This window comes from Neophocaena asiaeorientalis, unplaced genomic scaffold (genome assembly GCF_003031525.2).
Source record: "Neophocaena asiaeorientalis asiaeorientalis breed wild unplaced genomic scaffold, Neophocaena_asiaeorientalis_V1.1 scaffold149, whole genome shotgun sequence".
In the NCBI taxonomy this organism is placed as follows: domain Eukaryota; kingdom Metazoa; phylum Chordata; class Mammalia; order Artiodactyla; family Phocoenidae; genus Neophocaena; species Neophocaena asiaeorientalis.
Window position 1 is genome coordinate 3000968 of NW_020174442.1, and position 72089 is coordinate 3073056.

A 72089-nucleotide genomic window follows, 5' to 3' on the forward strand; every position below is an offset into this window, starting at 1 on the left:
TTAAAGTACAAATCATTTCTGGCTTTGAGAACATTTGTATGGTCAGGCTACACAGTTTCGAAAACAGCACTTTAAGGCTTAAATAGGCATTTAAATTAATTTTATTTATTAATATTTATTTATATTAATTATAATTATTTAAAACACTTCACTGTAGTTTAGGAATATTATAAAAGATAAGGATCTCTTACATTATTGCTAAACTTCAGTGAATATACTGTATTGGTTGAGTCACTTTAAGTATATATCACTGTCTTCATATATCTTGCTGAAATGTTTATTTGAGATTTTGATACAAGTTCAATATATAGATAATTTTTCTGAGAAAGCTTCATGAAAATAGTTAAAACCTTTAGGGTTTCAATCCTAAAATCTGTAATTATACAGAATAATATTTATGTATAGTTATAAATATAATTTTGTGAAAATGTATATGTTTATATATATGTAAATGTGAAAAGGCTTTGTTATAATGAAATATAGACAGTGGTTAAATACTTTATTTTGGTCATTCTAAAAAACTGTGTTGATTACCTTGTCATTAATTTGGTCATAGTAAATTGTATTGATTATAAAGATAAATAATTGACAATGTTGTAGGCCAGGTCAGAGGATACATATAAACATGGTTAATTTGAGGGTGCTTTAAGACTATTTACAGTGATTAAATAAAATATCTCTTGCTTAGAATAATGATGTTTTCAGATAGTTTGTAATTGATTGGTATTATGGACAGTGGTTTACTAAACTATTATTCTGTTGTAACTCAGAATTCTTTCAGTTGGATACAAATATTTGAGGAAATTTTCAGAAATGAAGACAAATCCCTTAGGACAGGGAACAGACTGAAATGTCACCAAATTCTAGAATAAGCCTCCTGGACAGAGACAAGCTGAAGCTAGCTGGAATCTTAGATATTTCAGAAGGAAGATGCGACTTTTAAGAACAGAGACATATCCAACTCGTCAAAAGAACTTTAGGTGAACAGTCCCTGGCTATGGGAAGTGGGGTCTCCGAAGAACCCTTAAAGTCACCCATGAAAGCCTTAAACTTGTGACAGGCTCAGAAAGCACTAAGCCAGCATACTAACCCTGAAGGTATCAATATAAGTGTTATCCAATGTGATAAGTAGTAAGCTAGAAAGAGGAAAACACCAGGCCCTTTGCCTTACCATTTTCACCCTATGGCAGGCCATAGTCAGATCATAAAATAAAATACATGCAGCACTTCTCTAAGTGAGGTCTGCAGACTCCTGGGGGTCCCTGGAGAGACCCTTCCAGGGGATTTGAGAGATCAAAGCTTTTTCATAATAATACTAAACCATTCTTTATCTTTTTCATTATGTTGACATTTGCAGTAATGTTACAAAGGTAGCAGTGGGTAAACTGCTGACTCATTAGCCGGAATCAAGGCAGTAGTGCCAAACTGTACTAGTAGTCATTGTATTCTTCATCATCACCCACTGGCACCTAATCAAAAAAATGCTAGTGCCATGTCATCCTTCCTCCCGTTGCTATTATAGCTAATATATTTCTTACAGTCAGATTTAGCGTTTCTTTGTTCTTGTCTTTCAATACTTCTTTTCTCTTCTTCCCCATGACCTAGGCTGTCTCTATTACAAACGTTCCTTGCTGTTGCTCTAGCCGTTCCTGTGACTTCCCTCTTGCTTCCAGTTGCCCTCTCTCTCTTAGAGATTTTACGAAGTCTTGACTTGACCTCGTAGGACACATGTCTTGGACTTTGGGCCACTCTCCTGCTCCTCTCAAATTAACCTTCTCTAATTAACAACCAATTGCTTCTGGATGCTGTTTCCTGATTTCTGAAGTGACAGCTAAGTACTTTGATAAGATTATCCTTAAAATATTAGAGGTTGCAAAATATTTCTATGGTTCCCTTCCCCCTACTACATGTCCCCTTCCTTATTAGATGGAAGGCACCTCAGTTCCTCAAACAATTCTTAGGGCAGGATGTGGCTAAATTACATTTTCATGGGTTTTGAGGCATTATGGGTAAAAGAATGATATCCAGGATAAAAGTGGTTATGGGCCTGATGCATTCTGCTCTTCACAGACAATATCCAGGGCTTCAAAATGGGGAATCATCTAAAATTATATTATCAGGGAAACAGAGGTGCTTAGCCCAGCAAAAGAAGACACAGTGAGGTTCTATTAGTTGAGTGCAGAGTTGAAGGGCAGTCTTGTGATGCCTGGCCTCTAGTGGGTGCTCAAATAATGCTTCAATAGTTGGGTGGGCAAATACCACACATGCCTGCATATCTGTACACAATGACTGACCATACCCACCGAGTGGGTGAAGTTTCTCTCTTCCCACTGACTGCTCAGATCTGAGGTTTTCAACTGGAGTATTCAATCCTATTTTAACACAAAATGCTAAATGTATAAATATTTTTGTACTTAGCAGATTGAAATGGAATCCTAAAACTGAAGAAATGTAACATGAATTTATTGTGGGCTTTGTTAGAATCTAAGGTGAGGAGTAAAGTAAGGGAAGCTTGTTTAACTTAGTATAACACTTAGTTTTATTTCACAAACTTCATCCTTTTGTAAAATTTGTAAATTAAATTTTTGAATGTTACATTTTTCTGCTATTGTCTCTTTTTGTTCCCAACTATGTATGAACTATGAATGGGAAATGAAGTAAAAGGGAAAAACTCCTAAAATTTCACTTTTATCTCTTTTGATTTCCTTATTGGCAAAGCATTATCTAGTCAAGAAAGACATCCTCCAGCAGCCTTTTGGGTGGTGTTCTTTGTTACAGGAAATCTTTTATTTCATTCCAGCAAAGAAATGAACCAATTTGATATGATCCTTTTATCCCAGAGAAAGGGCACAACTTCTTTATTTTCAAGGTTGTGCATTTTTTTCAACTGTAAAACATACTCCACAATTGAAGCCATAATTATATGCACTTGTCAATCAATCTTAACCTGCTACACTGTGGTTATGGCATTTTATCTAAAAAGAGAAGGATTAAAGGCTTTGCATGAAGTGAAAGGTACACACAGTCAGGGAAGTATAATGCATGTCATTAGCTATCTGGGAAGAGAGAAATGGACAGAGACAGATTACCAATATTTGATTTCTCGTAGGCATTAAAGAAGTATTTAAGGCTACGTACAAAATAATGTTAGGGAATTTGACACTTTGATTCCTATTTTGTTCTCTTGGCAATTATTTAAGAGCTCCTTCATTCAGCAGCTACATAAATCAACTTTGAGAAGGATAACATTTTAATGGGAGATTAAGAAAGGAAAAAAAAATCCTATTTTAACTTAAGTGCCACAACTTCAGGGGAAGACTTTAAATGTTTTTTTCTTCAAACATACTTTATTTCTTTGGATACAGTTTTTGTGGTGGGTAGGGTATCTGGAATAATTTTAAAATACATTTGCTGCCCTTTGAGTCTCTGAGAGGCACTGTAGCAGTTGGGAAGGAAAAGCATCTTATGGAAAGACAGCAGAAAGGAAGCCAAGACTGAAGTGGTGAACTTATTTTCTCAGAAAGATTGGTATGATGAGAAGTGCCAGCTATGTTATTCATAAAGAATATTGGAAAAACACTAGTCACAAGGACTCAGGAAGCAAAACTCTATCTGATGACCTCAAGGATTGCTTTTTTGAAGTGAGCCTTGCTGATCTGCAGAAGAATGGAATTGCATTTAGAAAATTGAAAATTATTAATAAAAATGTTCTGAGAAAAACACTGCCTGTGTAATTCCCATGAAATGAATTTTGTTGTTGAAAGAAAATATTCCAGATTGAAAAAAAGTTGAAGCCCATACTTGAAGCTTCTATTGTCAAAACTACTCATGGTTACTTGGTTTGTCTCTTCTGTGTGGGCTTTTAGTCAAAAACTTTAACAACCCAATCCAGAAACTAGTTATGCTCGGCTCCAAGAGTTCTGCAAAATCCAGAAAAAGATGATAGAAATCATGACCTGAAAAGGCAGACAAATGACTTGAAGAAGTGGTCAATAAGCTGATTCCAAACAGCACTGGGGACAGTATAGAAAAGGCTGATTATCTATTTACCTGCTCCATGGCATGTTGATTAGAAAAGTAAACTGAAATGTGGTAATACTTGAGAAACTTCATGATGAAGGTCTTAATTTTGTTACTGACTCAGGTTCCTGGACTCATAATGAATAGAAATTGATAAGAAGCCAGACAAGGAATTCAGACAAGGCTTTATTGGGACCCGTGCTGCAGTAGGATGGAGTGAAAAAAGTAACAGTTTCCCTTACTCACTCCCTGCTCCCAGAGGAGAGCAGGGTGGTTCCTTAAAAGGGGTGAGGGTAGGGGCATATTGGTATGTTGGCTGGAGGAGTGGCTTAGGTGGTCTGTCCACCCGCTTGGTGGTGCTGTGTACGGGGTTCATGCACAGTACTCTGCTTTTGTTCCTAGCACCTCAGAAGTTGTCCTTATTATCTTATTGTTCATAATTTGCCCCAACTGTGCATTCATGCAGGTATTTTTTAGTCCCTTATAGTTTCTATGTGTTCTGTTGCTTGAAGAGATGTTAGTCCAGGTGCAAGCACTACAGTAAAAGGCTCCCGGGTCCCAGGTCTCAGATTGTCTCAGTTTTGGAAAACCTTTGTGGATAAGACAAATGCTCACATTGAGTCCTGTGGATATTTGCAGATAAGACAAATGCTCACATTGAGTCCTGTGGATATAAGTCCCAGAATGTATTTAAAAGTTAGAACTTTCAGATTAGGAACCAAGATGGTGGAGTAGAAGGATGTGCTCTCACTCCCTCTTGGGAGAACACCAGAATCACAACTAGCTACTGGACAATCATCGACAGGAAGACACTGGAACTTGCCAAAAAAGATACCTCACATCCAAAGACAAAGGAGAAGCCACAGTGAGATGGTAGGAGGGACGCAATACCAGTAAAGTCAAATCCCATAACTGGTGGGTGGGTGACTCACAGACTGGAGGACACTTATACCACAGAAGTCCATCCACTGGAGTGAAGGTTCTGAGCCCCACATCAGGCTTCCCAACCTGGGGGTCTGGCAACAGGAGGAGGAATTCCTAGAGAATCAGACTTTGAAGTCTAGTGGGATTTGATTGCAGGACTTCGACAGGACTGGGGTAAACAGAGACTCCACTCTTGGAGGGAACACACAAGGTAGTGTGCGCATTGGGACCCAGGGGAAGGAGCAGTGACCCCAGGGTAGACTGAACCAGACCTACCTGCTAGTGTTTGAGGGTCTCCTGCAGTGGCGGGGGGTGGCTGTGGCTCACTGTGGGGACAAGGACACTGGCAGCAGAAGTTTTGGGAAGTACTCCTTGGCGTGAGCCCTCCCAGAGTCCACCATTAGCCCCACAAAAGAGCCCAGATAGGCTCCAGTGTTGGGTTGCCTCAGGTCAAACAACCAACAGGAAGGGAACCCAGTGCCATCAGCAGTCAAGTGGATTAAAGTTTTACTGAGCTGTGCCCACCAGAGCAACAGTCAGCTCTACCCACCACCAGTCCCTCCAATCAGGAAACTTTCACAAGCCTCTTAGATAGCCTCATCCACCAGAGGGCAGACAGCAGAAGCAAGGAGAACGGCAATCCTGCAGTCTGTGGAACAAAAACCACATTCACAGAAAGATAGACAAGATGAAAAGGCAGAGGGCTATGTACCAGATGAAGGAACAAGATAAAACCCCAGAAAAACAACTAAATGAAGTGGAGATAGGCAACCTTCCAGAAAAAGAATTCAGAATAATGATAGTGAAGATGATCCAGGACCTCAGAAAAAGAATGGAGGCAAATTGATACAGCCACTATGGAGAACAGTATGAAGGTTCCTTAAAAACCTAAAAATAGAATTACCATATGATCCAGGAATCCCACTACTGGGCATATACCCAGAAAAAACCATAATTCAAAAACACATATGCACCCCAATGTTCACTGCAGCAGTATTTACAATAGCCAGGTCACGGGAGCAACCTAAATGCGCATCGACAGAGGAATGTATAAAGAAGTCGTGGTACATATATACAATGGAATATTACTCAGCCATTAAAATGAACGAAATCGGGTCATTTGTAGAGACATGGATGGATCTAGAGGCTGTCACACAGAGTGAAGTAAGCCAGAAAGAGAAAAACAAATATCGTGTATTAACGCATATATGTGGAACCTAGAAAAATGGTGCAGATGAACCGGTTTGCAAGGCAGAAATTGAGACACAGATGTAGAGAACAAACATATGGACACCAAGGGGCAAAAGCGGCGGGGGGTGGTGGTGGTGGTGGTGGGATGAACTGGGCGATTGGGATTGACATGTATACACTGATGTGTATAAAATTGATGACTAATAAAGACCTGCTGTATAAAAAAAAATAAAATTCAAAAATGAATAAATAGAACTTTGATAAAAAAATTCTTATCAGTTAAAATGATACAGTAATAATCAGTAGGCTGGCTCCTATGCAAATATCCTGCTAGAATTTTGATTGGAATTGAATTTAATCTGTGGATCAGTTTGAGGAGACATCTTGACAATATTGAATCATCTGACCAAATAGTAAATTTCTCTATTTTTTACCTCTTCTTTAATCCTTCTTACTAATTTTCTGCAGTTTTCAATGAAAAGTCTTTATACATTTTTTGTTAAATTGATTCCTAAAGAGTTTATAATTTCAGTGCTATCATGAATAGAATTAAAAATGTTTTCATTTTCCAATTATTTGCTTATAGTATGTAAAAATGTATGTAAAAATGCTTTTAGTTTGTAAAAATATAAACAAAAGGGTTTTATATCCCTTTACCTCCTATGACATTACTAATTTCTCATGAGTTCGTATAGTTGCTTTTTATATACCTTAGGTTTTTTACTTAACCATCAAATCACCTTTAAATAAAAACTGTTTTTCTCTATCCTTTCCAACCTTTGAAGATTTTGTTATTTACCTTATTTCAATGGTTAGAACCATTAATAACTGTTGAATAGTAGTGGTGAGAGTGGGCATTCTTGCCTGGTTACTTATCATTGGAGGAAAGTATTCAACATTTCTGCATTAGGTTTAATGCTAGCCATAGGTTTTAGTAGGTGCCTTTTATCTATTTCTAGTTTGCAGAGGGTTTGTTTTTTAAACCATAAGTGAATGCTGAATTCTGCTAAATGCTTTTTCTGCATTTGCTCCACGTAGCATGTAAGCTCTTTATAAAAATATTTTAACAGGTTGCCAATTTCTATAAAAAATTCTGTTGAAATTTTTATTGTGATTGCACTTGATTAGTAAGTCAATTTGTAGAGAATTGACATCTTAACAATATTAAGTAATCCATTTTATGAATATATTATATATTTCCATGGCAGGAGGAGCTTCCTTAGTTCTTTTCTTTAATGTTATGTAATACATATATATTTGCTAAAACTTATCAAGTTAGGATTGGTTAATTTTATGTGTGTAAATTATACCTGTATTTAAATAATGAAAAAAATATTATTTTATTTATTTTTGGTTAGAAAATGGAAACTCAGGAGAATGATAAACCTAATATCTAACTCAAAGTATTTTTTTTAAATTATAGTTCCCAAGACAAACTAAAATACAGTTAAGTCATATAGCTCCAATTAATAGTTACACTTTCTAGTACCATCTCAGTTATTTCTGAATGTTATATATACTGGCATAATAAGCATGGTGTAAGGTAATCATGAAACATTTTGAAAATAAACACAAACATGTGGGATGATGACAGCTCAGGGATTTTTCCAAGATGAAAAAAAAAATCACTTTCCAAATTCTTATTCCCTTTATTGTAATTTTTGTATTGCTTTTAGAAATATATTAATCAATACTTAGTGCATATCCTTATCCCATTAGCAAACTAATCATACAGTATTTTTAAAGTAGCATGTTAATTTTATCATATTGACATAAGAGCATGTTATAGGAACAATAAAACATAAACAATTTGAAAATTAAACTCTGATTTATGGGTACTGGCAATGTTTTGCTAAATATTATACCTAAGAGAAATCTGTAAATATTTGTTGAATGAAATAAATCTAATAGAAGAGTTAAAATACTTTCATTTTAACCACAAATTTTATATATCATCTGGGGTTAAAAAGTGGGAAGCAGCAACCAGAATATTGTATCTAAGATTTTAACTTTAGCTTTGTAAAGGGGTAAATATTAACTATACATATATTTTGTAAAGAAATCATATCCAGAACATAAAAGGAACTTGTATGACTTACTAATAAGCAAAAAATTAAAAATTGGCAAAAAATTTGAGCAGATCCTTCACAAAAGTGGATATACAAACAGCCGATTCACAGAAGAAAAGATGTTCAAATCAGTCACCAGGAAAAAACAAATTAAAATCACAATTAGATATCAGTATACACCCACTAGAATGGTTAAAATTTTAAAAACTGACCATATCTAGCAAGTATTTGTGAAGATGTGGTGCAACTAGAACTCTTATACATTACTAATAGGAGTAAAAATGCTACAGTCACTTTATAAAACTGTTTTGCAACTTCTTAATAAGTTAACATACACCTAGCACGGGTCCCAGTCTTTTAGCCCTTAGGTATTTACTAAATTCCACAAAACACTTGTGCACAGATGTTTATAACACCTTTATTTATGGAAGCCTCAAACTTGAAACAATTCAAATATCCTTCAACAGGTTAACCGAAATGTGGCATATTCATGTGACAGAATACTACTCAGTAATAAAAAGAAATGAACTACTGATGCATTTAATAACGTAGATTTATCTCAAAATCAGTATGCTGAGTGACCCCAGTTTGGTCTTTTTGGTCCTTGTAAATTACTTTTCATCTTACAAACATATAAATACATATATGTTTGTAAGATGAAAAAATATATATATGTGAAATAATACATCATTACTACCTAGAGATTCACCAATTTTGTTATGTTTTCAAATCACCAAGTTTTCACTTTGTTGATTTTCCTCTATTTTTGTTATGTTTTGTATTCTATTGATTCTGAATTTTAAAAAATTGTTTTTTTATTATATTGCTTGTTATTTATTTTCTTACTTTTCTTTTGCTAGCTTCTTACAAAGGTAGCTTTATTGTGTTTTTGTTTTTGTTTTGTTTCGCGGTACGCGGGCCTCCCACTGTTGTGGCCTCTCCCGTTGCAGAGCACAGGTTCCGGACGCGCAGGCTCAGCGGCCATGGCTCACAGGCCCAGCTGCTCCGCAGCATGTGCGATCCTCCCAGACCGGTGCACAAATCCGCGTCCCCTGAATCGCCAGGCGGGCTCTCAACCACTGTGCCACCAGAGAAGCCCTGTTGTTTTTTAATACAAGCATTTAAAGATATAAATTTCCTTCTTATAACTGCTTTCACAACATTCCCTGAAATTTGAAAAATGATGTTTCATTAACGTTCGCTTAGAAATATTACATAACTTTCTTTTAACTTGTTGCTTTACTGTTGGGTTTCCAAATATTTGGGGATTATCTAGTTATCTAATTGTTGATTCATAACTGAATTCCATTACGGTAAGGGAATAGCCTCTGTGTGATTGCAATCCTTTGAAACTTGTTCTACGGCCCAGTGCATAGTCTCTCCTGGTGGATGTTACATGTGTACTTGTAAAAAATGTGAATTAAGCAATTTTTGTATGAGTGCTCTGTAAATGTAATTTAGTTCAAGTTTATCGATAGTCTTGTTCAAATCTTTGATATTTCAGCTTAATTTTTTCTCACTTGTTCTATCAGTCACTGGGTAGAAGGATGTTGAAATCTCCTACAATGATTGTGGGTTTCTCTATTTCCATTTAGTATTGTTATTATTTTCTTGATAAATTGACAAGTTAATATTATAAAGTAGACCTTTTTATCTGTGGTAATACTCTTTGTGTTGAAGTGTACTTTTGTGAGATTAATAGAACCATGAGTTTACTTATGTTTACTGTTTGCATGATATATCTTTTCCCACACTTTACTTTCAATCTGTGTGCTTCTATTAAAAGTCATCTTTTGAAAACAATATTTAGTTGGCTAATGATTAATTTTTGAATCAATTTTGCCTTTTAATTGGAGTGTTTATTCCATTCATATAAATAAATAAAAATTTTATATAATTGGCTTTATCCATAATCTTAATATTTGTTTTCTATTTGTGCCCTCATCCCTTGCTCTTCTTTCTTTTCTCCTGCCATCTTATACATAAATACACACATATATTTATACACACACACATTTTAGTATTTCATTCTTTCTTCTCTAAGGGCTTTTTAAACTGTAGCTCTTTGTATTCTCTTTTATGTTTGCTGTAGTAATTATAATTTATCTTTAATTTTTCAGTCTTTGAATTAATGTTTTACCTCTTCACATATGATGTAAGGATATTAAAATAGAATAGTTTCATTTACTTCCACTTGTCCCTTGAGATATTGTTGTCGTGTATTTTATTTACACATATGCTGTGAACTCTATAATTTACTGTTACTGTTGTTTAGTCAATAATCTTTAAAAAATAAGAAAAGGAAGAAAAGTAGTCTTTTAAGTTTACCCATATATCTACTGTTTCCTGTGCTTTTCATTCCTTCTTGTTGAGATGAATTCTCATCTGATATTATTTCCCTTCAACATGACACATTTTCTTTAGCATCTCTTATGAGTCTGCTGGTGAATTATCTTAGCTTTCTGTTATCTGAAAAAAGACTTTGCTTTTTTTGTTATTGTTGTTAAAGATATTTTCACTGGATGTTGAATTCCTGTTGACAGTTTTATTTTTCTTTCAGCATTGAAAAGATGTCATTCTGTTTTTCACTGGTTTCTGTTGTTTCTGATGATATCCATCATCATTCTCACTGTATTTCTCTTGAATATAATGTTTCTCTTTTTGAGGGCTTTTGTTTTTCTTTTTTTTTTTTTTTTTTTCCTTCAGTTTAAGCAGTTTGACTGTGAAGAGCTTAGTTGTGGATTTCTTTGTGTTTATATTTTTTGGTTTTTATGAGCTCCTCCAAATTTGTGAGCTACTGTTTTGATCATACATGGAAAAATCTTGGCCAATATTTCTTCAAAAATTTTTTTCTGTTTCATTCTCTTTTTACTCTTTCTAAGACTTCAGTTACACATATGGTAGATCATTCAATACTATCCCTAAGTCTTTGGTGCCAGTTTATTTCTTTTCAATTCTTTTTCTTCTCTCTGCTTCAGTTTGCATAACTTTCTATTATCCTATCTTTAGATTCATTGATTCTTTTCCGTTTGTATCCGATCTACTGTTGATCACATCTAGCAAATTTATTTCACAAGTTATATTTTTCGGTTCAAGGATTTCCATCAAATTGTCTTTTCCTTACATTTTTAATAGATGTCCTAAATTTTCTTATCTCTTTATTCATTATATCTAAATAGTCCTATGCCTTCTTTAGCGTATGTATCATAGTTGTTTTAACATTCTTGCCTATTAATTTCAAAATATGGGTTATCTTTAGATCTTTTTCCATTAGATATTTCTTCTTTAACTATTGGCAATATTTTCTTGTTTCTTTGCATGTTCAGTAATAGTTGATTAATAGACATTGTAGATAATGCATTGTACAGACCAGTTACTTTTCTTTTTCTCTGAAGAACATTGCATTTTATATTGGTAGGAAGTTAAATTACTGGGAGATCACATGATCAAAAAGAGACTTGGTTTTAGGCTTTCTTGTATGGGTTTATTTCAGTTTTTCCCTTAGTTCTAGGATAGATCCCTTAGTTCTGGGATGTGATCTTTATTCCTAAGTTGCAGTCTTAATAGGATTTCAATGTATAACTCAGCGTATTTATCAAGTCTCTATCAGTCTGGCTGATTGGATTCCTAACTCTGTGTCCCAAGTGGCAGCCAGCTTCTGAAATCACCAATCAGCTTTTTTAAATTCACAGCTCTTATTTTCCCTGAACCTTTTAGATTTCTCTATAGGTTGATGCATTTCAAGAGTCAGCTAAGTACTCAGATTTTGGATCTTCTTATTTGTGGGTCCCTTCTTTATAGGATTTTCCCTTTAATTTCATACTGTTCCAGAAATCTTCAATTCCAACCTCTGACCACTCATCCCAACAAAACTACTGTGTTCTGTGAAGCTATATCATCTAGCTCAGCAGATCTAGAGACTCCCCTCCAGGGTAAAAGAAAAAAACAACAACCATAAAACAAATGGATCTCATTCTACATAGTTACTTTTTTTTCAAGTGTCCTAACTCTGCTAGATGCTACCTAGTCTCCAGCACTTTTAAATAGTGGTTTTATAATATTTTGTCTAGCATTTTAAATTGTTATTGGTAGGAGAGTTTTCTGATGTAAGTTACTTCGCCATTACCTGAAACTAAAATAATTTTAATATTTTTATTACAGAGTTTTGAATGGACTTTTTGCTGTTGTCTCAGAATTGTGGTTAACGTCTGAGGACGGTATGTGCTAAATAATCTCCATTTGTTCACTGGACCCTAAGCAGAACTTCTAAATCAAGGAAGAAAATTTCAAGAGAACCACTCAGAGATTGGAAATGACTATAAGCAGGAAAAACTGGTAAGTCATTTCTTTTTTTAAAAAAAAAAATTTATTTATTTATTTATGGCTGCGTTGGGTCTCCGTTTCTGTGCGAGAGCTCCCTCCAGTTGCGGCAGGCGGGGGCCACTCCTCGTCGCGGTGTGCGGGCCCCTCACTATTGCGGCCTCTCTTGTTGCGGAGCACAGGCTCCAGACGTGCAGGCTCAGTAGTTGTGGCTCACGGGCCCAGTTGCTCCACGGCATGTGGGATCCCCCCAGACCAGGGCTCGAACCCACGTCCCCTGCACCAGCAGGCAGACCCTCTACCACTGCACCACCAGGGAAGCCCTGGTAAGTCATTTCTTGATTGGATACCTTAAGAGATACAATTGCTGATATACCTCTGAGCTGTTTATACGTAAAAAGGAATAGGATTGAGAAAGTAGTGATTGAATTAAAATATAACACTTCCAGATTTGTGTCCTGCTGAGTTCAGACTATGTAATGTATTGGGTGCATCATATTCATTGAATCATGAGGATCTGAGACAATATACATGAAAATGAATATGCAGTGGTCTCAGACAGGAGTGAGCTTGGTTGAAACACAATTCTGGAATGGGTACCACTATCACTTGACTGTTACTCTGAGCCTATTGGATTGAACTGTTACTCTTTCAACAGTTGATTTTTATAGGCAATGTTGCTTCCTTCCAATTTTCTCTCAAAATAATAGCTGCCTACTCAATATAGAATAATCTAATTCTTTGACTCTTTTCTTCCCTTTGGTCTTTTCTTGCTCACCCCTTATAGGGAGGGAGTCTTTTCAATCTAATCACACACTAAAGTTATGCTGAAACAGGGATCAGTATAAGCAAAAGAGCAGTGCTACATTCTGAAAAAAACCATGAGAACACTGGGAAAACAATTTTCTTGTCTTTCATTACAAGGGCATCATGAAGCTCTCCAGCCCTCAAAACAATGAGTAGTAGCAGATTAAACCAAGGCCCTGGCCTTAAATAGGAAGACTAGAAGGCAGCCAAAATTGAAACACTTCGGGGACACTGACCTTGGATAGACTTTGTACAAACTGAAAGGTGAATGAACAGAACAGTAAAAACATATTAAACCCAATATCTGAATTCAAATAAGTTAGTGAATAACAAAGGGGTCTCTTCAGGAATTGACTGAACATCTTTCTAGACTCTGGGGCATAAAAATTATTCACATGAAGAGCATCACGGTCAAGTTCAGAGACTTTATATCAGGTAGTATTGTGTTCAAATTTAAGCTCTGTCATGGACTAGCTATGTGAAATTAGAAATTCATTCTAAATTTTTTCACATCTGTGAATGGAATTTATCACTGTATTTGGGTCATAAAGATGTTATCAAGACTAAATTAGATAAAACATGTAAAAATTTTAGCACAATGCATAATTGAGTAGCAAATGATCAATAACTGAGATCTTTAGTTATCATCACTGTTATAATCCACATGACTTTCTCCCTCACTTTTTTCATGTCTTCATTTAAATATATTTATTTCAAATGAGACCTTCTTCTACCTGCCTATTTAAAACTCTAATACTTCTTAGTCTTTTGTTTCCCTTCCTTGCTTGTTTTATTCATAATATTTAACATTATTTTACTACATTTCACTTACTTATATTGCTTAATTTTTGTCTCCTATCTAAAGGGTATAAGCTCTATTAGGGCAGGAATTATTTTGCCTATTTTATTTTTTGCCTATTTATTATTTTGCCTATTTTTTACATTGCTGTCCCCAGAGACTGTAACCTGGTACAGAATAGGCACTCAGGTGCTCACTAAGTATTTGTTATATGAATAACAAAATTTGGTGTGTGATGAGATGATGTAGCTGTCTCTCTAACCTGAACATATTCTTAGTTCTCATTGGCATCTGAGTTCTCTTCAGTTTTCTTGTATTATGACAGTTGGAGAGGAGCTTTAATTTCCTTTTAACAGCAGATTCCTTACATTATATTGGGATAATATTTTTGAAATAATAACTAGTAGCTTTTCCTTTTGTATTTCCTGTAAACCTGACCTATTTCCTATTTGGTCAGGAGTCAGAACTGCCACATATATGCCTTAGGAAAAGATTGTTACAATGAAAATCAGAGTAATGGTTTAGGTTTCAAAATCATAAGACCCAAGGGAACTCAAGCTATGAAAACATCTCGCAATTCAAAGCAAAGCTTCCTTTCCCTGTAACTAGAAAAGATTCCCTGAACTATGGGAAGTTGGAGAGTCAGAGGTGGAATCAACAATGAATGGTGAAAAGCATTCTTGAAGAGGAAGCCCTGTGTTCAGACATTTATCCAGGTTCTATCTTGGCATTGGAGTTAACAGAAATTCTGGACAGATCTGATGATTCAAGTACAGAGAGTACTTTGTTCTCTGGGTCATGATTGAGGAAGCAGAAAGGCTCTAGAGTAGAAATGGCCACATGGTAGACTTAAGAAGATGAACCTGAAACAATCTGACCCATTTTACCTGCCAGAAAACCCAATGATACTTTGAAGATAGGCTGGAGGCATAGACTGATAGATAATTCTCTGTTGTGGATAGGTTTTAACAGTGCATACCATGACTTTGATCTTGGCAAACTTTGTTCTCCACCTCCCATACACTCTCAGTGGCTGCTTTCAGGATGCCACTACTCTACTTTGGCATGAGCAAGCTTTCCTGGGCTGCTGCTGTTTTGTGGGCTGCTGCTCTTGCTGACTCATGGCTGCCTGGAGATGGCCCCTCTCTCTATGGGAAAGGAAAATGGCCCTAATGTCCTTAACTGTACAAATCACAGTCATTGACACCAAAACTTATTTCTTGAAGGCACTTCCATTTTATGAAACTCTCTCACTAAAGTCCATTCAGTCTTTACCTTTTACTCCTGTTCACTTGTTCCTTCTAAACAAGAAAAGTAGAGAGTAGCATTTAAACATAGTTGGGATTTTTTTACTCTACCATACTCACTAGTTCTGAGCTTTTGTGCAAGTCGCCACCTTCTGACACACCGTAGGTAGTATGAACTGGTGAGTTTTCTGTATGTATTTCACATTCTACTTTCTGGGAACTTACTTTCAACCAGAACTCTTTGGAGTGAAAATCAACTCTTTGGAGTGAAAATCTTTTTTTTTTTTTCTTGCACTGTTAAAACCTGTCCTCAACAGAGAATTATCTAGCAGTCTATGCCCCCAGCCTATCTCCAAAGCCTCATTGGGTTTATTGGCAGGTAAAATGAGTTGCAGAAGGCTTCCCTGGTGGTGTGGTAGATAAGAATCTGCCTGCCAATGCAGGGGACATGGGTTCGATCCCTGGTCCAGGAAGATCCCGTATGCCGTGGAGCAACTAAGCCCGTGCACCACAACTACTGAGCCTGCGCTCTAGAGCCTGCGAGCCACAACTACTGAAGCCCACACGCATAGAGCCCGTGCTCTGCAACAAGAGAAGCCACCGTAATGAGAAGCCCGCGCACCACAATGAAGAGTAGCTCCCGCTCACTGCAACTAGAGAAAGCCCGCACGCTACAACGAAGACCCAACGCAGCCAAAAAAAAAAAAAATTAATTAATTAAAAAAAGTTTTAAAAAATGGGTTGCAAATCTTAGGATATGGAAGAAGTGGCTGATTTCTCTGTCAGCTGTGTCAACATGTCCTTTCTTCATTTTCTGGTTCATTGCCAACTCCCTACCTTGTTGCCTTCCAGTTGGGCTCAGGAGTATCAAGACAACCAGTTATTTCAGTGGTTTACTATGATTGGATAGCCACATTTCTACCAAAATGCTGTATACCATCTATGTTTCTTGCCATCACATCTCTGGTTGGGGGTTGATTTCCACTAGTTGGTTAACTGGGCTTACTGGGAAGCACAAAATGTTTCACGTTCAAGCTTCCCTGAGCGGTAACGTTAAAACTTCCCAGCTGCTGAAATGGCTGCATCAAAGGAACCAGGCTCAAAACATCTGCTTCACAATAATCTGATTCCATGGCAATAACCCAGGCAGATGTGAATCAAAGATTTCCGAAAAACAATGGCAGTGTGAATTGAGTAGGGAGCACGTAAATATAAAGGATATTAGAAGATAAAATCAAAAGGATTTTATCAAAATGTTGAGATATGAGGTTGAGTTAAAAATGTTTTTGTATTTACTATTTTAGCCTCAGTAATGAGGTGTAAATTAGTATTATTATTAAAAAAATGGAATGCAAGGATTGAATAGGTATGTGTCAAGCCAGAGAAAAATGCAGTATTTTTGTTCTGGACCATAGTCATGTGTACATAGCAGTAATAGTCAAATTAGAATGCTTCTGTATTCATAGGTTATCTAAATAACTGATTAGAATTATTACTGAGAGCATAGATGTTTGGAAATTGTTTTAAATGTACCTGAACAGATTAATTGACTCAGCAATGGTGGGGTCAGGTGTCACATATAAGCACACGTGTTGTGACATTTTATTAGGCAGAGTAATTTAGATGTAGTTGAATTGGCCTCTAAACATCCCTGGTACTCTCTCAGCCTTTACACTATCAATGTAATATGAAGAAGATTAACAGCTTTAAAAAAATCTCCTTTCCATGAACATACGAAATCAGTAAACCAAGACAAGTGAATAGTTTCTCCTTTGATTTGGGCTTTAAGTTCACATTTCCTCTTTTGAAATTCTGTAGAACTGCTTAGCTAGATCCCTGCACAAAGAACTACAATTTTTAATTATCATGACATCCAAAGCATCCACCTTCCTTGGGCAAAATTTTCAGTGACCTTTCAGATGTTAACATTTGTTTATGTGCCAGAGTGACATGGTTGTGCCTATGTCTGCTTACCTTTCTCTGAGTCTCTCTTTACAGATCCTTTTACCTATTGGTAATTATGTATTTATTTGTCTCCATTCATTATGATTCATATGTGAAGAAAGATTAACATATCAGCAAGTCAGACAAAGTTGATTAGAGGAGTAGTGAGCATTCTTTTAACCCTGAGGCTTTTGTGCAGCTTCCATAAATATCACAAAAGTCAGAAGCCTCCTTTAAAACTTCCCCCTCCATTCTCTAAAAATATTAAAAGAAGGCTCTTATCCATTTTGCATTATTGAATTTTAAAGTTCAAATGGGAAACTAAATGATGTAATGTGACAAAATCATAAAATTCTGTGTCATTTAATAATAGAAGTAAAAGACAGGGCAGAAGTCAGCCACTAGAATACATTCAACTCAATTACTCAACAAATATTTATAGAGCAGCTACTCTCTGCAAGCACTATTCTAATTGTTTGGGATAGCTTAGTGAACAAAACATACAAAGATCTCTGACTTCACGGAGTCTACATTCTAGTGAAGGGCACCTATAGTAAAACATGAGCATAAATGCCAAGTTAGAGAATAGTCTGCAAGACCACCCTCACCTCTGATACCAATTGCAAGTTTGGGGACCCAAGACACTCTTCGATTTGATAATTCAGTAGAAAGACTCACAGAACTCACTGAGAGCTGTTATACTCACAGTTGTGGTTCACTGCAGTGCAAGGATACAGATTAAAATCAGCAAAGGAAAGAGGAGGATGAGGCAGAGTCCAGGAGGGTTCTAAACGTGGACCTTCCAGCTGTCCACTCCTGCTGGCATCAGGGACACGGTTAACTCCTCCCGGCAGTGATGTGTCTGTCATAATAAGCACAGAGTACTGCCAAGTAGCAAAGCTCATTTGAGACTTAATGTCCACAATCTTTATTGGGGTTCAATCACATAGATGGAAGGGGTCAACAGCCCACATGGCTCACCTCAGTCTCCAGCTCCTTTGGGGTTGAGTTGATACTGTGTGACTCAAAGTCCCCACCATAAATCACATTGTTAGACTTCCCTGCATGGCTCAGAGCCCCCAGGTAAACAAAGACACTTTCATTAGTCAGAGTATGCCAAGGGTTTAGAGATTACCTCTCAGGAGCTGAGGGTAAAGACCAGATCTGTTTGAGCAAGGCTAAATTTTTTTTTTTTGATGTGGACCATTCTTAAAGTCTTTATTGGATTTGTTACAATATTGCTTCAGTTTTATGTTTTGGTTTTTTGGCCCCAAGGCATGTGGGATCTTAACTCCCCGACCAGGGATCAAACCTGCACCCTCTGCATTGGAAGGTGAAGTCTTAACCACCAGACCGTCAGGGAAGTCCCAAGGATAAATTCTTTACTACACAATAATATATACATTAGTAAGTTATATGGCATATTGAGTGTTAGAAGATTGTTAAGTGCTAGGGAAATTTTTTGTAAAAAAATAGAGTAGGAGAAAGTGAATTGGGGCTGTGTGTGTGGGAGATGGGGAGAAAGGGCAATTTGCCTTACTGAACGCAGTGTTCAGGATAAGTCTGTGTAAAAGGTGACATTTGAGCAGAGTTGAAGCAGATGCTTTTTAGGTAATGAAACCAATGTACAGAAAGGGAAGTGACTTGTCCAAGGCCAACTGAGATCTGGTGCCTGTTACAGGAGCTGAGCAAAGGCATTGTCTAGCAGAGTGCTATACCACTTTCCAGTTTGTATGGTAATGAGTTGATTTTTATCTAATCAAGATCGTTTTGCCATAGTAGGATCACACATATCAATAATGAAATTTGTCAAAGAGAGTCAGAAGCTAGTACAGGAGAAATTAAAGTTCTGAAAGCTAGAGGAAAGCAAGGCAAGAAGCAGAAGGAGCAGATAAGTGTCCAACACAGAAGTACAACTTGGGCTAGTTCAAAAAATTTCAGTGTTGTGCCATTTGTGTTGGGATGTGTCCACATATCTAGTTAGCTTCCTATGGCTGCCTATGTGAGGATAACCCTAAATGTCGTTAACCCTTTTCCTAGAATGTTCTACTTTACCCCTTTCTTTTGGTAAATTCTCATTTTTCTAACAAGACCCGTTTCACATATCTTCTCTGATTATTCCCTCTTTCATTCTTCCTCAGCTCCTTGAACTCACTTCTGTAGCACTTAAACCATTGAATTATGGTTTTGCAGGCTGTTTCAATGGCTAAACTGTGAGATTATAATCAGTAAGAACCGTTTTTTATTCATATTTGTGTCCCTAGCACCTGCTACTCAGGAAGTGTTCAGTAAGTATGTGTATGGAGTAAGTAAATAAATGAATTCCTGAATCCATGAAAGACCTCAAAGTGATTGTTATTTGTTGTATACTTCAGATATAATCTCAGAAAACAAAATTCAGTGATATGAACAGTGCTTGGTGTATGAGAATATGTAATCAGAATGGAAATGACATAAACCTGGCAAGAAAAGAGTAGAGATGGATAAACCTGGCAAGCTAGCAAGCACTGTGGTCACTATTCTATGGTTAATTTCTTATTAACAGTTGTAGAACTAATTTTAGATTGGATTTTTTCTAAGTCCTCCTTTTCAGTCTTCTAAATGAAGCAGTTATTTTTTGATGCAGTAATTCATCTATTCATATAGGTATTCTTTTCTGTAAATCAAGCATTCTGTTAGGTGCTGGGGATACAAAAATGAACAAGACACAATCCAAGTCATTTTAAAGAGCATAACAATTTAGTCATAGATTTTAAGGGAGCAATTGACATGAAGTCAGTCACAATGTAGTTTCATATGTACAAAATGAGGCAGGACCACAGCAGTAAATAAGTGTAATTTCACTCTCTTTTTACAGTAATGCCTATTGAACAGTCACATCCAGTCTCATATTAAAATAATGGCTCTGAGAACATAAAGAAAAATTATTCTAACTTTTCTAATCTGGCTCTTTTCATCCAATTAAATTCAACTAAACTGAATTTTAGCTTCTCTGTACCAGTTCTGTGATTGTGGACAAGTGTTTTGAGCCTTGGCTTCTGCATTTATGAAATAAAGATAGTAATGTCTACTTTAGAAAACTTCGGGAAGAGTAATTTTGAAAACATATATGTAAAGCTCCTAGAGTATATCTAACAGATTCCAAACTAGGTTATGTTTATTATATTTCACGTTATCTTTAATATCAGAATGTAAAAATTTAGAAATTATAGACCACAGATGATTATAAAAAATGTATTTCATTTTTATAATGCCCAAATCTTTCAAATTTCTACTGTACAAGAAAAGTTGACATTCTTTAACTAGGAAGATTAGGGTTTTGTGTTGAAAGTGAATGCAGTTCTGTAATCCTATGCCTGGCAGAATCCCTTTCTATTAGTGTATGCCATGGTTCTGACAATATGGAAAACATCATTTTGGCTTTTCTGTCATCAGAGTACATTGTACAAGAAGATCTTACTAGAGATGTTCTATACATTTCAGAGGTCAGATCTCTTTACGCATTTGTCGTATTTTACATGTTCTTTCAGTTAGGGTACACAGGCCTTGCTGTATAACTGAATTTATTTTAAAAGTGGTCCTGTTTCATTCATGAACTAAAAGAAAACAGATATGTAGGACATAATAAAAAGTCAATTTTCTAGAGGTCAGGGAGAAAGTAAAATGTCACATTAATGATAGTTCAGGGAAAATGTATTTTTAACCCTCCGTGTCATGCATTTTAGTGCTGGTATAATTTATTCAAGTAATGTATCCTTAAAGGGAGCTGAATCATACATCCTATGTTAAAACATTCAACAAGACTGGTTTTATGAAAAGCTTCTGTCACTGGCTTTAACCCAGTAAAATCCCAACAATATTAGTTTTTCCAAGCCTAAATTCACTATGTTTGAACAATTGTTATATACTTATCCATATTTATATATCCTTTTTTATGAGTAGATAATATAATTTATATTTCAAATCAAATTAAAAGACTGCCTTAAAAGATTGCATTCTCTGTATAAAAGCCAAAAATAAAACATTGAATTTCTGTTTCAGGCATTGTTCAAGCATTGTTTCAGGACAAGATATAGTTATTTGGAAACTTTTCATATAAACGTATTGTTTTTGTTAAAATGCTCCAGCTGTACTTTTTATGAGTGCTAGACATACCTTTCTGATGTTCAGTGGGCTTAGCGGCACATGTCTTGACTAGTACTGTTGTTCAATGTCTGTTGCATTACAAAAAGCTCCAGCTGATCTTTGTGTGCAATGTAGTTTGTCTCTTTTGAGCTCCCAGGCAACAATAAGCTCTCATCATGATTACAGAGGCTTTTGCGGAAAGATGGGCCTAATCCCGGTGCTCCATCAACTCAGTAATCTATTCCAATCAGTATTTGATGGATTTGACAGGCCATCTCTAGCCAAGTGAGACAGACTCAGGCAGGTCAAGCAACTTAGGTCTGCTGCAAAATACTGGGGGAAATCTTTGTGCTACATCAAAAATTACATACACTAAAATTGCTTCTGGTCTTTTCTCTTTTGACAGAGAATGGATATAAAAAATTTCCAATCCACAGTTCAAAATACCCTCATTATTTTAGTCATTGGGCACATTCATTCATCATTAAAAATTAAAGATAAATAACCTGGTATTATATTTAAACAGCAACAATTCAAGGTTATTACAAAAGCTAATTTTTTCAATGCATGAAGTTCACTTAATATTTTTATTTGTCCTATGTAGACATGAACAAACCCCTGACTTCTGAAAGTCATGAATCAACTCTCACAATTCAGTTTTGAAAGGCATAAATCAATAAATAAATATTTTTAAAGATACAATTAATCTAAGATAGTAAATGTCATCTCCCTTTATATATTAAATGTAGTGACAAGAAAGGGAGTCGTTTAGAAAAGAAACTGTTGGTATACTTCAAATCTAGCTCTTTCACTAAGTCTTCTCCAATTCTGAAGGCTGGGAAACATGGGAAGAAGCCCTTCTATGTTATATGTCACACTTGAGCATTCCATTTTAACTAGGGAAGATTAGTTTCTCTTATGTGTTTTCTCCTTTCTATATTAGCACTTACAAGACAAGTATAGAATTTAGAACCTGTAATTTCTCAATACACATTTATTGCTATAGCTGCTGCTGCTGATAATAATAATAAAGTGCTACTTTTCTTCTAGAAGAGACAAAATTAAAACAAAATGCACAGGTAATAGTGTTTCATGTTTTCACCCTAGGGACAAAAGTGAGCCATGAATTTAAAGTGTTTCTTAAGATAAAATAGAAGCAATGTATAAAAGATACTACTTACCCTGTCTCAGAAGTCTCTATTTTTAAAAAAAAGACACCTAGCCAACTTATATTAAGTATGTTTGACTCAACTGCCATTCGAAAGAGTTCTGTATATTCCAAATAGTAGAATGAAAACAACTTACTAATGTATTCCACTTTTAATGTCTGATAAAAGCAGGTTTAGGTAAATTTATGAAGGGATATCAATTTAAAATGATTACTTCTCTTGCTCCCAAGAGCTCAGCTGACTCCCATGGTTTAACAGTGAGATTTAAACAAAAAAGAAATCCTGATCTTTCCATCCTTCTTTGCCTTAGGGCTAGACTGTACACAGTAGCTGTTAATCTAAAAGTTTTATGGAAGATTTCAAAAAGCAGTTTCGCGTGTGATGTAAAAATAGCATAACCCCAAAGCACTAAAAGGGATTTCCATTTTCTCTATGAGAGTGTAACTTGCAGAAGTAGAATTCTTATATAAATATATCTTGAGTCTTCAGTGGCCACATAAGTGTAAATGCCTGCATTTTAACACAAGCCTCTGTTCCTTTTCCTCACACTGGCACCAAGGTGGCCAGTGGTGGTGGTGGGGGGCTTGCCTGAAGTAGCTGGAGGGTGGTGAGAGGGTGTTTGGACCACCTAGAGGGGTGGGATAGGGAGGGTGGGAGGGAGGGAGACGCAAGAGGGAAGAGATATGGGAACATATGTATATGTATAACTGATTCACTTTGTTATAAAGCAGAAACTAACACACCATTGTAAAGCAATTATACTCCAATAAAGATGTAAAAAAAAATTTTTAAAAATACATTGGAAACAAACTTCTGTAGTAGTACTGAAATAGACCTTCTGTTTGTGCTATACCTTCATAATCTTTTCATATGCTAAAGTCCTTTATTATTGGAGTTCTGCCCAGGAATCATTCTCAACCAGTGGTGGTTGGAGACTATTCTTTGGGTTGGATGGGATTTGGCAATTTAGTCACTGGCATGAATAACCAAATTCCCTACTGCTCATAATAAAGGAAGTAACTGGTTTTAAATAAAAGGACCCTTCATATGGTGAAGGTAAAACTTAGGAAGACACAGTAATAGGTCTAGTTTGGTAAACAAGAAATAGATTTCTCCTATGATTGGGAAAGTAAGAATATGTTATCCCAGAAAAGAAGAGAAAATGGCTTAAAAAAAGTCTTTTGGTTTTTTTTTAAATGAACTGACAGAAAAACATAAGTAACTTCTTCCCTGGACATTTTACCTATCATTCTTGTGTTCATTAATTTTCATCACATTTCACAGATGCGAGTTGTAGAATGGTTATTGGAGCACTTATACTGGGCTAAGGTTAGATATAGCTCCTCACATAAAATTAAGCACTTAACAGATTACTTCCACTAAAAGACTGAGAAGACACCATAGGAGGACAACAGCAACACAGAAGCTGGCTAAGTTCTCTGAGTTGTGTAATTCCGCCCTTGACCACTCAGGTCATTGCAGCCCCACAGAATGGCAAACTGTGCCTGCCAGGAATCTGCATTAAGGTGCTGAAGTGGCTTCCACTGCTTTTCAAAAGGCTCTGTGGGGGAGCAAAATTGAGATTAATATGTGTTGAAAAATAAAATGCCCTTACCACATTTTTGTCTGACCTTTGCACAGTTAAGTGAAAATATTTCCTCACTGGGATTTTTTTGGCTTCAAGTCAGGTTTGCAGAGGAGAAAAAAAAAAAGTTCTTGCAGCATAAGGAGGAAGCGATGCTCATAAGTGAACCTTGACAGATATCAGTAAAGAGGTGATTCCAGGCAGACTTCTTTCCCCTTCCTCTCCTTTGGACTTGGTATTCTACCCTGGGGCAGAATAACTGATAGAAAATTACATCTACAGGAGAGTTGCCAATGGGACAAGCTTGGGAGCAGACAACAGAGGCTTTATTTCATTTCATTTTATTTTGCTTTGGAATGCTTTATATGCCAGAACTCGGTGGCAGAGCAGAGTGAGTGGGAGGAAACCAGACTTGTAAAAAGTTAACCGTGAACAAAGAAAACACCAAAAGCTTCATGTTCTCTGCTACACTGAAAGCTTTTTCAGGAACAAAACCGAATCAATTGCCATGAAGCCTGTGGGTAACACAAATGCAAAAGACTTTCCTCACTTCCTTCCCTCCACAGAGGTTCTTCATAACCTTTCTTCATTTTTTTTTTTTTTTTTTGCCAAAGTGCCCGAGAGAAGCAACGCCTGCTAGTAGCAAGAGACTTGCATTCCCTTTGCCCTGTGAATACTGCACTGGCTTGAAGCGCTAAGCTGCATCTACTCCAGCGGCCTTTTCTACTGTCTAATCTTTCACTTGTGGAACTTGGGGGGACTGTATTGTCACTTTCTTCTGAGGGTGGGTTTAGAAAAGAATAAGCAATGAATGAAGGTCACCGTGTGTGGAAGCCTTGAGGAGAGGGTTAAGATATTAAAAAAATGTAAAATCCTGGAAATAAATTATGTTGATCTGTGAGAATATAGCCCTGAGAAGGGCCAGATAGGATGGGCTGAGGTTGAATAAAGCAATAGGGAATCCCATTGTGTGGCTGGGGTAGGAGTTTAGCTTCTGTCCAGCCTGCTGGCCTAACCTTGGATTTGTGTATGTCAAAATGCCTGAGCATAGCAAGCAGAAGCTAGGAGGTGGCCCACAGTCAGTGCCCTATAAAGAGCTGGGGAAATAAAAGAGCAAGAAGTCCCTCTGTGTTAGGAGCAAAAGCAATCTCATTTTGAATAGAAAAGCTTTAAACTTGTTTCGGCTGTTGGAAGAAAGCCAAATGAGGAAAATAAATTTTAGTTCAGCTTTCTGTTTCTTTCCTGTCTTTTTTTTTTTTTTTTTAAAGTAATAGAACAAGGTAGAGAGGAAAGTTGAATATATTTGACCCTCAGAAATCTAGCTCATTGTTCAGTTCTAATGGGAGCTTATTTTTTCAAAACATGGAAGTTTTGTTGATCTAATTTAGTTGGTTTTTTGATGTTTATATGTGTGTGTGTGTCTTCGTCTCCCCAGTCAGAGTCATCACAAGATGCTTCAGTTGAAAATTGCTTTCTGTTGTAAAACAACTCTGGGTTCATTTGGTGAGACCTCAGAAATAAAAGGTAATGTGATGAGATAAGCACTTCCCTGGCAGTGACTTACAGAAACAGTTGAATTTGCTATCCCACCAGGAGAAAAATGGAAGTGTAACCACAGAACATTATTGCAGCAGCAAACTGAAGTGTCCTTTGATATATTAAGATTGTTAATAATAAGATGTCCAGTGTTGTTGTTTGGGTTGTTAGGTAATGTGAGGATTATTTGATTTGATAAAACCTGTTTGCTGTGGATGGTTGTTTACTAAATTAAAAATGGTTTGCTTTGTGAAAGTATTCCTCATCATTTAAATAATTCATATTGCCAACAAACCTTTAAAAGATTAAATTGAACATACTTTGGGCTAATTATTAAGGAGGAATTACTTCATAGACCAGAAGGAAAGATTCTGCTATTTTCTCTTTTCAAACCTGAGTATCTTCTGGAAAGGAATGATTCTGCCAGCTTGGGTCAGCATGCTCTCCTTATTTTTTCCCCATGAGGAAACATTAGTCAGATTCTGATTACTGTCTTCAGCTTGTCAGGAGGTGAATGGAAATTTCAAGAAAAGTCTAAGGGAATTTGTAATCTCTAGCTCAGGGAATTGAGTAAACACATAAATGTGGAAAGTTAGTCACCAGGGTAATTGGTTAGAAAGGGCATTTAACTACATCCTGCTAAAAATAATGCTTTTTTTAGGAGCTCAAAGACACATGGTAGTGCTTTAGCCAAACTATCTACATTTCTCTTTTCCTTAAAAATCTGGGCTTTTAGTGTATATGGGGACTATCAGCTTTACATAAAGTTCACAGAAAAACAAAGGTTTATGTAATAAAATACAGTCTTCAAAAGTAATAAATTATTAAGAGGGATGAAATTGTCTGCAGACTTTCACTGCTATATCTATTTCTGCTCTGTGATGTATAGCTTGAGTCAGTCCCAAGTCCAGATGTTGTTTTTTTCTTAAGTTATTTCTCTTATGTTAGAAAATTATAATTCATTTTTATAGGTCTTTGAGAATGTCAGCAAATGCATCATGACTCTGTAAGGTGGTTCTGCATATTTTCAGATTAAACATTAACCTGAAATTATGGAGAAATTTCTCATGGAAGATACGCAGTCAATGCACATACCACATTAAAAATATGGAAGGATAAAATGTTACTAACTTGCGAAGTAGAAGCAAATGGATCCTCAATTTACTCCTCAGTTTTAGGCAACTTAGAAGTATATTCCTTTATGTGCTGAAGTAGTTTGTATATTGCCCTAAACTGTTGTTGATTTCTTTCACTAATAAGTATAGAAAATCACTAATATCAGGAGTCAGACCCTAGATGATTGAAGCATTTGCGTCACAACTCAATTTTCTTTAGAAATCTTATTATATTACATATCAAATTAAAAGTTTTCCTCTTTTAGCCCTTAAATTATAAGTTGAAATTATGTAAGATATTGCTGTATTGCTGAGCCATATCACTTGAGCAAGCCAACTGAATTATGGAAATGGTACTTACTAGAATGATCACCATCATGAATAAATATTTTCATCATTTGCTACTTACTTCACAAACTCTTGAGTGTACCATTCTGCTTACTGCCTCATATTTCAGGGTTGATTCACCATCTATGTTGTTATTTGTTGGTTTGCACAGTTCCTAAAAAGTATATATTAAATGGCTTTGGTTTTATCCTCTTCTTAATTTTACCATTTGTTCAATACTAAACTAATATCAGAAGGCATATATTGTTGACTAAAACAGCAAAGCAGCGTAAGGATTGACATTCTGACATAATCGTTTATTATTCATTGGACAACACCTGGCTTTGTTAACACATAACTGATTTATCAGTATTGATTTCAGTGCACATTTCATAGTCTGTATCATGACTCATAATACAGTTGCTAGCTTAAAAAAAAAACAAAAATCTTCTTCCATAGTATGGGCTTTTCTTAGAAGTATCTAAAAAATGTTTGTCAAGTACTTCTTCCCCATATGTACCACACCTATACCAAGAGCTATTGTATAATATTAACATTAGTGGTTCCATCCAAATGTAAAGTTAGATATCTAGTAGTATGATTTTCAACATTCAAAAACAGTGATATGATGTGGCATTCCACAATCATCTAACATAGGAATCTTGCCAATATTCCAATCTGCTTTCTCTCAGAGGAGAATATTTTTCATTTAATTAGTAGATGACTTTGCTTTTTCATATTCTTATGAACAGCACAACTTTGGATGATGCCCTATAGTTTTGATTTTTTTCTCTGCCTCTAGTGACAAAAGTCATAAATTTCACATAAGAGAGCTATATTTAGGATTTGTTACGTAAAAATTGAGTTGTTTGCTAGAAATTTCACTGTGTTCTGCTGGGAAAATTTGGAAGAAAGCCTACATGATTTCATTCTTTCAAATGGGTCTTAAGATGCTAAGCACTAATAGCTTATAAGATCAGTGAGTGATATAGATATGGTCCCTGTCCTTGAAGAAGATACATATAATACTGCGTCTTTAGTGATGAACCCCTTTGCTGAAAATTAAAATAATCGGGAGGTGCAGGCCTTGTTACCATTTCCCTTTGCAGCTACCCGCACACTGCAGTTTTCTTAGGTTCTTCTGAGTAAGACTATTTACAGTAATATGACCTAGTTTTTCCCAGAATGATTGAGGGGAGTTTCCCAAGTCTCTGTTTTAATTAAAATGAAACAGCAGTATTTCTGTTCTAACTTGGCCCTGAAGGAGTTCAGAACATGCCACTTCAAAATATGCCACTCTGGCATACTGACTATATTGAGATAAAGGCACTTGAAAAACAGCAATAAAATAAAAATACTCTGACCTTCCTTTTTTTTTTTTTCTTAAAAGCATGAGATGAAATTCCTATGTGAAAGATGTCTTCTTTATACCAGAAAGCATGTAACAATCTTATCATCAAGGATGAGAAAATGAGAGAATTCTATACAAACAGATTTTGTTAAAATAATTCTCATCTTTCTTTAGCTTCTCCACAAAGTGTTTTGTCACTTTTTCACAATTGCCTCTCTTTGTTCAGTCTAATATCAAAGCAAGTAGGTTTTGTCATTTATGTGGGTCTTCATTCTTATGAAGACTCCTATGTCAAGTAGAACTTGTATTAAATAAATTTGCATGCTTTTCTCCTTTTGATCTGTCTTAGGCCAATTTACTTCTCAGACAAAAAAGACCCTGAGAGAGTAAAGGTAGAAGTTTGCCTTCCCTGCAGCCCCAGCTCTGTTGGGGGAAGGTTGAGTACAAAAATGTCATAAGCCTGGATTGAGTACCTTAGTTAGTTCAAAACATAGTTTGATCACTTACCAGCTGTGAACTTTGTCTTTACAATTAGTACAACCAGGGAATTCCCTGGCAGTTGAGTGGATAGGACTCTGCACTTTCACTGCCGAGGGCAGGGGTTCAGTCCCTGGTCAAGGAACTAAGATACCACAAGCCGTGCCAAACAACAACAACAAATAGAATTAGTTCAATCATACTTACCTTGGGGGGTAGTTGTAAGTATCAACTACTGAAAAGTATAAATTTCACCCCTTTCCAGCCATACATGTAATCCAAGAGGCTTGACTTGCTGAAAGAGCTAAGCTGATAGGAATTGTAATTCATCCTGCGAATGTATTTGTTTGTCTTTATTTTATAGAATTCCATGAGAAAGCTGCAAAAATAAATATCGCATGACATTTAATTTAGGTTTGTGACACTAATGTTACCAATGAAAAAATGTGATTGCTTAAATAAATGGAAGTTAGAGTAAAAACAAAACTGTCAACTGACAGGAATATTGATTTAAGAAGGCGGCATGTTTTTAGCTGGATAAGACATTTAGAAAGAATTCACAAATAAGGACCTTGAGGCCAGAGATGTTTATTGACTCGAAGTCTCTCTTGGGGGCCAGTTTAACTCAGTGTTCTCCAGTCATAGCCATTAGTGAAGGCCTGTCTAGGGAAAAAGTTAAAAAGATGTTGTAATTTGTACTCTATTCAAAATATTAGAGAACTCAAAATTGCCAAGTGAACTCCTGAAAAACACTTCTGAATGTAGTAAAACATTTATTAGGTTTCATTTAGTTATCACTTTTTGTGGTAGAGACATTTAGTCCTTATCACATATCCACGTGCTGCCCCACACTTTCCAGCCCTCTTGCAGATGGGAAGGACCAAATGATTCATTTGGCCAATGGATTAAGAGTAGAAGGGACATGTATCTCCTCTAGGTTGAGGCAGTAAAAGCCACAGAGGGCCCTCTGGCTTACTTCCCCTTGATGGAGATCTAGAAGGCACATGCAACTTCATGCTGTAAACATACTCTTATCACTGCTTGGCATGTGCTTCCCTGGAGAGCCACCTGCAGAAGTGAGAATTAAGCCAGTGAGATTTCAGGGTTTGAACATTACTGCTACAACCCCTAGCCTAACCTGACCTATGTAATTTTTTTTTTCTTATTATGGAAGTTGTATTAATCCACTGAAGGAAAATCCAGGAATAAACAAAGTAACTGTCCACACCCCACCACTAAGAAACCATCACTTGAAAAATTTTGATGAATGTTCGGTCAGAAACATATATTTAACATAATATATACATATTATATGCATATAATATAAAACAGATAATATAAAATGTGACATGAAATATGCATGTTACATAATAAGAAGTATGATAATAATTAACATTTATTGAACATTTACTATATCCATGCATTGTGCTAAAAGCCTATGTGATTGTCTCATTGAAATCTTAACAAAAGCCTTGCAAATTTGGAAGTTTCTTAAGCCCATTTTATAGTGAACTAAGTTTCAGGAAGGTTAAAGTAACATTCTAAGGGTTACACAAACAGTAAATGATACAGCCCAAACTGGAGTTCATTTATCCCACTCTAAACTGGGGTTTTAGTTACAAAACTATATTGTCTCCAAATTGGGATCATATTATACATACAATTTCAGTCTTCTTCTTTATTAAGTATACTAAGTAGCATAAATGTTTCCAATGGCATTATTTATTCTCCTACAACATATTTTAATGTCTGTAATGCTATACTATTAAATAACTAATTGGGTGATATTCTATTATTGGATTCTTGGGTTGTTTCATATTTTTGTGTCATCATGAACAGTAAAGCTAAGATTACATTTGAAGCTAAATCTTTGCATACATACATGATTTTTTTTCTTAGGATAAATGCTGATATGTTGGATTTCTGACTCAAAAGGAATACATGTGTGTTATTTTCTTTAAATTATTGTCAAATTGGCCTGCACAAAGGTTCTTATTAATTTGAAATTTCATCAGTCCTATATAGGAGTGCATGTTTCTACGAAACCTTACTAACACATTGGCTCTTTTATTTAAATTTACATTTCTTTTTTTAGTATGTGAAGTTAAACATTTTTATAATGCTAATAAGTTATTTGTATTCCTTTTTTATTAATTGCTTATATATATTCTTTATCCACTTTTTAGTTTAGAGATTAAGATATATTTTGAAAATAATTATTCAGATATCATATTGCTACAGCAAGCTCTTCTAGGAAAAAGTAGATTTTGAAGCTATAGTAGGGATCAAGTTTTTTATGGTTATATAAGCCATTTAGTTTTTGAGTTTGTAGAATTATGATCTTTTAATTTATATTTGTGGAAACTGAAAAAATATTGTTTTATAGGGCTTGTGCTGTGGAACTCTCTAGCCATATGACTTTGATCAAATAATGGGTCTGTTCTAATTCACCATTTTCTCCAATTATAAAACCACAGATGATATCTTTGTGAAGTACCTTGAAGGGCTATTTAGAGCTACACTAGAGATAGTACCTCTAAAAGCAGTTTTACAGTTTTAAATTACTATAAATTTTAAAATACTATAAATTTTAAGCTATTCTTCCCATGTATTATATTTCTCGTAATTATAAAAAAGCCTAAATGATTTAGTGCAGTTGGGCAACTTGGGGTGGATGGGGCAATTTGGGGGGATATTGGGTAACCAGGTAACAAATATTCATGCAGTATTTACCTTTCCATCAACTGTATTATCATTCTTATTGCAGTCCCCCATATTATGCATGTCTGTATATTTCCACACATGTACACACACGAAGAACACCTGTAATTAATTTAATAGTACCAAGAATGACCTCTCTTTATTTGGCAAAATGAAAAAAAAATTTTTTTTTGCTATGATTGTGCTAAAGGACTAGAACTTTAAAGTTAAATATGTCATTAAAATTCACTGTACAGGGCTTCCCTGGTGGCGCAGTGGTTGAGAGTCCGCCTGCTGATGCAGGGGACACGGGTTCGTGCCCCAGTCTGGGAAGATCCCACATGCCGCGGAGCGGCTGGGCCCGTGAGCCATGGCCGCTGAGCCTGCGCGTCCGGAGCCTGTGCTCCACAACGGGAGAGGAGAAATGATGACAACTTACACTGATTAACTATAGACCTCAGGTATTGACATGGCCTCACATAAAGAACAAGATGTGTACTTGGCTTTTAGAACACATTCATCTGAACAAAATGCATGTTATTTTAGTATCTCAAGGGAAAATTCCATTATTCTCTTTTATTCAGCTTTTTTGAGATAGAATTGATACATAACGTTGTGTAAGTTCAAGGTGTACAAGGTGATGATTTGAGACACTTATATATTGTGAAATGATTACTATGCTAGGGTTAGTTAACCCCTCCATCCCCTCACATGATTACCATTTCTTATGTGAAGTGAGAAAATGTAAGATCTACTCTTAGCAACTTTCAAGTATTTAATATAGTATTGTTAGCCATAGTCACTATGTTGTAGATTTGATCCCTAGAACTTATTAATCTTATAACTGGAAGTTTGTACCCTTTGACCAGCACCTCTCCATTTCCTTCCTTCTCTGTTTCTATGAGTTCAGCATTTTTTTAGATCCCACACTTATGTGATATTATATTTTTCTTCCTAAGACTGACTTAGCATGATACATTTGAGGTCCATCCATGTTGCAAATGGCATGATTTTATTCTTTCTAATGATTGAATTGTATTCCACTGTGTGTGTGTGTGCGCGCGCGTACCATTCTTCTTTATCCGTTTATCTGTAGGTGGACACCAAGGCTGTTTCCATATCTTGGCTATAGTGAATAATGCTGCAGTGAACACGGGAGTACAGATGTCTCTTTGAGATCCTGATTTCATTTCCTTTGGGTATATACCAAGAAATGGAATTACTGGATCATATGCAGGTCTACTTTTAATTTTTTGAGGAACCACTATTGTGTTTTCAGTAGTTGTCTATTGAAAACCACCAACAATGTAAAAGGGTTCCTTCTAAATCCTCACCAACACTTATTATTTCCTGTCTTTTTCATCATAGCCATTCCAGCAGATGTGTGGTGATATCTTACTATAGTTTTTGATTTATATTTCTCTAATAAGTGATGTTAAACATCTCTTTTTGAACCTGTTAACCATTTCTATATCTTCTTTGGGAAAAAAAAAGCTCATTCAGTTTCTCTGCCCATTTTTAAATTGGATTGTTTGTTTCTTTGCTGTAGGGTTGTATGAATTCCTTATATATGTATTTCAAATATTAACCCCTTATATGTAATATATAAAATTTTCTCCCATTCCATAGGTTACCTTTTCATTGTTTTGATATTTCTTTTGTTGTTTAGAAGTTTTTCATTTGATGTAGTGCCACTTAGTTATTTTTGCTTTTGTTGCTTGTGCTTTTGGTGTCATATCTAAAAAAAAAATTGGCCAAGATCAATGTCCAGGAGATTTACCCTAGGTTTTCTTCTAGGAGTTTTATGGTTCCAGGTCTTGTGTTTAAGTTTTTAATCTACTTCAAGTAAATTTTTGTGAATGGTGTAAGACAAGAATCCAGTTTCATTCTTTGGCATGTAATTATTCAGTTTTCCCAGCACTGTTCATTGAAGAGACTATCCTTTCCCCACAGTGTATTCTAGACTCCCTTGTCAAATATTTGTTGGCTGCATATATGATAGTTTATTTCTGGGGCTCTTGATTCTGTTCTATTCATCTATGTATCTATTTTTATGCCAGTACTATTCTGTTTTTATTAATATTTATACCTTTGTAGTATGTTTCGAAATAAGGAAATGTGATACCTCTGGCTTTGTTCTTTCTCAGGATTGCTTTGGCTATTTGGGCTCTTTTGTGGTTCTATACAGATTTTAGGATAGTATTTTCTATTTCTGTGAAAAGTGACAGTGGAATTTTGATACGGATTGCATAGAATCTATAGATGGCTTTGAATAGTATGGACATTTTAGCAATATTAAGTCTTCCAATCCATGAACACAGTGTCTCTCCATTTATGTGTGTCTTCTTCCATTTCTTTCATCCAAGTCTTGTAGTTTTCAGTGTACATATCCTTCACTTCTCGGTTAAATTTATTCCTAAGTAGTAGCAGCCACCTCCTCCAATATTTACTAATTGACTTTGGGAGAGACATACATTTCATAAGTGCTGCTAGGGATACTGAGGCTTTCTCAGATCTTTTATGCCTGCTCCACACTTCCTACTCCCTTCTGTGGTAGAATTCTTAAGATTGTACGCCTACTCTCAGTTCTGCAACATACCAGGCTGGGTGCTGAGAGCCTCCTTTTTGCTTTTCCAAGGGTAGAGCTAAAGCCCAAGTTTGTGGTCTCTCCCTGGCTCACACGTTTGGTCCAGCTTTCTGTGTGTATCCACTAGCCATCTACCTGCTAAAGACTGCTTTTGCTGCCATCAGAAGTGCACACAGTGAGCCAGCCACAGGGTTGGGGTGTTTGTGCCTGAGATACGCAGATGCTTGGGTGCCCGTGGACCAATTGGGGGGATCTGCATGCACGGTGTCCACAGTGGGCTTCTGGAAGGAGTGGGCTTCTGGAAGGAGTCCTCAATACAGTTAGTAGGATCTGCATTCCTTTAATGTGCTTCAAGAGCCCTATCTGCAGCTTTCCCAGGCTTTTCCTGCTCCCCAGTCATGCAGCTCATGACTCAGTACTCTGGATGGGTGAGAGAGAAATAGGTCTCTTTGGCAATGTCCTGCGCAGCCAGAGAAGCTAGGCACTCACTCACGTGTTCTCACTTTCCCCCATGGGAGAAATCACAGGCTGAGAAAATCTCTCTTGGCATTGAACTATGTTGTCTTGAGTGGGGCTGACATCTCCAACGTATCCAAATTTACATTCTTTTACTCCAATTTTGTGCTGGAACTTCTCCATTGGAAACTTGGACTTCCCTAAATCTTCACTTGTCTGTGGGTGAATGTTTAAAACGGTGTTCTCCAGGGGCTCCCAGACCATTGCCAAAAGGGGCTGGAGCTGGTTCATAGGTCACTGCAGTGTCTGTCACCAGGACCAAGGTCTGTATGCCTACTCTCCTACACATGGGTGAGCAAGACACCAGGCCTTTTGATGTATGGTGCTGTATCCCGTAGCTCCCACAAATGCACTTTTGTTTGTGGTTGGATGCCAAATTATTATTGTTGAGCGGTGGATACAAATGAGGGATTTGTTATTCAGTCATGTTGCTGAAGTCACTCTGAAGAGTTGTTCTTGATTACAATCTCAGTTGAATCTCAGTGGTCCTGAATTTAATTTTATAAGGAAAAAATATTTCAGTGTCAGTTTATAAAGCTCAAAATTCGGTTTGGTTGAACACATCACTGGTATGTTTGCAACAATATTTGGAATTTCTCCTGGTATATTTTAAACCTCATCAACTTAAAGACCCTCTGATTAATTTTGATTCCAAAGGAAAAAAAAATGGTGATCTTTTGAGATTATAATTTACAAAAACTTTGTAATTATACTAGCCATCTAGTATATGACATTTATAAATGTTATTTATTATCATTGCCCTAAAGCAATGTCCTTTTTAAAAACAAAAACACAAAAAATAATTTCTATACAGAGGAAAAGGCTTCTATGATACCCCAGTCTATGAAATGTCTACGTTAAATTTGTAACTGTTAGTTCCATGTTTTGTGGTATATTTTCACTTAGAATTAACCTTGTTTGTGAGTATGAGGAATACTTTTTAAATGGTTCTGGCCAGCAGCAAACACTCTTCTTTCTAAATAGATACCATAGATTTAGAGATAACCTCTCAAAGGGAAAGAAATATAAGAATGTTAGGCCTTAGTTACATCTCATGCTTTAAGAGAAATCAATGCTGTAATTTCCCGACAATATATCAATTCAGTGTAACATGTCATAGGGCATTTAAATTAGTAACTTCTTGAGAGACATGTAGTGAGCTGTATTTGAAATGAATGCTATCTCCAAGACAACCAGGTTGTGCTACTGATGTACTGATGTTTTGAATAGCTAAGAGCCTGTAATTAGTAACACTAGGGTTCAGTAAGGAATGTCAAAATCAGAACTCACAGAAAGGAGAAGTAGAGATTTCCATAATGCATATATTTAGTTAAATTACCTATTGGAAAAACCTGAAAAACAAGGATAGGAAAGAAAAATAGGAAAAGCAAAGATGGAGAGAAGAGTCCAGTATACACATCTCAACAAAATGATTCAGTGACGATGCTAGGAGGGAATGAGGATAGAGATCAAGGAACATGAACTAAGCTGACTGTTTGGAAGCTATTTTGATGACTTTTTATAGAGTGCTGAATATGCATCAGGTGAGGGGACCTGTGCAGCAGATAGCGTATCACACGTTTTCTTCTTGGAGAATCTCATAATCTAGTGAGTAAGACAAATAAATAAAATTCAGAGCAATAAGAGCTATGGTAGAAAGTTTATCCTGAAGGTAGTGGAAAGACTTGGAATGATTTAAGAGAATGATATGATCTGATTTATACTTTAGAATAAGCACTTTTGTGGCAGTGTAGGAAGTAGACTGAGAAGAGAGGAAAGGAAGGCGAGGAGAAGGAAAGATAAATAGGGAATCCAGGTAAGAAAAGATGAGGGTTTAACATAGGGCAGGGATAGCAGAGAAGGAAAATACACTGTTAAGTATATCAAAGGTAGATTTGACAAAACGTTGAATTGGAGTGAATGTAGGAGAAAGTGAGAAATCTAAAATGATGTTTAAACCTCTTGAGAAAATGGCAATATGATGGGGTAAATCTCCAAGATAGAGAATTAAGATTTGTAAGTTGTGGGGGAGGGTCATATAATGTTGTTCTGGCCAAGTTATGTTTGACATGCTGTCCAAGTAGTCTTTAGGGGGTGATTATATGGGCCAACAGCTTGAACAAAATGCTGAGCTGGAGACATAGAGGATTATCGTGGGTATGTGTCAGACCAAGTGTGCTTCTATTGAATGAAAGAAAACTGAAGGTAGAATAATTACTATGCAGAAACAGGCAGATGGAAGGGATCTTACGGATTTCACTGAGTACCCGGAGAGGTAGGAGGAGGATGAGAGGTGATGCTGTTAGATACTTAGAGAGGAGAATTCCAGGAGAGGATGATCAACATTTTTAAATGTTGGAAATAAATCTGAAAAGTGTTTATTGGTCTTTACAAATAAGAGGTCATTGCTGACCAGGGGAAGAACAATTTTAATGGAGAAGTGTGGTCAGTAACAAGATTTTATACTTAGTAAAAGAATAAGAGTGAGAAAATAGGAACAGCAGGGTGATTACATTCAAGACTCTTGGATGTGAATGGAGGAGACCAGAGGAAGCCTTGGGGTTGAAGGAGGATTTTTTTTTTTTCTTAAGATAATATACACTGAAACATGTTTATAGATTGATGGGGATAAAAGGCAATCTAGAGAAAGAAAAAACGAAGGGGAAAAGATAAAGGAAGGCATGAGATAATTATATAAATGGAATAAAGTGGGGTTCATAGGAGAGTCTGTGAAGGTAACTATGGACCAGCAGGAGGGAGATACCTCTTCTCTGGGGTGGGCAGAATGAATTTGAATGCAATTATGTTAATACTCCCAGTTATGGGGCTAGGGGAAATGGTAGGAGGCTGAAGTAGTTCTCTGTTCAGGTGATTGATAAAATACAGTTTCAAGTTGTGGTCAAAGAGAAGCTCTGTCAAGGGCAGAAAAAGACACTATTTCTGAATGAGGAGATGAAAAAGAGAGCAACTGAACCTAGTCCTTAGAAATAGAACTAATGGGAATAGTTTCCCCCAAGATTGGAGACTAGAGGCTGGCCTGAAAATTCAAAATGGAAGTAACCAAGAAAATAAATATAATAGATGCCACTTATGGAGCACTTCTATGTGTCAGCCACTTGATTAAATAATTTTCTAAAAAAATGGGTTTTGTTTTAATCCTCTTAACAACCCTAGTTAATTGGTATTATTATCTGTGTTTTCCTGATGAGAAAATTGAGGCCTCATTAAAGTTAAATGACTTGTCCAAATTCACACATCTACAAAGTATCACAATCAGTGTTCTGAACAGCATGTCTCTAAAGCATACACTTCTGAACAGTATTCTGTTTTACATGCAAAGGACTGCCAAGTACTTTAAACTTTAGCTGAGCTAATTGGGTAACATGATAGGATCTATTTTAACTTGAAATTCATATAATTCTATTTTCTATGAATTTTTCATACTTCAGTAATCTTTATCTCTAACCTTGAATATGATAAATTGATTGAAGGAATAGGATTCAATGGAGGAAAAAAGAATGTGAGAGAAAGTCACAAACCCAAGAATCCACACTTTTATAGAGAAACCTCTCCTTTTTTAAAAGCTGAGGAAAGTCAGTGGAATAAATGCTGAGCCCAGATGGCTTTCTGTGTAGCCATTGCCCTTGCAGTTGGCTCCAGTTTCTTGATGGATCTCTTTACTTGGAAATATCACAGTTCTGAGTTCTTTTCCCAGCAATCTTCTCCTTATAATCCCCAAATTCCTTCATTTAATTCAACATGTAGCTATAATTTTTCCATTCTGATTTTCTTTGCAAGTTTTAAACTTTTGAACAAAGTGGGTGTCTGACAATAACTCCCCTTAAGATATTTAGCCTCAAGAATAAAACTCAACCACAAATTATTTTTAAACGTAAAACACATTAGATGGTTGAATCAATATCAGAACATACAGAGCCTGTAATTTTTCTCCCTTTTCATGACACAATAGCAAATAGGGTCATGTCCCAGTATCTTACCTTCCAATCCAGAAGCTTCATAGACAACACAGTTATTCTAATCATGGTTTTAAGAACCACAGTCAAAATGACAAATCCTCATATTATTTGACCATGTTTGCAAGTGATTCAGACATTCTTTGTTAATGGAATGGGAGGCCACCATGTGTTCTGGACACTGTTTGTGAATCTGTCCACCTGATTAGTTTGTGTTCTCTCTAATAACCCTGATAACAGTGAACATATGTTGTGGGCAAAAGCTGTCAAGCAAAAAAATCGAGTTAATCCCATCTATCTCTGTCACACTTAATACACACTCTTATTCAGCTGCTGAATTAAGGCAGTGAAAGATTTGGGTTATTATACTTTTAGTATTTTCACATGTAATAAAAATAGTCTGATGAATTTGAAATGACTAGAAGGAAATCATAAAAAATGACCACTCATTTTACTCAATTTAAATTCATAGCCTCGAACACTATGGCTAATAATTAGCTGTAGCTAATGAAACAAGGCATATGTAATTGACAAGGCTGTACCAGAGAGGCACACTTTATCATTTTCAGATACAGTACAATGTGTATGCCAGAATTTTATAAAAAGGAGAAAGCTTGAACAAAGCAGGATCTACACAAGGAAAGGGAAAAATTTTTCTTCCTTTTTAGAAACACACAGTAGCTTTATAAATTCTTTATATGATTTTTAAAAGTACCTGACATTTTTATTAATGTGTTTTAATAAATGTTTACCTAAGCAAGATCATTCTCCAGTCTTTTGTGCTGAAAGTTCCCCATTAACCACATTTTTCATCTTTGGATTTAACATTTTGGATCTAACAATCTAAAAAATTCCAGAATAGTGTGTTTTGCACACAGGTTTATTCAAGCACAACTGTTAGAATCACCTGGGGCTGCTGAGTTCTCAGTACAGCTGGTTTGTTGTAAGTCAATTATAGTCATTTCCTAAGGATTGTGAATCACACTTGCAGAATGTGCTCTTATGTGTCTTAATTTGACTTTGGTAAACCTCTGCTGGATTATAGAGACAATGTAGGGTTTTGTTATGATCCCGAGATGCACCTTATTAAAGGGCTAGGATATTTATTATTCATGTCACATCCACACTTCATGAGAAGCTGTATTATGAATAACTTACTCATTGTCAGCACTGATTTTATAACAGTTGAAACCAAACATCAGTACCAAGCACAATATGGAAGAACTAAATTTGTTAATTCTTAGGTCACCCTGCAGAAACAAAACTATGTGAAAAGTAGCTAAATTCTTTAAGAAGTGAGCTTGGATAGTAACACTACAACACTCACCCTCTCCAAACATAACGCTATATTAATCATGTCGATTTCCTTAAAAACATATTTTAAAATACCAAACGTGTCTTGGATATGGTACACTAAGGAAATATTAGGATGTTGATAAACTGTGGCTCTTAATATTTTGCAAAGTACAAAAATGATAACATAGATATTTTCCCCCCAACCTATAATGTAACACTGTAAGAGAGAAAATGACAAACTAAAAATGAATAGATTGCAAAGAAGTACTGGCACAGTATTCAGTATGTACAAAAGAACATAGAAACTTATGTTCAGAGCAACCCTGGAGAACCTTTTTATTTTACAACCTGACAAGGCTGTAAGAAGCAGAGTATTGAACAAGGAAATTACAAAGTACTCAGGGTGAGTAGTCATATGCGTCACAGAGTTAAGCACCAATATTTACAAAGAATCTTTGTTCCCCTTCTTTTCTTTCATCCATTGTCTTTTTGTAGCACAGAATATCTGAAAAGGATGCTGGCAAAAGCAAATGGAATGCTCTTCTAGCTAGCATTCTTGACCTGAATTTCTTATCAAACCATCTTTATAAAGATGTTGTTACTATTTAGCGGTAAGTTTAATTGCACATTTTATTCCAGTGCAAGATACAGGTAAAATAATTCTTTTAGGCTTTATCAGGATGCCTTTAATTTAATTTATTAATTTGTTTTTTAATTAATTGATTTATTTTTGGCTGCATTGGGTCTTCATTGCTGCTCATGGGCTTTCTCCAGTTGCGGCGAGCCGGGGCTACTCTTCGTTGCGGTGTGTGGGCTTCTCTTTGCTGTGGCTTCTCTTGTTGCGGAGCACGGGCTCTAGGCTCACAGGCCTCAGTAGTTGTGGCACACAGGCTTAGTAGTTGTGGCTCGCGGGCTCTAGAGCACAGGCTCAGTAGTTGTGGCGCACGGGCTTAGTAGCTCCGCGGCATGTGGGATATTCCCGGAATAGGGCTCAAACCCGTGTCCCCTGCATTAGCAGGCGGATTCTTAACCGTTTCGCCACCAGGGAAGTCCTAGGATGCCTTTTAAAAATAACTGCAGAAATGGGTTATTTACTATAGACTTAATGTTTACAGTTAATGAACATCACCACATGCCAAGAGAATTTTATAGGTCAACACATCGAAGGAGTCATTTTGACATTATTACACTTATAAACATAAAAATAAATGCTCTGCAATTAGATTTTTATTCTAAGCATGAAAATAATATATATAAGTCCGATGTTGCATTTTAAATGACTTTAAAGCATTTTTAAAATTATAGACTCTGTAGATACATTTATGTTCTCTTTTATCTAAGCTAAACTCTGTTCATATTCTGAATACATTTTAAACTTAACAATGAACAAGTAATAATGACCTCAAGAGTCTGTTCAATTTCCTTTGACCCAAGGATAAAGGGCTTGAGAAACTTGAATTCATGATTTTTCATGATCCATGGGAAGCCAAGGATAGCAGTTGAGCAACTTCATCGTCTTTAAAAGGAAGATATATCCATGGCAGCTATTCTCTAAGAGTAATTTAGGAACTTTTGTTAGGTCCATTTATTTTTTGGGTTATTAAGAAATCAATTGGTAAGTAGCCACTGTAGTATAATAAAATTTTCTTTTACAGCATTTTGTTAAATGTCAACATTTATATTAGTGTTTATCATCATGATCTTTCTCTTTCAGTATAAAACTGCCAGAGAATTATCATAGAGCTCCATTTCACTCTTGGACAATAAATTCAAGAAAATAGTGACACAGTGACAACAGGAATATTTAAAAATAGGATATTTTCTAGGTGTTTTAGTAATGCTATTTAAATCTTGGCACCAAATCTTTAGTGTTCTATGGTCTTATATATTAAAGACTGAAATAAACTTATACTAAATATCAAGGGATTACATGGAATATTATAATGAGGAAATTTTATCTTTTTACAATCAAGATTAAATTTGTGCATATGGAATTAGAGCTATTAATGTATGTAGATTTGATAAACAATATTGAATTTGTGTTTACTGTTACCTATAATTCCTCGACTGGGAGTAATGCCCTGTAGTTAGCATCAGGACATAAATCTTTCCATAACTCTTGATTCCTCATCCCCAGATCCACAATTCTTTTCCCCTTCGTAAGAGCAGTAACTTCTATTTCTGGATTTTAGTCTTCAATTGTATTTTTTTTTTTTTTTTTTTTTTTTTTCGGTACGCGGGCCTCTCGCAGTTGTGGCCTCTCCCGTTGCGGAGCACAGGCTCCGGACGCGCAGGCTCAGCGGCCATGGCTCACGGGCCCAAATGCTCCGCGGCATGTGGGATCCTCCCGGACCGGGGCACGAACCTGTGTCCCCTGCATCGGCAGGCGGACTCTCAACCACTGCACCACCAGGGAAGCCCTTCAATTGTATTTTAATATTTATTGCTGATTTTTTTCTTTTATGATTTTCTCTGTTAACTTTATAAATCATGCTCATTGTTTTTAGGCCATTATTTCATCACTTTAGATCAGAACTTGTCTTAAGTTGTCTGTCTAGTTTGGCCTGCTCTTTGTTTTACTTTTGTTATCTGTGAAGATAACACCATCTAACTCCACCAAGCTCTTTTGTTTGCTTGTTGTTCTATGTGTGTTTTTGTTCTGCTTCTTGCTCTTTGTAAGTCTGGGTGCTTTTCTTTGTCATTTTTTTCTTCAAGTGTTGCACTCCGGTGCTGAGCTGCTGAGGCTTCACCTCTGTTTTGCACTTCAGTTTACTTGTAGAACCAAATGCATAAAAAAATCAGTAATAAACCTCACTAGCATGCAGAAAGGAAAGATATATGAGCTGCAAAGGCCCTCTTCAGGCAAAATACATGGCTTAAAATGCATTCATTCAATGATATTTATCATTAAATATTTTTAACCATGTCTCTGTAAATTACCATGTGATTTAAAAAATATTTTGAAATATGATGAACACAGGAAAAATGTAAACAGCCATTTGCATAATAGTTATAAGTTTCAGAAACAGTGTTTCTGAGCAATGAGTTTTAGGCATACTGAAAAAGTTGGCTACTTAGGGATATTTTCCATGCACTTATATTTATTGTACTGCGTATTTATGGCAAAATTGTTGAGGACATCTTGAGTCTGTTCCATTACTGTTCATGTAAAGCAGAGATGGAGTTTTTCCTTCTCCAAAATATATACTTCATTGATTTTTTTTTTTAATTGGAGTATAGTTGTTTTACATTGTTGTGTTAGGTTCTGCTGTACAGCAGAATAGAGTTCCCTGTGCTATACAGCAGGTTCTCATTAGTTATCTATTTTATACATATTACTTAGTGTATATATGTCAATCCCAATCTCGCAATTCATCCCATCCCCCCTTTCCCCCCTTGGTGTCCATACGTTTGTTCTCTACGTCTGTGTATCTATTTCTGCCTTGCAGACAGGTTCATCTGTACCATTTTTCTAGATTCCACATACATGCGTTAATATGATACTGTTTTTTGCTTTCTGACTTACTTCACTTTGTATGACAGTCTCTAGGTCCATCCACATCTCTACAAATGACCCAGTTTTGTTCCTTTTGATGGCTGAGTAATATTCCATTGTGTATATGTACGATATCTTCTTTATCCATTCATCTATCAGTGGGCATTTAGATTGCTTCCATGACCTGGCTATTGTAATAGAGCTGCAATGAACATTGGGGATGCATGTGTCTTTTTGAGTTATGGTTTTCTCTTGGTAGATGACCAATAGTGTGATTACTTGGTCATATGGTAATTCTATTTTTAGTTTTTTAAGGAACCTCCATACTGTTCTCCTTAGTGGCTGTATCAATTTACATTCCCACCAACAGTGCAAGAGGGTTCCCTTTTCTCCGCACCCTCTCCAGGACTTACTGTTTGTAGATTTTTTTGATGATGGCCATTCTGACCAGTGTGAGGTGATACCTCATGTGGTTTTGATTTGCATTTCTCTAATAATTAGTGATGCTGAGCATCTTTTCATGTGCCTCTTGGCCATCTGTAACTCTTCTTTTTAGAAATGTCTATTTAGGTCTTCTGTCCATTTTTGGATTGGGTTGTTTTTTTTTTTTTTTTGATATTGAGCTGCATGAGCTGTTTGTATATTTTGGAGATTAATCCTTTGTCCGCTGATTCGTTTGCAATTATTTTCTCCCATTCTGAGGGTTGTCTTTTCGTCTTATTTAAGGTTTCCTTTGCTGTGCAGAAGCTTTTAAGTTTCATTAGGTCCCATTTGTTTATTTTTGTTTTTATCTCCTTTACTCTAGAAGGTGGGTCAAAAAAGATCTTGCTGTGATTTATGTTAGAGAGTGTTCTGCCTATGTTTTCCTCTAAGAGTTTTACAGTGTCTGGTCTTTAGTCCATTTTGAGTTTATTTTTGTGTATGGTGTTAGGGAGTGTTCTAATTTCATTCTTTTACATGTAGCTGTGCAGTTTTCCTGGTACCACTTAATGAAGAGACTCTCTTTTCTCCATTGTATATTCTTGCCTTCTTTGTCATAGGTTAGTTGACCATAGGTGCATGGGTTTATCTCTGGGTTTTCTATCCTGTTCCATTGATCTATATTTCTGTTTTTGTGCCAGTACCATACTGTCTTGATTACTGTAGCTCTGTAGTATAGTCTGCAGTCAGGGAGCCTGATTCCTTCACCTCCATTTTTTTTTTCTCAAGATTGCTTTGGCTATTTAGGGTCTTTTGGGTCTCTATAAAAATTTTAAGATTTTTTTGTTCTAGTTCTGTGAAAAATGCCACTGGTAATTTGATAGGAATTGCATTGAATCTGCAGATTGCTTTGGGTAGTATAGTCATTTTTACAATGTTGATTCTTCTAGTCTAAGAACATGGTATGTCTCTCCATCTGTTTGTATCATCTTTAATTTCTTTCATCAGTGTCCTATAGTTTTCTGAGTACAAGTCTTTTACCTCCTTAGGTAGGTTTATTCCTAGGTATTTTATTCTTTTTGTTGCAATGATGAATGGGATTGTTTCCTTAATTTCTCTTTCTGATCTTTCACTATTAGTGTATAGGAGTGCAAGAGATTTCTGTGCATTAATTTTGTATCCTGCAACTTTACCAAATTCATTGACTAGCTCTAGTAGTTTTCTGGTGGCATCTTTAGGATTCTCTATGTATAGTATCATGTCATCTGCAAACAGTGACAGTTTTACTTCTTTTTTTTCCAATATGTATTCCTTTTATTTCTTTTTCTTCTCTGATTGCCATGGCTAGGACTTCCAAAACTATGTTGAATAATAGTGGCGAGAGTGGACATCCTTGTCTTGTTCCTGACCTTAGAGGAAATGCTTTCAGTTTTTCACACTGAGAATGATGTTAGCAGTGGGTTTGTCATAAATTGCCTTTATTATGTTGAGATATGTTCCTTCTATACCCATTTTAATGAGAATTGTTATCATGAATGGATGTTGCATTTTGTCAGGAGCTTTTTCTATGTCTATTGAAATAATCATGTAATTCTTATCCTTCCTTAATGTGGCATGTCACATTGACTGATTTGTGAATATTGAAGCATCCTTGTGTTCCTGCAATAAATCACTTTTGATCATGGTGTGTGATCCTTTTCATTTATTGTTGGATTTGGTTTCCTGATATTTTGTTAAGGATTTTTGCGTCTATATTCATCAAATATATTGGCCTGTATTTTCTTATTTTGCATTGTTTGTCTGGTTTTGGTATTAGGGTAATGGTGGCCACAGAGAATCAGTTTGGGAGTGTTACATCCTCTTTTGCTTTTAGGAATAGTTTGAGAATGGCAAGTGTTATTTCTTCTTTATATGGTTGGTAGAATTCTGTTGTGAAGCCACCTGGTCATGGACTATTGTTTGCTGGCAGTTTTTTTTAAAATTCAATTTCACTACTAGTGATTCGTCTATTCAAATTGTCTGTTTCATCTTGTATCAGACTTGACAGGTTGTATGTTTCTCGAAATTTCTCCATCTTTTTCTAGGTTGTACAGTTTGTTGGCTTATAACTCTTTGTAGTATTCTCAGGATTTTTTGTACATCTGTGGTATGGTTGTTACTTCTCCTCTTTCTCATCTTGTTTAATTGGGTCCTCTCACTTTTCTTCTTGGTGAGCCTGGGTGAAGGTTTATCAATTTTGTTTATCTTTTCAAAAAAGCAGCTCTTGATTTCATAGCTCTTTTCTATTCATTTTTTGATCTCTATTTTTAAACAGTTTCCTCTCTGATCTTTATTATTTTCTTCCTTCTGCTGACTTTGGGCTTTATTTTTGTTCATCTTTTTCTAATTCCTTTAGGTGGTAGGCTAGGTTGTTTATTTGAGATTTTTCTTGTTTCCTGGGAAAGCCCTGTATCATGATAAACTTCCCTCTTAGAAATGCTTTTTCTGCATCCCATAGATTTTGTGGTGTTGTGTTTTCATTTTCATATGTCTTCAGTAATTTTCTGATTTCTTCTTCTTTTTTTTTTTTTTTTGCGGTACGCGGGCCTCTTACTGTTGGCGGCCTCTCCCATTGCAGAGCACAGGCTCCGGACGCACAGGCTCAGCGGCCATGGCTGACGGGCCCAGCCGCTCCGCGGCATGTGGGATCCTCCTGGACCGGGGCACAAACCCACATCCCCTGCATCGGCAGGTGGACTCTCAACCACTGCGCCACCAGGGAAGCCCCTGATTTCTTCTTTATTTCTAAATTGACTCATTGGTTTTTTAGTAGCATGCTGTTTAGTCTCCAAGTGTTTGTTTCTTTTCCCATTTTTCGTTCTGTAATTGATTTTTAGTTTCATAAGTGTTGTGGTCAGCTAAAACACTTGATATAATTTCTGTACTCTTAAATTTGTTGAGACTTGGCCTAGTATGTGATCTTTCATAGAAAATGTTCTATGTGTACTTAAAAAGAACGTGTATTCTGCTGTTTTGGATGGAAAGTCCTGTAGTTATCAAATAAATCCAACTGGTCTATTGTGTCATTTAAGACTACTACTGCCTTACTGATTTTCTGTCTGGATGATCTGTCCATTGAAGTAAGTGGAGTTTTAAAGTTTCCTACTATAATTGTATTATGGTCAATTTCTCCTTTTATGTCTGTTAGTATTTGTTTTATATATTTATGCATACCCATATTGGGTGCATATATGTTAATGAGAGTAATATCCTCTTCTGTATTGATCTCTTTATCATTATGTAATGGCTTTCTATATCTTTTGTTATAGCTGTTGTTTTAAAGTCTATTTTGCTAGCCCTGATTTCTTGTTATTTCCATTTGCATGCATTTTCCTTGCCTTTACTTTCAGTCTGTGTGTGTCTTTAGCTATGAAGTGAGTCTCTTGTAGGCAGCATAGAGGAGGGTTTTGTTTTCTTATCCAGCCATTCTATCTTTTGATTGGAGCACTTAGTCCACTGACATTTAAAGTAATTATTGATATATTGTACTTATTGCTATTTTATTACTTGTTTTCTGGTTGTTTTTGTACTTCTTTTCTGTTTATTTCTTCTTTTTTGTTTCTTCCCTTATGGTGTGATGATTGTCTTTAGTAGTATCCTTGTGTTCCTTTCTTTTTAGTCTTTATGTATCCTTTGTAATTTGTGGTTTCCTTGGGGTTCATATATTTTGGCCTGTTACTATATCTACTTGTTTTAAACTATTAATCATTTAGGTTCAAACACATTCTAAAAGATCTGCCTTTTTTTTCACTCCCCTTCCCCACATTTTGTGTTTTTGATGTCATATTTTACATCTTCATGTTTATCCCTTAACTATTTATTATACATGTAGTTGCTTTTACAATTTTTCATCTTTTAATCTTTGTACTGCCTTATTTAAGTAGTTGATCATTAGCCCTTGCTATATATTTGCCTTCCCTAGTGGGATATTCCCTGTTCTATAGATTCTTACTTCTTTTCCACTTAGAGAAGATCCTTCAACATTTCTTTTAGGGTTAGTATTGATGATTTCCTTTAGTTTTTGCTTGTCTGAGAAGTTCTTTATCTCTCCTTTATTCTAGATAATACTCTTGCTGGGTGGGTTACCCTAGGTTGCAGTCTTTTCCCTTTCAATGCTTTGAATATATCATGCCACTCCCTTCTGGCCTGCAAAGTTTCTGCAGAGAAATCAGCTGGTAGCCTTATGGGGATTCCCTTGTGTATGGCTCTTTGTTTGTTTTTCTTGCTGCCTTTAAAATTCTCTCTTTATCTTTAACTTTTGCCATTTTAATTATAATATGTCTTGGTGTGGGGCTATTTGGGTTTATCTTGTTTGGGACCCTCTGTGCTTCCTGTACCTGGATATCTACTTCCTTCTTCAGATTTGGGAAGTTTTCAGCCATAATTTCCTCAAATACATTTTTGATCCCCTTCTCTCTCTCTTCTCCTTCTGGGACCCTGTTGATGCGAATATTGATATGTTTAATGTTATCCCAGAAAAATCTTAATTTTTTTCATATTTAAAAATTTGTTTTTCTTTTGACTGTTATGATTCAGTGATTTTCATTATTCTATCTTCCAAATCACTTATGTATTCTTCTATATCAGTTAGTCTCCTATTCATTCCTTTAGTGTATTTTTTATGTCATCTGTTGAATTCTTCATTTTTGATTAGGTGCTTTATATATTTTCTTGTTCTGTGTTAAAATTTTCACTGTGTACATGAATTCTTTTCCCTAATATAGTTAATGTTTTTTATTACCAATGCTTTGAATCTTTACCTGGTAAATTTTTTTTTTGTGTGTGGTATGCGGGCCTCTCACTGTCGTGGCCTCTCCCATCGCGGAGCACAGGCTCCAGATGCGCAGGCTCAGCGGCCACGGCTCACGGGCCCAGCCGCTCTGCTGCATGTGGGATCTTCCCGGACCGGGGCACGAACCCATGTCCCGTGCATCGGCAGGCGGACTCTCAACCACTGCGCCACCAGGGAAGCCCTACCTGGTAAATTTTTAATTTCTGTTCTATTATTTATTATTTCAGTGGTTTCTCTTGCTTTTTTGTTGAGTGTAGTTCCTGTGCCTTTTCATTTTGCTTAACTTTCTCTGTCTCTATGAGTTTAGGTGAATCAGTTACCTAGTATGGTCTTGGAGGGGTGTTCTTATGTGGGAGCATCCCTATACAGACTGTGTGTGCCCAGTGCCTTTGGTGGGAGAGCTGGATTTGTGATGGATATAACTCATATCTTCCCTCAGGGTACAGTGGCAGCTATCACCATCATAGGACCTGGGGCTGGAGATGAAGGGGCTAGAGCTGGAATTGGGTGTGAAGTGGGACTTCCCCTCTGCTCAGTGGCCATCACCCCCCTGTTGGGGTTGGGGCCTGATCCTAGGTTACTGGAGCAGGAACCCTGAGGGCCATGTCCCAGCTGGATCTGTTCCCTTTAAGTGTGTGTTTTCATCTCTCCCCACACTGGGATTTTTGCCCCAGAGTGGGGTAGTGCTGAAGCAAAGGGGGCCCTGTGGGCTCTCAGCTGGTATCAGCTACAGGTAGAGGTCAAAATGTCTCTGGTGTGCTGCCTGTGCCATGCCTGCACTTGTTTCCCTCACTGCACTGAGACACAGCCTTGGGTGCATGGCCCTTTTTTCCCTCACAGCTGATCACTGTGAGGAACAAAAGGGTCCCTCGGCCCCCCACTGAACCTTGTTGTTGAGCCACACCACAGAGCTGTGGGACCTCTGTGGACTCTTGGCATGTGTTGAGGGATGAGTTTTGGTGGAGCGACCTCTGTCAGAGATCTATGCTGCTTCTGAGACACCACTTGAGTAAGAACCAGCAATGGCCACCACCACCCCACCCATGCTCTGCCCAAGAACTGGGTCATCTCTGTGTTCCATGGTCGAGTCTTCTCCCTCATTGGCTGGCCCAGATCCAGTGCCATGCTGTGACATGGACTGAGTGAGGCTGGAGCATTTGCTTGGCTTGGGATGGGACATGCAGTGAGGCCGTTGTGAGAAATCTGGTAGCAGCTAGAGCAGGTCTCTCTTTGTCTTGCCTCAGTCGCAAGCCAGCACTTGTGCATACATGCTCCTCATGAGCAGGGTCCACGCTTCGCACTGACTTTCTTTTTGTCTCAGCAGCCCTCCAACAAGCCAGTGGGCTTATCTCCCCCATGAGTGACCCCATGGCTGGGGTATCCAATTGGTGGCTTGACCTCAGGCCTGCTGTCTACTGCATTATCTCCCTTTACCTCTGAGTCCCTTTCCAGGGGCATAGGTCACAACCTGATTGTTTTTCTACCTGATTACATTTGTATCTTTCTTACAGACTTGGTTGTACAGGAGTCCTTTTGCCAGTTTCTAGTTCATTTTCAGTAAGAATTGTTTTACATATAAATGTATTTTTGATGTGTTCATGGGAGGAGCTGAGCTCCATGTCATCTTACTCTGCCATCGTGATCGATCCTCCTAATTCATTTTCAGTTGCAGAAATATCTCACTAACGAATGCATTTGACTGCAAATAAGAAAAAGAATATCTCCATGTAGCTTAACCACATATGGGTATATCTATCTCATACATTAAAAATGTTAGATAGAATGGCTGGCCATTGCCTTAGGATCTAGGCTCCATCTGTCTTCCTAGCCTACTATCCTCATTCTGTAGCTTTTATGCTTTGCCACCAGTCTTTATGTCTGCATTCCAGGGCTGGGGGAAAGGGAAAAATATCCAATTGAGTCTCACTGGCCAAAATTGTTTCACATGGTGAATTCTACCTACAAGGGAAGCAAGAAAATCAAGTTTTTATAGCTCTTAGTAGGGGCAGAATATGTATGTTGACTTCAATATCTTCCTCTAGTTATTTTCTCATAGGGTAAAAGGATGATAAAATGTCCAAGTTTATGCCTGAAAATGTCAGAATTTTGCCCTTTCTCTTGAATTAAATTTTTTTTTTTGGTTATGGATTTCTGGGTTCCAAGTAACTTCTCCTCAGCACTTAGACTATATTGGTCAATTATATTTAAGCGTCTTACGATGAAAAGTCTGATCCTGATCTGATTCTAAGTTTCTGTGGCAAACCTATAGTGTCTGTGACCGTTTATTTTTCTCATCTAAAATGTATAGTTTTATAATCCCTAGTATTTTAAGTTTCACTATATTTTGTCTGGTTTGGGGGTTTTCATTGCCATTTGTTGGTGTTCTTTTTTTTTTTAACATCTTTATTGGAGTATAATTGCTTTAAAATGTTGTGTTAGTTTCTGCTGCATAACAAAGTGAATCAACTATACGTATACATATATTCTCATATCCCCTCCCTCTTGCGTCTCCCTCCCACCTTCCCTATCCCACCTCTCTAGATGGTCACAAAGCATGGAACTGAACTCCCTGTGCTATGCGGCTGCTTCCCACTAGCTATCTATTTTACATTTAGTAGTGTATATATGTCCATGCCACTCTCTCACTTTGTCCCAGCTTACCCTTCCCCCTCCTCGTGTCTGCAAGTCCACTCTCTATGTCTGAGTTTTTATTCCTATCCTGGCCCAAGGTTCTTCAGAACCATTTTTTTAGATTCCATATGTATATGTTAGCATATGGTATTTGTTTTCCTCTTTCTGACTTACTTCGCTCTGTATGACAGACTCTAGGTCCATTCACCTCACTACAAATAACTCAATTTCATTCCTTTTTATGACTGAGTAATATTCCATTGTATATGTGTGCCACATCTTCCTATCCATTCATCTGTCAGTGGACACTTAGGTTGCTTCCATGTTGTGGCTATTGTAAATAGTGCTGCAGTAAACATTGTGGTACATGTCTGTTTTTGAATTATGGTTTTCTCAGGGTATATGCCCAGTAGTGGGATGCTGGGTCATATGGAAGTTCTATTTTTAATTTTTTAAGGAACCTCCATACTGTTCTCCATAGTGGCTGTGTCAATTTACATTCTCACCAACGGTGCAAGAAGGTTCCCTTTTTCCACACCCACTCCAGCATTTATTTGTAGATTTTTTGATGATGGCCATTCTGACCAGTGTCAGGTGATACCACATTGTAGTTTTGATTTGCAATTCTCTAATGATTAGTGATGTTGAGTATCCTTTCATGTGTTTCTTGGCGATCTGCGTATCTTCTTTGGAGAAATGTCTATTTAGGTCTTCTGCCCATTTTTGGATTGGGTTGTTCGTTTTTTTGATATTGAGCTGCATGGGCTGCATGTATATTTTGGAGATTAATCCTTTGTCAGTTGCTTCATTTGCAAATATTTTCTCCCATTCTGAGGGTTGTCTTTTCATCTTGTTTATGGTTTCCTTTGCGTTACAAAAGCTTTTAAGTTTCATTAGGTCCCATCTGTTTATTTTTGGTTTTATTTCCATTTCTCTAGGAGGTGGGTCAAAAAGGATCTTGATGTGATTTATGTCATAGAGTGTTCTTCCTATGTTTTCCTCTAAGAGTTTGATAGTTTCTGGCCTTACATTTAGGTCTTTAATCCATTTTGAGCTTATTTTTGTGTATGGTGTTAGGGAGTGTTCTAATTTCATTCTTTTACATGTAGCTGTCCAGTTTTCCAGCACCACTTTATTGAACAGGCCATCTTTTCTCCATTGTATATCCTTGTCTCCTTTATCAAAGATAAGATGACCATATGTGCGTGGGTTTATCTCTGGACTTTCTATCCTGTTCCATTGATCTGTATTTCTGTTTTTGTGCCAGTACCGTACTGTCTTGATTACTGTAGCTTTGTAGCATAGTCTGAAGTCTGATTAATCCAACTCCATTTTTCTTTCTCAAGATTGCTTTGGCTATTCGGGGTTTTTTGTGTTTCCAAACATATTGTGAAATTTTTTGTTTCAGTTCTGTGAAAAATGCCATTGGTAGTTTAATCGGGATTGCATTGAATCTGTAGATTGTTTTGGTTAGTATAGTCATTTTCACAGTGTTGATTCTTCCAGTCCAAGACCATGGTATGTCTCTTCATCTGTATCATTTTAATTTCTTTCATCAGTGACTTATAGTTTTCTACATACAGGTCTTTTGTCTCCTTAGATAGGTTTATTCCCAGGTATTTAATTCTTTTTGTTGCAGTGGTAAATGGGAATGTTTCCTTAATTTCTGTTTCAGATTTTTCATCATTATTATATAGGAATGCAAGAGATTTCTGTGCATTAATTTTGTATCCTGCTGCTTTACCAAATTCATTGATTAGCTCTAGTAGTTTTCTGGTAGCATCTTTAGGATTCTCTATGTATAGTATCATGTCATCTGCAAACAGTGACAGTTTTACTTCTTCTTTTCCAATTTGTATTCCTTTTATTTCTTTTTCTTCTCTGATTGCTGTGGCTAAAACTTCCAAAACTATGTTGAATAACAGTGGTGAGAGTGGGCAACCTTGTCTTGTTCCTGATCTTAGTGGAAATGCTTTCCGTTTTTCACCATTGAGAATGATGTTGGCTGCAGGTTTGTCATATTCAGCCTTTATTATGTTGAGGTAAATTCCCTCTATGCTTACTTTCTGGAGGGTTTTTATCCTAAATGGGTGTCGAATTTTGCCAAAAGCTTCTTCTGCATCTATTGAGATTATTATATGATTTTTATCTTTCAGTTTGTTAATATGGTGTATCACATTGATTGATTTGCATATATGGAAGAATACTTGCATTCCTGGGATAAACCCCACTGGATCATGATTTATGATCCTCTTAATGTCTTTTGGGTTCTGTTTGCTAGTATTTTGTTGAGGATTTTTGCATGTATGTTCATCAGTGATATTGGCCTGCAGTTTTCTTTTTTGTGACATCCTTGTCTGGTTTTGGTTTCGGGTAATGGTGGCCTGGTAGAATGACTTTGGGAGTGTTCCTCCCTCTGCCTTATTTTGCAAGAGTTTGAGAAGGATAGGTGTTAGCTCTCCTCTAAATGTTTGATAGAATTTGCCTGCCATCTGGTCCTGGGCTTTTGTTTGTTGAAAGATTTTTAATCAATTTCAGTGCTTGTGATTGGTCTGTTTATATTTTCTGTTTATTCCTGGTTCAGTCTCAGAAGGTTGTGCATTTCTAAGAGTTTGTCCATTTTTTTGGTGTATAGTTGCTTGTAGTAATCTCTCATGATCCTTTGTATTTCTGCAGTGTCAGTTGTTACTTCTCCTTTTTCATTTCTAATTCTGTTGAATTGAGTCTTCTCCCTTTTTTTCTTGGTGAGTCTGGCTAATGTTTTATCAATTTTGTTCTTCTTCTGGAAGAACCAGCTTTTAGTTTCATTGATCTTTGCTACTGTTTCCTTTCATTTCATTTTCATTTATTTCTGATCTGATTTTTATGATTTCTTTCCTTCTGCTAACTTCGGGGTTTTTTTGTTTTTCTTCCTCTAATTGCCTCGGGTGTAAGGTTAGGTTATTTGAGATTTTTCTTGTTTCTTGAGGTAGGATTGTATTGCTATAAACTTCCCTCTTAGATCTGCTTTTGCTGCATCCCATAGGTTTTGAGTCATTGTGTTTTCCTTGTCATTTGTTTCTACGTATTTTTTGATTTCTTCATGATCTCTTGGTTATTTAGTAGTGTATTTTTTAGCCTCCATGTGTTTATATTTTTTACAGATTTTTTCCTGTAATTGATATGTAGTCTCATAGTGGTGTGGTTGGAAAAGATACTTGATACGATTTCAATTTCCTTAAATTTATCAAGGCTTGATTGTGACCCAGGATATGATCTATTCTGGAGAATGTTCCATGAGCACTTGAGAAGAAAGTGTATTCTGTTGTTTTTGGATGGAATGTCCTATAACTATAAATTAAATCCATCTTGTTTAATGTATCATTTAAAGCTTGTGTCTCCTTATTTATTTTCATCTTGGGTAATCTGTCCATTGGTGAATTATTGTGTTACTGTCGATTTCCCCTTTTATGACTGTTAGCCATGGCCTTATGTATTGAGGTTCTCCTATGTTGGGTGCATAAATATTTACAATTATTATATCTTCTTCTTGGATCGATCCCTTGATCATTTTGTAGTGTCTTTGTCTCTTGTAATAGTCTTTATTTTAAGGTCAATTTGTCTGACATGAGAATTGCTACTCCAGCTTTCTTTTGATTTTCATTTGCATGGAATATCTTTTTACATCCCCTCACGTTCAGTCTGTATGAGTCTCTAGGTCTGAAGTGGGTCTCTTGTAGACAGCATATATATGGGTCTTGTTTTTCTATCCATTCAACCAGTCTACATCTTTTGGTTGGACCATTTAATCATTTTACTTTTAAGGTAAGTATTGGTATGCATGTTCATATTACCATTTTCTTAATTATTTTGTGTTTGTTATTGTAGGTCTTTTCCTTCTCTTGTGTTTCCTGCCTAGAGAAGTTCCTTTAGCATTTGATGTAAAGCTGGTTTGGAGGTGCTGAATTCTCTTCACTTTTGCTTGTGTGTAAAGGTTTTAATTTTCTGTCGAATCTGAATGATATCCTTGCTGGGTAGAGTAATCTTGGTTGTAGGTTTTTTCCCTTTAATCACTTTAAATATGTCCTGCCACTCCCTTCTAGCTTGCAGAGTTTCTGCTGAAATATCAGCTGTTAACCTTATGGGGATTCCCTTGTATGTTATTTGTTGCTTTTCCCTTGTTGCTTTCAATATTTTTTCTTTGTATTTAACTTTTGACAGTTTAAATAATATGTGTCTTGGTGTGTTTCTCTTTGGATTTATGTTGCATGGGACTCTCTGCTTCCTGGACTTCATTGACTGTTTTTTTTCTCATATTAGGGAAGTTTTCAACTATAATGTCTTCAAATATTTTCTCAGTCCCTTTCTTTTTGTCTTCTTCTTCTGGGACTGCTATAATTCAAATGTTTGTGCATTTATTGTTGTCCCAGAAGTCTCTGAGACTGTCCTCAATTCTTTTCATTCTTTTTTCTTTATTATGCTGTGCAGTAGTTATTTCCACTATTTTATTTTCCAGGTCACTTATCCGTTCTTCTGCCTCAGTTATTCTGCTATTGATTCCTTCTAGAGAATTTTAAATTTCATTTATTGTGTTGTTCATCATTGTTTTTTTGCTCTTTAGTTCTTGGTACTTGTTAAATGCTTCTTATATTTTCTCCATTGTATTTCCAAGATTTTGGATCACCTTTACTCTCATTTCTCTTAATTTTTTTTCAGGTAGACTCCCTATTTCCTCTTCATTTGTTTGGTCTGGTGGGTTTTTACTTTGCTCTTTCATCTGCTGTGTATTTCTGTTTTTTTCATTTTGATTAACTTACTGTGTTTTGGGTCTGATTTTTGTAGGCTGCAGGTTCGTAGTTCCCGTTGTTTTTGGTGTCTGCCCGAATTGGGTAAGGTTGGTTCAGTGGGTTATGTAGGCTTCCTGGTGGAGGAGGGGTTTGGTGCCTGTGTTGTAGTGGATGAGGCTGTATCTTGTATTTCTGGTGGGCAAGACCACGTCTGCTGGTGTATTTTGGGGGTGTCTGTGACCTTATTATGATTTTAGGCAGCCTCTTTGCTAATTGGTGAGGTTGTGTTCCTGTCTTGCTAGTTGTTTGGCATGGGGTGTTTAGCACTGTAGCTTGTTGGTCATTGAGTGGAGCTCGGTCTTAGCATTGAGGTGGAGATCTCTAGCAGAGCTCTCACTGATTGATATTACATGGGGCAAGGAGGTCTCTGGTGGTCCAGTGTCCTGAACTCGGCTCTCCCCCCTCAGAGGCTCAGGCCTGGCACCCAGCTGGAGCACCGATACCCTGTCAACCACATGGCTTACACATAAATGGGTTAAATTTTCCAACCCAAAGGCACAGGGTGGCTGGCCTTCTGCAGTCTTCTCTGTCCTCCAGCCAGATGTTGTCCTCTGGGCCTGGTCGATATGGAGAGCCTGCTTTGGATCCAGGTCCAGCTGCATTTCCTAGCATCTAGAAGAAGCAGCCACCGCCCCCATCCTCCCCTATCCCCGCCGCAACTTGTCACCATCCTGGAGTGCCCAAGCCTCTGCCCTCATGCTCTAATTGGTGTTTTCATTCCTAATACTGTCACTTTTAATTGTTTTATTGAGATATGATGTACATACATAAAGTTCATCTGTTTAAAGTCTACAATGCAATTACTTTTAGTATATTTACAGAGATGTACAACAATCATCATAATGTAATTTTAGAATATTTTCATCATTCCTTATACCTATTAGCAGTCACTCTTCATCAACAACCTGCCCTGGCCCTAGCCCTAGGCAACCAATAAGGGCCCTAGCCCTAGGCAACCAATAATCTACTTTGTATTTCCATAGATTTGCCTATCCTGCACATATCATAAAAGAGATCACACAATATGTAGTCTTTTTGTAACCAGCTTCTTTCATTTATCATCATGTTTTTGAGATTCATCCATGTTGTAGCATGTGTTAGTACTTTATTGCTGTATAATATTCTGTTGTATGGATATGCCATATTTTGTTTACCTTTTCATCAATGGATAGGGATTTTGGTTGTTTCCAAGTTTTGACTAGAAGGAATAATACTACTATGAACATGTGTGAATAAAGTTTGCATGGCTATATGTTTTCACTTCTCTCCAGTATTTTTCCAGGATTACGTTGCTCCATCATATGGTATCTGTATGTTTAACTTTTTGAGGAACTGCAAACTGTTTTCTAACAAGGATCCACCATTTTATATATCTCTAGCAATGTACAAAGGTTCATCTTTTTCCACATCCTTGCCAACACTGGTTATTATCTGTCTTTTTGATTATAGCCATTCTAGTTAGTATGAACTGGTACTTTATGTGGTTTTGCTTTTCATTTCCTTAATGACTAATGATGTTGAGTATCTTTTTTTGTGTTTAATAATCATTTATATATCTTCTTGGAGAAATGTCTGTTCAAATCCTTTGCCCATTTTTTTTGGATTATGTGTTATTATTATTGAATTATTTATTATTGAGTTACAAGAACTCTTTATAAATTGTAGCGTCAAGTCCCTCACCAGATATATGATTTGCAAATATTTTCTCCCATTCTGTGGGTTGTCTTTTCATTTTCTTAATGATGTTCTTTGACAAAAGTTCTTTATTTTGATGAAGTCCAGTTTTTCAGTCTTCTTTTTTGTCACTTGTGCTTTTCGTGTTTTATCTAAGAAATTATCATGTAACTGAAGGTCGCAAAAATTCACTCCTATTTTTTATCTAAAAGTTTTACAGTTTTTTTGTGGTAAAATGCACATAATGTAAAATTGACTATTTTAATCATTTTAAAGTGTGTAATTCAGTGGCATTAATTGCATTTACAATGTTGTACTACTGTCACCACTAACTCATTCATTCTAGAAGTATTTCATCAACCCAAATGAGAACCCCATACACATTAGACAGTAACTCCCCTATTTCCTTCTCCCCCCACAAACCATAAGTACACTTTCCTTCTCTGTGGTTTGTCAGTCTGGATATTTATATAATTGGAATCATGCTATATGAAGCATTTGTGTCTAGTTTCTTTCACATAGGATAATGTTTTTAAGATTCAGCCATGTTGAAGCATATATCATTACCTCATTCCTTTTTATGGGTGAATAATATTCCATGGTATGGTGTTAATGTAAATATGTAAATATATCCTCTAGGAAATGGCCCCTAGATTTTTTATTTCTTTATTGCAGGCTGAGATCTGGTAGCTCAGAAGATCTGGTAGCCTGCCAGAACCAAACTCAATTTTTTACACATGTAATCACTTAAAAAATAGCCCAAACAAGCAGATTTTTAGCCATGTAGAGCCTGCTTGTTTTGCATACTCCACAAATCCTCACTGAAAGCTGTTACTCACTGATAAGATAGCACCTCATAGTTATAAGACCCCAAGCTGCTACCCACTTCATAGTTCTGTGACCCAGAGACTCCTTCTTGCTCCTGAGTGACATCACCTGCATAGGTAGGTCCTCTCTCTAATCCCTCTCTCCTTTGGGAGTTTCCTTGCCTTCCTTCCCTTATCAATAGCTACCCACATACTGTAGCCTCTGGACAGACTTCTGCTGTCAGGGACTTCTCCCACATGCAAACCTGTCAAAACATCACCCAGTAAAGCTTGTGTGTGCTACTGCCAACTTGTGGTCAGGTCTTTTTGCTATATCAGCCCCCAGCTTGAACCCTTATACCTAGATATTACCACGTTTTGTTTATCAATTCATTCATTGTTGTACATTTGGTTTATTTCTACTTTGGGCTATTGTGAATAGTGCTGCTGTGACATTTGTGTGAAAGATTTTGTTTGAACATCTGTTTTCAGTTCTTTTTGGTATAATATCTAGAAATGGGATTAGTGGGTCATGTGGTAATTGTATGTTTAATTTTTTTGAGGACACATCAAAATGTTTTCCACAGTGGCTTTATCATTTTACATTCCTACCAGCAGTGTGTGAGGGTTCCAATCTCCAAATTCTTAACAACACTTGTTATTTTCCCGTTTTTAAAAAATTATTAAGTCTATTTTAGTGAATGTGAAATGATATCTCACTGTGGTTTTGATTTTCCTGTGCTTATTGGCCATTTGTATATCTTATTTGTAGAAAGGTCTATTCAAGCCCTTTCACTATTTTTGGTTGGTTGGTTGGTTTGGTTGGTTGGATTTTGCTGCTGTTGTTATTTTTGTTGAGCTAGTCTGTAGTTTTAACTCTTATTTTTAGGTTTGTGATCCACATTGAATTAATTTTTCTGTATTGTGTGAGGTGGGAGTAGATATTCATTCTTTTGCATGTAAATATCTAGCACCGTTTGTTTAAAAGACTATTCTTTCCCCCATTGAATTGTTTTGGCATCCTACTTGAAAATCAGTGATTATACATATTAAGGTTTATTTCTGCAATTTTAATTATCTTGCATTGAGCTATATGTCTATTCATATGCCACTACCACACTGTCTTGATTACTGTAGTTTCGCAGTTACATTTTGAAACCAGGAAGAGTGAACACACAAACTTTCTTTTTCTTTTTCAAAATTATCCTGAGTCCCTTGCATTTCCAAATGAATTTTAAGATCAGTCTGTAAATTTATTTATTTAACCATGAAATTCTCTACTATTTTATTTTATTATTTCTCTCACTTTGTTTCTCTTTCTAGAACTTCTGTTAAGTAGATTCTGAATTCCCAACTCATTAGGGTTAGATGGGTCTACCCTCCACATCTATTGACTTTCCCCCCTTATACTGTTTATTCCTTTGCCTTTTTTGTGTGTTCTGAGAGAATCTCTCCTCTTATTATTCCAGGTATATTATTCACCCTTCAGCTATTTTTAATACACTATTAAATACTATGTTTAAAATGCTGCTGTAAATTTTTAATTTCTCAAATTTATGATGGGCTCTCTTTCCTCTCACATATAGATTTCATATCCTCTCTTATTTGTTTCTTCACCTGGGAATTCCTTCATTAGTTTAACTTAGTGCCTTTATTTCATGGTGTTTTTTAAATGTTTTCTCTGAAACTTCGGTGATTCTTGTTTAGGGGGTGTGTGTGGGAAAGCTCATGTTTTCAGAACTCCTATACTATTCTTTTGAGGACAGGATCTACCCTCTGTTAATTTTGGTGGAAAAGTACATTGGTTGTACGTGACATTGTTTTCTTCTTGGTTTTGGTTGTCTCATATATCCTATATCAATAACTCCATGCGGAAATGCTCAACCAGTCATGGTTTCCTAGCTTGCATAGTTAGCCCCTTGGTAATTTAACACTGTGGTCTACTCCACAGCTCAAGTAGAACAGGGGAGGGGAGAACAATCCAGTGGCTCTGCTATGGGTTCTCTATCAGTTGTTCATTATTTTCCTCAGTAACCATTTCTGTTTATTTTATTCATTGCCTATGATCTTGGATTGCTTTCCTTGATGAAGCACTCTTTTGTAGTCATACCAATTTGATGGTGTCTACTTTCTAGTTTTTAGGAATTTCTCATCATTTTATCATTTGTGTCTGTTTTTTCTTTTGTCCGCTCCTTTATGTCTTAACTCTCTTAAAAGACTTTTATTAGATTATAGTTGGAGAGTTATTTAATAGGATGTATGTCTTCTCAGTTCACTATTTTGATACAAATTTGCCTCATAAGCACTTTTAAGCACCTTAGAGCTTAATTGTTTTCTAATAGGAAACTTATATGTATATCCATGGACTTGTATGAAGATTGTATTTTCTCTGTATATAAATCCCTTTATCCTACTATGGGAATATATATTGTATGTGTGCTTAAATGTGTATTTATGTGTTTATGCCTCTGTGTGTGTGTGTGTGTGTGTGTGTGTGTGTGAGTGTGTGTGTGAGAGAGAGAGAGAGAGCAAGTTCATTATATACTTTGATTGTCATGATTAATCTATCATCCCCGGCTGTAACTATTTATTTAGGATATTTATATTTAAATATCTTAATTCAAAGTATTTATATTTAAGCTCTTGAAAATAAGAAAAACAACAAAATTAAAGGAAAAAATACGAGCAAAAAGGAATCTTCCCAAGATACATGTACTCTTTTTTTTTTTTTTTTTTTTTTTTGCGGTACGCAGGCCTCTCACTGTTGTGGCCTCTCCCGTTGCGGAGCACAGGCTCCGGATGCGCAGGCTCAGCGGCCATGGCTCATGGGCCCAGCCGCTCCGCGGCATGTGGGATCTTCCCGGGTCGGGGCACGAACCCGTGTCCCCTGCATCAGCAGGTGGACTCTCAACCACTGCGCCACCAGGGAAGCCCCATGTACTCTTTATAATAGAAGAGAAGAGGTTAAGCTAATGAAAAAATTATAGAAGTACTGATTCCTGGCTCCCATCCATTTCAGACACTATTCAGGTTAAATATGAATGTCTGGTTATAACAATGTTTTCATATTTTTCATGTGTGCAAATGATTCCCTTGCTGTCTCTCTCTATGTGACTGTATAAATTTGTACTTTCTGTTATGTGTTTTCAATCCAAGTTATACATTTTAAAAACCTGTGTTCTCTTTCTCAGAATTATCTTCATCTTCAATTTTCTGGAGCCCTTTCCATGGAAAGATAGCCCTGTCTAATAAAGTTGTTTTATTCTTGTATGATAAATAACGTATAATTATATTTTTAAAACTAATATTGAAGTTTGTTTAAAATATCTTTAAAATATTGAAGGAGAAAGACTTTTTTAAGACATCTTTTGTAGAAGACGTAGTTACAAACAAAAACTTCTGTAAGGCTCATCCCAGCAAGGTTACTCCTATCTAAATAATATAGTGATTGAAGGAGAAAATATAAGCTAGAGTGAAATGATATTAAGTACAGTTGCCACAAGAATCATTTTTTTATTGGATAGATATTATTGTTGGACTTGATAAAAATTTCATTGATCACCCTCTGGCACATTTTGTCCTTTATTTCCCATGAAAGGAAGAACAAATGAGAAAAACTAAAGAGCATTTCAGAAGTAAGTCACACAATTCTTAGAAATCCACACATCAAGAACGTCAGTTTATTCCCTGGAGACAAATGGTTAGCAGGTTCAGTAACAACTGTGAGCTACATCAACAGAGTTCTCCAGAGATAAGCCCTGATTTTATAAATATAAGACTAAAAATCAACATTTTGATTCTACTGTACAGGCTCTAAGAATCCAGAATATACCATGGATCTATGGTTTAAGAAGCAGGAACAGAGCTGGACTCTGAAGCTTAAAGGATAGAAATCTAAAGAGCTCACACCATAACAAAATATAAATAGACTAAAATAAGTAAAGCTTAATGTGAATTTATTATTATAATTATATAGATCTTTACATTTATTTTACTCTTGCTCTGTATTTTAGTGCATACATTATATCTATTGATTGAGATTAATTGAAGTTTATACCATTCACATTTACTAAGTGTTACTATAATAAGCAGGTACTATAATAAATGTGGAGAACAGGCATTGTTACTGCATATATCAAATAACAGTCCATAGGGACCAGGGTATTAAACAATCTGTTAAAAATTAGGCTAATAAGTGTGACAGTAAGGAAAGCACAAGGTACTATATGAAGAGATAGCAGGGGTACCTCGCTGAGTCTGGGAGTGGGTTGAGGTTTAAGGAAAAATTTCTTAGAGGAAATGTTAGTGGATAAGTGAATGAAGATAAAGACCTAGATAGAAAAGTCAGGAGAGGTAGAAAGAGAAGGAACAGTATTTCAAATAAAGGAAACAGACTGTGCAGAGTCTGTAAAAGAAAGTATTACACATTCAAAAGATGGAAAGGAGTTAGCTATGGCTGGATGAAAGGGTATGAGGCCAGAAAGAATGGGAGCAAAAGCTTTAGCTGTTCAAGGCCAGATAATGAAGGGATTCATGACTGTCCTAAGGTATTTACGCAATCCTAAGGGAACTACAAAGCCACTGAACAGTCTTAATTAGAAGACTTTCTTCACTAGGTTTGCATTTCAGAAAGATCACGCTGATTGCTACATGGAAAATGTGCTTTGAAGAAGTAAACTGCAGGAAATGAGAGCAGTTAACAAGCTTTCGTTGTAATCCATGTAAGATATGATGATATGATGGTGTCTGAGACTGGCATGGTAGCAATATGGGTGGAATTATTTGGACAGATTGGGAGACAGAATGTAAAACTTCAGAGGATTTGATAATTAACTATATAAGGGAGAGCCAAACAAAGAAAATTCAGTCATTCTTGGCAACTAGATTCTTAACTAGGACAACTAGGGAAATGATGGTACATTCCACTAAGTTTGGACCCACTAAGTACTATCAGATCAACTTTATAGTTCATAGTTATCATAGATTGGTTTATTCCCTTTATTCCAGAAAGAAGGACACTGAGCCTTAGAGAGTTTGGATGACTTATATGATATCCCTAGTTACTCAGTGGCATGTTAAACCTCACTCAATTTAATGTTCGGGTGTTTAGTAGTTATGAGTTTTTACTTTCCATTATTTGGATCTCAAATTATCCTAATTATTTCATTCAATTGTCAATATTTATTCAGTTGCATTTAAAATGGAAAAACATTGAGAATTAAAGTCAACAAGTTGTAGTTCCTGTCCTTAAGGAGCTTGCAGTTTACATTCCTGATTTGCAGCAAGTAGTGACTAGGGAGAAATACACTAGTTGAGACTTGCCTTACAACTACATTCATATGAATACATTCACATGGCAAATAATGCATTGTCTGAGAAGCAGTGTTAAATTTCACAGTCTTGACATGTTTTTTACTTTTCCATTTTATTGGGAATTTTTTTCTAAAAAAGGAAAACTTGGTACTGTAGTAGAATGAGTTTGTTGCCTTTCACTATCCATTCTTCTCCCCACCAGAATGCCAATATTTAGCTAGGCAAATTGACACACATTTTTGTTTTTGGCCACGCAGCACGGCTTGTGTGATCTTAGTTCCCTGGCCAGGGTTTGAACCCAGACCCTTGGCAGTGAAAGCACGGAGTCCTAACCATTGGACCGCCAGGGAATTCCCAACACACCATTTTCAAAGTACATTTCCTAGCCCAACTTTCACCTAGGTACAGTCATGTGATAACTCTAAACAATGAGAAACAATGAAACCTATCCTGTGGGACTCCTAAGCTGTTCCCTTAAAGAGAGGATGTATACATTTCTCCACTTTTTCCTATCCTGCTGTCTGGAGTGCAGATGTAGCATCTGGAGCTCATGCAACCATTTTGGATTGTGTAGATAAGGGTGACACGCCAATGGTGGCAAAGCAGTAAACTGAAGGCACCTTGAGGCATGATGACATCACAGAGCCCTCATAGAAGTATGGGATCAGAAACATCAGACTTCTTTTGTGTGAAAAAGAAATATATTTGGTTTAATCACGTATAATTTTTTATAAGTAGCCAAACCTATTCCTAATTTATACTTCCTCAAGCAACAAACAAGAGTCTGCAATTGTTTGGTCAGGAACTCTTTTTGGCTCAACCAAACCCCAGCTAAAGGATTGTCCCTGCACTTATTAAAAGGACAAGCACAGAAAATTGTATTTTTGTTATGCAAGTGGAGAACCAGGAGCAGGAAATTACTTCCCCATCAAAATATTCACAGACCGTGGGGAAAGATTGCATGATTTTGTCTCCCACTATACTTAGAGATGATACACTCATATGTTCATACTCTGAGGAAAACAGCAGCCAGTGATGTGCCCCAAGGACACTAAATCCCAGGATACACATATGAAAGGAAAACATAATCTTCTTCACAGGTCTCTTCCTTTCAGTTAAAGATAACATCTCTCTTAGTCCAAGGCTAAGAATTGATCACCTAACTTCACTAACCCAATTATTGATTTGTATACCTTGTCCTACCTGTCCCTTTATCAACTGATCTCCATAGGATGAATCAGTAAATTTGCCATATAAGTATTTTTGGTCTTGGTTTGTCATCTTGAGTACTATTGTGTTCAGAACCCATCTCTCTTTCTTCATAAGAAAAGTGTATCTAAGGGAAAGCCTTAATAATTATTTCAAAAGGTTAATAATTAAGTATTAATTTTAATAAGGTTGATTTAAAGTTTCAAAAGTGCTATGAATTTATTTAAACAAAACTTCTGTCCTATACAGAATGAGTGAATAAACAGAAGCATAGTCTTTTCACCAAATCCTGCCATACTTTAATATACCAAATTCAGTAACAGAACATGGCAATATATCTATATTTTTGTACTGAAAATATATAACAAATAATGTTTTCTGCTCCATTATATATCTTAGAAGACGAGTGAGTACAAAAATTGATTTATGATTATTATCATAAATCACTTGTCAATTATGATCTTATATATGGCATGAGAATTAACTTTATTACTGAGGAGACAAGAAATTGTTGATAAAACAGGTAATCACTCAATACTCAGGATATCCAACAGATAATTGATCTGCACCTATATCTTCTTCATTCTTATAAGATAATTGTCCAGAAGTGACAAACATTGCCAACCATTTTTTTCCTAGACAATATAATTGTCAAATAACCAATTAGACTTGGAGTTTCAGATCAATATTTTGATAGCTCTTCAAGATAAAGCATTCTTTTGATAGTGTCCAAAATTAAAGGCTACATCAAGAGGAATATTTTCAATAAGTGATTTAGCACTGTGCCTGGCATATTATAATTAATGATATGTCTATAACATTGCCAGAGCATTAAGTGGAAATTACTAACAAATGCTGTTGCATTTTCACTTCTGCTTTGATGATTTGTTTTACATTAAAGTAAATGAGGTAAAATTAACACGAGCTCATAATATAGCAGCCCATTTAATTTGGTTGAATAGTTTTCAACCTCTTTCAAGTACACATTTCATTTCAATGATAATAAAATGAGACCATTTATTGTTTTAAATTTTAGAACAAATAATTTTGTGTATACTTTTAAGTTTCTTATCGATACCTGTTATTCTCTCAGACTCAAGACAAAATGTCTTAAAATACTATAAAAATCAGGTGTTAGTCAAAACTTCTTTCGTATACAATAAGAGAAAGAAATCCTGAGGTAAATACCATTTATTTTCTGGAAATAAAATGTGCCACATTATTTTAACTAAGAGTATTTCACTGTATTTATCATTAAGCATTTCTACTTGCTTTTCATCAGAAAAGTATTTTTTGTTCATTTTCCCTTTCGTATGCTTACTGAGAGAAGAATATATTTACTTTAAATGGAACCAGTTACTAAACATTAGGAGTCACTTGAAAGGAAAAAAACATCTTTCTAAAAGCTTCTTACTTTGAGAGGGTTAGCACAAGATATAAAACCAAAATGAAAACAAACCCCAAAATCTCTGAGGTAGCTATTTTAAAACAATGTAATACAAAGTAGAAAACATATAGCTAAAATGATAAGCAAAAAAGAGTATGTGATATTATCACTTAAAGGAATGATAAGTATGGGTAAAGATAGGCGAAGTTCTGAGGAAGAGGTGTACATGGCAAAGATGAACACGTGTTCTGATCCTAGTCACAGCAGGAGGTAAAGGGTCATAGCAGGACGAAAAGCTTGTGGCAGACCATTCCTGTGGTAAATTGTCAATGTGTTTTTAAATTAAAAAAAAAAAAGTCCATATGTTGCATTTCTTTTGGGGAGGTAGAATTGGGCAGTTTGAAACAATGAGACATGAAAGTGTAGGGGAATATACTCCTTTTTGTCTACACTTCACTATTTGCATTTCTACAGCACCTGATGTCTAAATAGTCAGTAAAAATGACTGCCCATTGATTTTGACCCACAACTTTGCAAAGAAGTAGGAAGGGAATATCATCAGTACCAGGCTGAGGGGGGAGGCAGCCAATCTCCTTGGAGCCACCTATCTGCAGTGCTCCATTTTTCTGGTATAAGGACCAGGTGAAGGTAAAAAATTCTTTGTGTTTGGGTTGAAGGTATGCTTTAAACAACAAAGAACTAAGCAGGCTGACATCCTGTCAGGATGGGAGGAGAATGTGTGACATGGATAACAGGCATATTCGAAGTGGAGTTTACACTCTGCTCTCTTAGCTTATGAATTTGCCGCTTGGAGGCATTCTGAGCTCATTCCTTGTGCTGTGTCGACAGGTGTATGCACTGTGCCCTTCTTTTGTTGACTTTTAAGGGAGAAGCAAGGGCAGTCTCAGAGGAGAGGAACAGAAACGGACTGGGAGGGGACCTCTTGTTTTTCTTTGATTTGACTCTGGAGCCTATAACGTTTGGCTGCAGCTCTAAGACTGATCTAGCCCTGCCTTCACCACGTTGGGTTGCTGGCAGTGAGGCACTTTGCTTTACATAATCCACAAACAGTATTTATGGTTCCAGTGTGCTCAACTGTGTGTAATCTTGAAGATGCGTTGTAATACTTTTAAGTTCCCTGTGGAATATTGGGATCCATATTTTGAATTTTTGTTTGGTTGCCTTAAATGGAAGGATTAAACAACTTTTCATAGATGGAAATTTAGAACTTTCCAGCTGAACCCTCTTACATGTGGAAGCGATTACATACAAGGTAATTTAAAAATCCCTTGCTGTTTTTCAAAGCCATAGTAGCAAAACAAACAAACAAAAATAAACAAAACCATAAATGCTTCTTGATATAAAAGTTGTCATGGATTAAAAAAGTATAACACATTTCTCACAAAAGGGTTAAACTGCTTCTCTCTATTATTCACTATTTCTATGGCCATTAAGAGAATATTATTATACACATGGAAACTGCCTGGCAGGTGAGCAACTCCTGGCCCCTTGAATACTGCCTAGTCTCTGGGCTTCACATTTGTCTTTTACCCTCTCTGGGACAGTGACCCCAGCTGATGCTCCAGAGCTTCTATTCTTATTTCAGGGAGTGAGGTAAACAGCTGACATTATATAATCATGTTGGTGTTAGGATGATAAGGACATGTTCTGTGGTACTGTGGGTAGAAATGAAGGGAGGATTTAAAAGCCTTTTCCATAAAAAAGGAAACTGACAAACCCTGATAATCCTCTGTGCAGGGAGAGGATGAGTCAAATCTTTCAAGCATGGTTCCCTTAGAAAAAAATAACTGGTAACATTAAGGAAGTCAAAGGGGAGCCGGTTAGAAGACGAAAACAATGAGTTTTTCATGTTTGTTTGTTTTTAACATGGTCAAAGTTGTGTTGAAATAGAAAAGTCAGCATTTCTTGAAGATAGTTGGGGTTGTGGCTTAAGTTAGGAGCTATAGAAAAATTATCTGGGAAGTGGCTACAAGGGCACCAATGTGAATGTCATGAGAATTCACTGAGGATAGAGATGGGGAGACAAAAGCAGGAGTCTGGAATCTGACCCTTGGGAAGTGTACACATTTGCAGGGCAAGGAGAGGAATTGCAGAAGGTGGTGGAAGAGCAAGAGTCGTGGGAGAGATGGAGAGAGAGTCACATGATTTTCCCTTGTCCCCTGAAAGACGGTGACAAATTAAAGTGTAAGCATAAAATGTATCCCTTTTTCCCTGGATTTTCATGTCTTATCTATAAGACGTATTTTTATTAATGTTGTTTCTCTTCAGAATGTAACTCAGCATGACTAAGTAATGCTGAAGAGGAAAATTTATTTGATTGAAATGACTTTTTATGAGTTTATCATATGCTACTGTGTCCATATATTGTGGCAGCCATGGAAATATGCTCCTCAAATCTCCAAGAGAAGCTCTTCGAGGAGCAGATTGACTGATAGTCCCAGCTGTCGCTTCTGGATCCACCACTGCTTTAGAGCAGTCTTCCTCGGGCTGTTCACAGTCAGTCACAAGTACAGTGTGGGTAATATTGCACACCGTTCCTGCCCAACACTCTCTGCTAGGCAACTTTGGCTTGGACTGGGGGAGCTTTTCACAGAACTGCACTGCTGTCTGAGGCTCTTCCCACTCCATCCCTCCATCCTGTTCCTTTTATGTGTAGCAAGCCTCCTCCTTGTCATTGTGCCTTGATCCTTCACAGGTGTTTCTCCCAATACATCTGTTGGTATCTGCTTCTCAGGTCCCGCACTGACACAATATATCAGACACAACCAACGTTTAATAAGTGACCTCAGCGGTTCTGATAACCCTGATCCCTCAGAAGCAAGAGCTACCCTCCCTGAAAAGTTTATTTGAAATTAATTTGTTTCCCCCAACATTGTAGGGCTTAATCATATTCTATTTGGAGTAAGATCTTTGGGAAAGAACCTAGACTAAACTACATAGGATCCCACATGGTCTTGACTCTGCTATATTTACCTTAGTTGTGTTATCAATTTCATCTCATAAGCCATGCCCATTTGGAAAGAATGGCAGACCCACATATTTTAAATTAGCTTCTGGCCTTTTAAGAATTTATTTTTTTAAAATTAAGGTAACACTGGTTTATAGCCTTATATAAGTTTCATGTGTACAACGTTATAATTCAGTTTCTGTATACATGACAGCATGTTCACTGCCAAAAGTATAGTTTCCATCCCTCACCATACTACTAATCCCCTTTACCCATTTCATCCTTCCCCAACCCTCTCTTCCCCTCTGGTAACCACCAATCTGTTCTCTGTATCTATGTGTTTGTTTTAGTTTAGTTTTGTTGTTTTAATTTTGTTTTTCTAAATATTACACATATGAGAGAAATCATATGGTATTTGTCTTTCACCCTCTGACTCATTTCACTATGCATAATACCCTCAAAGTCCATTATATTGTTGAAAATGGCAAGATTTCATCTCTTTATGACTGAGTAGCATTCCAGTGTGTGTGTGTGGGTGTGTGTGTGTGGGTGTATACTCATATATATTACATCTTCTTTATCCGTTCATCTATTGATGGGCACTTAGGCTGCTTCCCTGTCTTGGCTATTATAAATAATGTTGCAGTGAATGTAAGGGTGCATATATCTTTTTGAAATAGTTCGTTCACATTCTATGGATATTCCATTTGAAAAACGGAATAGCTGGATCAGATGGTAATTCTGTTTTCAATTTTTTAAGGAATATCTATACTGTTTTCCATAGCAGCTGCACCAATTTACATTCTCACCAACAGTGTATAAAGGTTCCCTTTCCTCCACATTCTCTTCAATTTTTTGTTTTTTTTTTTAAAATAACCATTCTAACAGGTGTGAGGTGATAACTCTTTACAGTTTTTATTTGCATTTTCCTAGTAATTAGTGATGCTGAACATCTTCTCATGTGCTATTGGCTATCTGTATGTCTTTTTGGAGAAATTTCTATTCAGATCCTCTGCCTATTTTTTAATCAAGTTTTTTTTGTCATTGAATATTATGAATTCTTCATATATTTTGGACATTAACCCCTTTTCAGATGTATGATTTATAAATATCTTGATGTTTTCCCAGCACCACATGTTGAAGAAACTGTCTTTTCTCTATTGTATAGTCTTGCCTCCTTTGTCATAGATTAATTAACCATAAGTGTCTGGGGTTATTTCTGGGCTTACTATTCTGTTCCATTGATGTGTGTCTGTTTTTGTGCCAGTACCATACTATTTTGATTACTGTAGCATTGTAGTATAATTTGAAATCAGGAAGTGGGATACCTTTAGCTTCGCTCTTCTTTCTCAGATTGTTTTAGCTATTTGGGATCTTTTGTGTTTCCATACAAATATTAGAATCATTTCCTCTAATTCTGTGAAACATGCCATTGGCATTTTGATAGGGATTGCACTGAATCTGTAGCTTGCTTTGGGTACTAGGGACATTTTAACAATATTAATTCTTTTAATCCATGAGCACAAAATATCTTTCTATATTTTTGTCTTTTCAGTTTTTTTCATCAGTGTCTTAACAGTTTTCAGTGTACAGGTCTTTCACCTCTTTGGTTAAATTTATTCCTAGGTATTTTTTGATACAATTGTAATGGGATTGTTTTCTTAATTTTTCTTTCTCCTAGTTTGCAACAGATATTAGTATATTGATTTTGTATTTTGCAACTTTACTGTATTCATTTATTATTTCTAATAGTTTTTGGTGGTGTGTTTAGGGGTTTTATTTGTATATTATTATGTCATCTGCAAAGAGTGCCACTTTTACTTCTTCCTTTCCAATTTGGCTGCCTTTTACTTCCTTAATTGCCTAATTTCTCAGGCTAGGACTTCCAGTACTATGTTGAATAAGAGTGGCAAGAGTGGGCATCATTGTCTTGTCCTTGATATTAGAGGGATAGCTTTCAGTTTTTCACCATTGAGTGTGATGTTAGCTGTGGATTTGACGTGTATGGCCTTTGTTACGTTGAGGTATGTTACTTCTATACCCATTTTATTGAGATTTTTAGCATAAATAGATGTTGAATCTTATCAAATGCCTTTTTTTTACATCTATTGAGACGATCATATGATTTTTATCCTTCATTTTGTTAACATGCTATATCATATTGATTGATTTGCATATGTTGAACTATCATAGCATCACTGAAATAAATCTCACTTGATCATGGGATATGATCCATTTAATATATTGCTGTATTGCTAGTATTTTGTTGAAGATTTTTATGTCTATGTTTATCATAGATATTGGCCTGTGGTGTCCTTTTTTCATATTGTCTTTGTCTGTTTTTTTGATTTTAGGGTAGTGTTGGCCTCTTAGAATGTGTTAGGAAGCAGTCCATCCTTTTCAATATTTTGGAAGAGTTTGGTAAGAATAGGTATTAAATTTTATTTAA